The sequence below is a fragment of the Dama dama genome, chromosome 22 (genome assembly GCF_033118175.1).
Source record: "Dama dama isolate Ldn47 chromosome 22, ASM3311817v1, whole genome shotgun sequence".
Classification (NCBI taxonomy): Eukaryota; Metazoa; Chordata; class Mammalia; order Artiodactyla; family Cervidae; genus Dama; species Dama dama.
The window spans coordinates 16008299-16076770 of NC_083702.1; the positions used below are offsets into that span (position 1 = coordinate 16008299).

General features: G+C 53.4%; 4 protein-coding genes and 1 long non-coding RNA gene across 13 annotated transcripts in view; 3 read left to right on the forward strand and 2 right to left on the reverse strand.

The window, feature by feature from the left end:
• The first annotated feature begins 1455 nt into the window (after positions 1-1455).
• PLEKHG6 (pleckstrin homology and RhoGEF domain containing G6) lies at positions 1456-18704 on the forward strand. Of its 5 annotated transcripts, none has more exons than XM_061124742.1 (16): positions 1459-1669; positions 3379-3584; positions 4762-4917; positions 5982-6146; positions 7264-7359; positions 7603-7653; positions 7917-8066; positions 8921-9031; positions 9121-9270; positions 9460-9597; positions 9795-9914; positions 11126-11258; positions 11365-11480; positions 16518-16663; positions 17336-18034; positions 18490-18704. In XM_061124742.1, the coding sequence occupies exons 2-16, from the start codon at positions 3447-3449 to the stop codon at positions 18497-18499; spliced, it is 2379 nt and encodes a 792-aa protein (XP_060980725.1). In that variant the 5' UTR covers positions 1459-1669; positions 3379-3446; the 3' UTR covers positions 18500-18704. The 5 variants fall into 5 exon arrangements, 4 of the variants coding, with proteins under 4 accessions (XP_060980727.1, XP_060980728.1, XP_060980725.1 ...); XM_061124743.1 differs by lacking the exon at positions 1459-1669 and adding an exon at positions 1961-2067; XM_061124744.1 differs by lacking the exon at positions 4762-4917 and having other exon boundaries at positions 1456-1669.
• Positions 18705-18893: 189 nt separating this feature from the next.
• TNFRSF1A (TNF receptor superfamily member 1A) lies at positions 18894-31443 on the reverse strand. The gene is made up of 10 exons (XM_061124751.1): positions 31132-31443; positions 24183-24336; positions 23827-23955; positions 23453-23602; positions 23222-23300; positions 21027-21097; positions 20797-20910; positions 20485-20513; positions 20007-20283; positions 18894-19873 (listed from the first exon to the last, which is right to left on the reverse strand). The coding sequence occupies exons 1-10, from the start codon at positions 31168-31170 to the stop codon at positions 19566-19568; spliced, it is 1350 nt and encodes a 449-aa protein (XP_060980734.1). The 5' UTR covers positions 31171-31443; the 3' UTR covers positions 18894-19565.
• A 106-nt stretch (positions 31444-31549) lies between these two features.
• On the forward strand, positions 31550-34342 carry LOC133043664 (uncharacterized). The gene is made up of 3 exons (XR_009689751.1): positions 31550-31789; positions 31964-32122; positions 32865-34342. It is a non-coding gene; the product is annotated as an uncharacterized LOC133043664 (long non-coding RNA).
• Positions 34343-36347: 2005 nt separating this feature from the next.
• SCNN1A (sodium channel epithelial 1 subunit alpha) lies at positions 36348-60986 on the reverse strand. 5 transcript variants are annotated; one of them, XM_061124747.1, is made up of 14 exons: positions 60881-60986; positions 60259-60441; positions 59214-59574; positions 51638-51905; positions 49991-50184; positions 44718-44821; positions 43936-44099; positions 43401-43499; positions 43085-43202; positions 38989-39067; positions 38810-38867; positions 38625-38680; positions 38189-38264; positions 36348-37780 (listed from the first exon to the last, which is right to left on the reverse strand). In XM_061124747.1, exons 3-14 carry the CDS (start codon positions 59567-59569, stop codon positions 37400-37402), a joined length of 1953 nt encoding a protein of 650 aa, XP_060980730.1. In that variant the 5' UTR covers positions 59570-59574; positions 60259-60441; positions 60881-60986; the 3' UTR covers positions 36348-37399. The 5 variants fall into 5 exon arrangements, with proteins under 5 accessions (XP_060980730.1, XP_060980731.1, XP_060980733.1 ...); XM_061124748.1 differs by lacking the exon at positions 60881-60986 and having other exon boundaries at positions 60259-60466; XM_061124750.1 differs by lacking the exons at positions 60259-60441; positions 60881-60986 and adding an exon at positions 60106-60252.
• Positions 60987-68037: 7051 nt separating this feature from the next.
• The window catches only part of LTBR (lymphotoxin beta receptor), a 7612-nt gene continuing 7177 nt past the window's right edge, over positions 68038-68472 (forward strand). The window contains exon 1 of the mRNA XM_061124752.1: positions 68038-68386. Within this exon, the coding sequence (XP_060980735.1) occupies positions 68270-68386 (117 nt within the window). The 5' untranslated portion in view covers positions 68038-68269. The remainder of the gene's footprint in view (positions 68387-68472) is intronic.

Consider the following 68472-nt stretch of genomic DNA (forward strand, 5'->3'; position numbering starts at 1 on the left):
GTGCAGCCAGAAAAAAGAGGGAGGGGTGTGAGGGAAGGTGGGGGTCAGCCAGGAAGAAAGACACTATCCAGGCGTCCCCACCCCCACCCCAGCTCCACACAGTAGAGGCCAACCCGCCAACCTCTCAAGTCCTTAGGCTGCTTTCAGCTCCCTGAGCTGTGTTCCCCTCTCAGCCTATCACAGGCAGGGGTCTTTTCTCCACAGCACTGAAGGACAAGGGAGACTGTGAGGGGAACCATCTAAGGAGGCCAGAGCAGAACACATAGAACACAGGAGCCCTGCCTCCTAGCCCACACACTCCTGCCGGCCACTCCCCCAGCTTCTAGACTCCAGCTTTCCCTGGGAACCTTGCCTCCCAGAGGGGCTGAAGACAGGCCCTGGGGCAGGGGCAGGTGGAGATTGGATCTCAGCCTAGAGGGAAGTGAAAGGGTTAACGCCCTCATGTCCACTGGGCCAGTCCAGCCAGCTCTCCCCAGAGCCTGTAAGTCCGGGCTTGCCTCTGGTCTCTCAATTTCAATTCTATTCTTATTCCCTCCACTTCCTTCCTAGAGACACTGGGAGGGCATCCTTGGCACCAGCAATGTCTGGGGTGTCATTTAATACTGCCAGTAATCACCACCTCCTGTTTACTGGCTGTCTTTCCCTCATGGCTAGTCTTGTTATCTCTAGGTTTCTCTGTCTTTCACACACACACACGGATGGAAAAAAGGCTTCTCTCCATCCCAGTTCCTGCCCCATCCTACTGCTCTCCCTAAAACTGATCTGAATCAACTGGAAAGCAGGAAACAGGAGATAAGGATGTACAGAGCTGGAGGTACCAATTGCTCTTCTGAACTACAAGAGCAATCACATCACAGCAAGGTCAGAACAAGAGAGTACTTGGAGGGCAAATAGGAGGAAGGTGGACGAAACTAGAAAGCATCAAAGGATAAAGATCCCTCTTCCACATCAAACAGAGCCGTCGCAGTCAGCGAGGACTGGAACACCTGAGATTACTGGTGGGTTCAATAAGCCAGCAATACAGTGAGAGAGGGAGCTTTTGAAAGTGTCCGTATACGTCACCGCATAGCCGACTCACAGGAGGAAGACCACGGACACGGTGCAAGGGGGGAGCCATTGCATTCAGACCTGCCCCCACCTCCCTCCTACCCTCCAATGTGTCTTTGGCTCCCTGAGTGTGAGATGACAGTGACCACACATCTATGGACACTTCTGATTTCTGATATCCAGTATTTCTGTCAGACTATGTGTCCTGATTGGGAATGTGAAGTGTGCCCTTCCTTAAACTGTGTCTATTTTATTAGTGGCCGTAGATGTTCAGACGCCCTCTTGAAGGCGGGAGTGTGGCTGTTTGCCAATAAAGAGTGGGGTCCGCCCACCCCCAGACTTGGTTAGTGGGAGAAGAGTTGGGCCAGCCTCAGCCTGGCATGAGGCGCCATCCCTGGAGCAAAGGTGAAGTCCAACCTTCCACCAGATGGCTGGAGCCGACAAGCAGAGATAAGGGTCACACTTTGGACTCTGCTGCCAGAAGGGGGCAGTGCCCCCGGGGTCCCTGATCCCCGAGGTCCCTTCTGCTGCCGGTCCTGCTCTCCTGCCTGGTTAAAGGAGGAAGAGGAGGCCGAGGCCGGGGCACGGGGCTAGCCGGCCACTCACCGACGCGGAAAGCGAGGTGGGCACCTGAAGCGGGTCACTCAGTAGTTACCACCGCCGACCCGGAGGGCAGCGCGCGAGGGTGACAGGCCGGACTGGGTGGGTGGAGACTTCAGGGGCGAGAGGAAGAGAGGAGGGGGCCCTGCGGAGCGAGGCAGAGCCGCCCGGGGCCCAGGGACCGAGGGCGCCCACCGCGCGGCGGGTCGGATGCCCGCAGGAGAGGGAGGAGCCAGCCCGCCGCTCCGCCCCCGCCCCGCCCCCGCCCTCCCGGCCCGGCTCCCCGCAGCCCGGGTCCCGCGGGCCGCTCGGTCCCAAACCCGGCAGGGCCGCGCGGCGGGCATCGCCGGGGAAGCCGTCGTCGGGAGACCGCGGGGCTGGCGGCGCGGGCAGCGGGCGCCGGGTCACCTGCGGGCACAGGTGAGCGGCGGGAGGACGGGGCGGGACGGGAGGCTGGGGCCGCGGGCCCCAGAGGAAGGGAAGCGGGTCAAAGCTCAGAAGGGACCCGGGGCTGCGGGGAGAAGGACTCGGAGCCCAAGGAGGGAGGATTATTGGGAGACAAGGAACGCTGCTCTCCCCAGCTCATAAATCAGAGGAAAGTTTAGGGGAGGGCGGAGCGGGGTTCCGGGGCCCACCTGGAGCGACACCCCCACTGGCCTAGGCGGTCTCTCCTCTCCAAGCCCCGCCCACCCAGAGAGCGGGGAGGCCTCTACCGAGGTTTAGGGGAGGGGAGGGAGCCCCCCGCGGGTCTCCCAGCCTCACCGAGGAACTCCCAGAGGCTGGCGAAACCCAACAGAGCCCGCTCCCTCTCTGCTCATCTCTAAGGCCAGCGGTCTAAGACCTGCCCATGGCCTGAGGGTCCAGGTAAGGGGTGGGGCGTTCCTTTCCGGGGGTGTGTGTGTTAGTCACTCAGTCGTGTCCCATTCTTTGCGACCCCATGGACTGTAGCCTGCCCATGGAATTCTCCAGGCAAGAATACTGGAATGGGTTGCCAGAGAGTAAATATCTCAGACTTTGAAGCCGCTGCAGTCTCTGTCATAGCTAGCAGGGAGAAAGTCACAACTGGCCTAGGAGGGAGGGAACATGTCTGTGATCCCATAGCGCTTTCTTTAGGGGCATGGAAATTTGAATTGAATATAATCTTCCTGTGTTGTTAACTATTCTTCTTTTTCATGATTTTATTTACTTTTTAAAATTTATTCTTCTTTTGACTTTTCCAACTATTTAAACATGTAAAACAGCCATTCTTAGCTTGTGGACTGTGCAAAAACAGGTGGCAGATCTGGCTGTTTTCACTGCCCCTGCCCACCCCCCCCACACACAACTTCCCACCCCCACCCCCACTCCTGTGTATTGGGGAGGGAAGGGTGTTGCTAGGTGCAAGAGGCATCCCCCTCACCTGGGGGCACCCAGGAAGCAGGGAACCTGTCTGTGACCCTTGCTCCCAGCTACTCTTTAGGATGTCAGCATCCTTTGAAGCCAGTGCAGGAACTGGTACCCCAAGTGTGCACATGTGAATGAGGGGGTATGGTTCCAAGGGGCTTTCTGCCCAGCATGTGGGAGTGTACCCAACCCTCACCAAGTCCTAGATGAGACCACTGTACTCCCCAACAAGCAAACTGGACTCTCCCCCTCCCTTCTGCTTCTTCCCCTCCCCCTCCACCTCTGTCTCCAGCCTGGCACCCTCCACTAACTAAGGCTGGCCCTTCCATCCTTATATTCTCTCTGCAGCCTCAGGGGGCTCCTTTCCCCTGCACATTGGAGTGATGAGCCTTTGCAGGTGACCCAGGAGAGAAGGGATGCAGGCCTTAGGTCCTCCCGATAAGAGTCCCCTCCAAGGGCTGGTGGCCTCCCGCATTGAGACCTATGGAGGCAGGTATCGGGCCTCGGTCGTGAATCCTCCAGGCAATGTCAATCCCCGAGGAGGCCTTTTGCTGGTGAGTCCAGGCCATGCCCCAAAGGTGACCTGGGCAGGGCAGGCGGGAGGACACCCGGGCTTTAAGTCTCTGTCCCCTTGCCAGGCCTTGGGCGGCACTCTTCCCAGACCACACCCCTGTCTTCTCTCCTGGGTTGTGAGGGAGAGGACTGTTGTGTGGGCCCAGGGTCCTGGGACTCCACACCCACCCCTGACAGATGGGGCAGGTGAGGCAGAGAGCCAGGAGGGGCCAGGCCCTTGGTGCTGTTGGAGGCATGGAGCTGGGGGTGGTAGGTCACCAAACCCAGGGTTCAGTGCCTCCAGACTCCCACCTCTACTAGGGAATAGCTTGTGAGCAGCTCCCTGAGACCTGCCTTCCTCTGAGTCAGGCCTGGAGGAAGAGCAAAGGTTCAAGGTGTCCCTACTCTATAGGTGGAGAGGGGTGTGGGGGCCTGCCTTGGCTCCAGCCCGGCTCCACCCCGCTGGCCAGTCTCCAGCGCTGACCAAGGAAAGGGGCGTGGAGGCCGAGCGGTCTTTCCCTTGGCCTCCCTCCACCTTGAGGTCAATTCTGCTTCCAGCCGGGGGTATCCCTCGTCTGACTGGAGGAGGGTTTGGTCATGGGACACCACCGAGGGCGGAAAGGGAGACTAGGAAATCTATGGCATAAGTGAGGCCACAGGCAGGTCAAGGAATGTGACCAGGCCTGCCCAGGAGGGACTGCTGGCCCAAGCCCCAACTTCTCCCACAGAAGGGCAGCCACTCCCAATGGGATGCGAGGGCACACATGTGTGTGCCCTCACCCCCACCTGCATAGGTCGCAGAGTGCGTGTGCACTGGGCCCTGTGCACACACATGGCCAGAGTGTAGGGAGTACATGGGAGCTGGGGACACTGGGGCACATGCAGAGCCCAGTCGCGTACGTGCCTCTGCGCCTGCTCTGCATGAGGCCATTTCTACCCCCAGCGCCTCTGCCCTGCCTGACTGGCTCCTGCCCATCTAGGCAGCCTCCCTGGCAGCGGCCACTGTGACTCAGGGCTGGAGCGGCTCACACTAAACTGGTTTTAGGGGAGCGGTGAGCCAGCCCAACTTGCAGGCAGGTGTAGGGGATGCTGTCCAGAGATAAGCCGGACCCCACTCTGCCTCTCTGGGACCTCTGTGGGAAGGGGGCACGCCCAGAGCTCCCCCTGCTCTTCCTCCAGGATCCCAACCGCCGACTCCTCCAGGGCTACAACCCCTTCACCACGGGTTCTGGCCCGGCCCGACGCCTGTCTCCCCTGAGGCTTCGAGAACCAGTGCCCGAGAAGACACAAGGAGGTCCCTTTGGGGTCGGGACACCTCACTCCCCCAAACTCAAGGTGAGGGATCCCTTTCCTCCCATCACCGAGCTCCCAGCCTGAGCTTCGATCAGAGCTGAGAACACCAGTGCCCCTCCAAGAGGCCAAGTGCAGCTCTATCTAGAGACCCTCTCAGTGGAGCTTCTCCCAGCCAGGCTGTCTCATAAGAATGTCCGCTTTACGGGCAAGTGTCCAAATATTCCTGGAACCACTGGTTCCCTAAGCCCCCTTCTGGCCCCCACCTGAAGGTCTCTCTGAAGGGGTCTGACTCAGGAGAGACCTGGAAGCTGTCTTTCTGATTAGGGAGCCCGGAGTCAGGGACCTTCCTGCAGACAAGGCGCCTCTCCATCCGGGTTCCAGCCTTGTGCCGACCCCTGCTGTAACCCCAGCCAGGGTTGATCCTCGCCCCCTGCCAGGCCTGCATGTCCCCACTCATGCTCAGGGCTGCTTGCCACCTCCCATTCACACACACACACACACACACACATGCATATGATAACTTACAGTGAACGATGTCAGATTCATGATCCCTGAAGATTTAGCTTCAGGACCAGGGACCAGGCTTGATCACTCAAGAGCTTTTGTGTAGCAGAGTTTTATTAAAGTGAAAAGGGACAGAGAGAGCTTCTGACACAGGCATGAGAAGGGGGACAGAGAGTGTCCCCCTCCCTAGTCTTATCAGGGCCCTATATAGTTTTACCAGACCCACTCCCACAACATACATATTAAGTTAAGATTAGAACTAACAATAGAAAGGTCTTACCAGACTCACTCCCACAATATGTCTTAAGATAACAAGATTAGTCAGAAGGTTCTTGTTAAGGGGAAACATACCCTCAAGCAAGATACACTGTTATATTGACTAAGAAAAAACAACTTAGAAAGTTTGTCCTTTCTCCTTGAGAGCCCCAGACCCCTTTCTCCTTCTGGAGTGCTCTAGACCCCTTTCTCCTCAAGGGCCCCAGACTCCTTATCAACCCACCTAAAGACAAGCTCTCCCACATACACGCACGCATGCACACACGCAGCCCTTGCCCGGCCGGGTGGTCCAGGCACCAGGACTAATGCCCTCTCGGTGCCCCCAGGAAGTCACCAAGGCCCACGAGCTGCAGGTGAGGCTGCATACCTTCAGCATGTTTGGGATGCCCCGCCTGCCCCGGGAGGACCGGCAGCACTGGGAGATCGGGGAGGGCAGCGACAACAGTGTGGCCATTGAGAAGTCCTGGAAGGAGCTGGTGCCTGGGCACAAGGTGAGCCTGTCCCCGTGGGGTCCGAGACACACACACACACCCCCCTCACCTCTGGCCTGGAGGAGGGAAAGGCCATGGGAAGTGGGGTCCGCAGGGACAGCACTTAGAGGCATGTCACTGAAGCTTCAGATCGGGGCCCTACCGCGTATTAGTGAGACCCTACCAGGTACTAGTGAGGCCCCGCCAGGTACTAGTGAGGCCCCGCCAGGTACTAGTGAGGCCCCACAAGATACTAGTGAGGCCCCGCCAGGTACTAGTGAGACCCCCGCCAGGTACTAGTGAGGCCCCCGCCAGGTACTAGTGAGGCCCCACAAGGTACTAGTGAGACCCCGCCAGGTACTAGTGAGGCCCCGCCAGGTACTAGTGAGGCCCCGCCAGGTACTAGTGAGGCCCCGCCAGGTACTAGTGAGACCCCACCAGGTACTAGTGAGGCCCCGCCAGGTACTAGTGAGACCCCACCAGGTACTAGTGAGGCCCCACATACTAGTGAGGCCCCGCCAGGTACTCGTGAGACCCCACCAGGTACTAGTGAGGCCCCACATACTAGTGAGACCCCACCAGGTACTAGTGAGACCCCACATACTAGTGAGGCCCCGCCAGGTACTAGTGAGACCCCACCAGGTACTAGTGAGGCCCCACATACTAGTGAGGCCCCGCCAGGTACTAGTGAGACCCCACCAGGTACTAGTGAGACCCCACATACTAGTGAGACCCCGCCAGGTACTAGTGAGGCCCCGCCAGGTACTAGTGAGACCCCACCAGGTTTAGTGAGGCCCCGCCAGGTACTAGTGAGACCCCACCAGGTACTAGTGAGGCCCCACCAGGTACTAGTGAGGCCCCACCAGGTACTAGTGAGACCCCACATACTAGTGAGACCCCCACATACTAGTGAGACCCCCACATACTAGTGAGACCCCGCCACGTACTAGTGAGAACTTGGACAAGACAACAAGCCTCTGCGTGCCTTGGTCGCCTCATGACATGAGGATGACAAATACCCCCTCCACACTGGAAGACTGGGAGAAGGTTAAAGGCTGTCTAGGACGCAGATCCAGTAGCATTTAGCAGATGGCGGCAGCTGGTCTTGTAATCGTTCACCAGCCCCATCCCCACCCAGGAGATGAGCCGGGAGCTCTGCCACCAGCAGGAGGCCCTGTGGGAACTACTGACCACGGAGCTCATCTACGTGCGGAAGCTCAAGATCATGACGGATGTGAGCCCCCACCCACCTGCCCAGCGACCCCGGCCCTGGCCCTCGAATCACTCCCCATCATCCAGACCAGGATGGGACAGGGTTGTTGCAGAGGGAGGGGCAGGATGCCTAGAGCCCTCTGCCCAGGGTCTTGGGAGAGAGGTTTGCAGTATTGAAGATGGGGGTGGGGTTGCTGTGAAGGGTGAGGCTGGGGTCCGAGAGGAGGAGGCCAGGTGCTAAGACCCTCTCTCTCCCTGCATCTAGCTCCTAGCTGCGGGTTTGCTGAACTTGCAGCGTGTGGGTCTGCTGACAGAAGTGAGTGGGCACTTGGTGTGGGGTGGGGGGACAGATCGGTGTGGGTGGACTGAGCCCGGGGTCTGGGGGGGGCAAGGTCACAGAGAACTGAAATGCCACTGCCCCATCCACTAGGACCCCCACCTCCAGCCCTCCCCACTCCGCTTCTTGCTCTAGACCCCAGCCCCCACCACCCAGGCTCAGCTGGCCTTGCCTGTCCGTGGCCAGTGCAGCCCGCGGGTCACCTGCCCAGGCACGTGGCTGAGTGCCCCTCCCTCCCCCAGGTGTCAGCTGAGACTCTGTTTGGAAACGTCCCCAGCCTGATTCGAGCCCACCGGAGCTTCTGGGAAGAGGTGCTGGGGCCCACCCTAGAGGAGACACGAGCCTCAGGCCAGCCTCTGGACCCAGTCAGCCTGCAAGACGGCTTTCTGACGGTAAGGAGGGGACAAGGGCCACTTCCAGATGGGGTGGAACTGGGAGGGCCCCAAGGGGTCCTGTTCGCAGGGCAAGCCCTTGCCGCCGGAATCCTGATGTGATTCAAGCGAGTCCAAAGACATGGCCCTTACCCCGCAAATACCAGTTCATCTCCTGCCTTAATTTCACCAGTATGACCTCTGTTCCCAGGGCTCTTTGGGCTTCTGAACATCCCAGAGGGCAGCTGTCTCAGAGAAGGGCTACACACATTATGAAATCTGATGTCCGGGACAGAGATCCAGGGACAAGCATCAGGGAACAAGACTGGGGCCTTAGTGACTTGTCCCTTGGGAGCCCGGAGGGGAGGGGATGTGAAAGAGTACAGGGCACTGGCAAGCAAGAGGCCCAGGCTCCAACCTCCACCCAGTTCCCCAGCCAGGGGGGCATGGCCTTGCCCAGCTGGGTTGGGGTAGAGAGGTGGGGGCACAGTCTCCTGGGGGCCTTCTGTGGCCCCCTTCTCCAGGGCAGGGCTCTGGGCAAGCCTCAGGTCGCCACTCCACAGCTGGGCTGAAATGGGATCTGCAGCTCCCTGACAGCGATCCCGCTGAATTATTGATGGTGGGTGAAGTCCAGAGCAGCGGGACACCGAGGGGGCTGAGGATGGAGCTCAGAGGGCAGCAGCAGGTTGACCCCTCAGGACCTCAACTCCTCCTTGGAGTCCAGGGAGCCGGGCTGGAAGTTGAGGACGGTCTGGATTGGCAGGCACTGGACGGAGGGTCTAGGCCAGGCTGCTCCGAGTGTTGTGTGCGGCTGGAGCTGGTATCTCATCCCGCCTTCCCCTGCCCGCTCCCCGCCCCCACACCTGTCCCTCCAGTGCAGCCAGCGCTTCCAGCCCTACGTCCTATACTGCCTGCGAGTGAGGCAGACCATGGCCTACGCCCGGGAGCAGCAGGACCACAACCCTCTCTTCCACGTCTTCGTGCAGGTGAGAGAAGAGTTGCTGGGGAAGGGGACCTGGGTCCAAGGCAGGAGGGTAGCCTGCAGTCCCTGACCCCTGCCCCACTTCCCTGGCAGTGGTGTGAGAAGCACAAGCGCTCGGGGAGGCAGATGCTGGGAGACCTGCTCATCAAGCCCCACCAGCGCATCACCAAGTACCCGCTGCTGCTCCAGGCTGTGCTCAAGAGGACACCCAAGCCCCAGGCCCGGGAGGCCCTGACCGCCATGGTAGAGGGCTGACCCCTGCGGGAGGGGGGCTGTCGGGGGCTGGTGTGTGGGGGCGCAGCTCCTGTAGCCCTTGAGCTCTCCTTCCTCCTGCGTATGTGCCCGTGTGGCGCTGGTGTCGTCGGTGGGTGGGATGAACCGGCGAGGAGCTGAGCCGTCTTCCTCCGCACCCTCCCCCTCCCGCTCCTCCAGATCGCAGCGATGGAATCGTTCCTGCGGCACATCAACAAGCAGGTGCGCCAGGGCGAAGAGCAGGAGAGCTTGGCTGCTGCGGCCCGGCGCGTCGGGCCCTACGAGGTGCTGGAGCCGTCCAGCGAGGAGGTGGAGAAGGTGAGAGAGACAGCGGGAAGGGGGCCTCGGGAAAGTACGGCCCCCAGGGCTGGAGGGGCAGAGGTGCCAAGGGCTACGCGTGTGGCCACCGTTCCTCTGGAGGGGGGGGGGTCCCCGGGGCGGGGTGGGGGGTGAACCGGAGGCACTCCTCCAAGGGGCGGGGTTCCCAGTGCCCGCTCTGCCCACTGCACCCTCAGAACCTGCGACCGTTCTCCACCCTGGACCTGATGACCCCCATGCTGGGGGTCGCTCCGGAGCACACCAGGCAGCTGCTGCTCGAGGGGCCCGCGCGCGTGAAGGAGGGGCGTGAAGGGAAGGTGAGGGGCGGGGAGGATGGGAGGGAAGGGAAGGGGAGGAAGGGAGAGGCCCTGGGAGCCAGGCTGGATCAGAGGCTGGAAATGGGAGGAGGGGGCTGTGTGTGCGTGTGTGTGCCTGTGTGTGTGTATGTGTATGTATCTCTGTGTGTGTATCTCTGCCAGTGTCCATGTGTCTGTGTGTATGTCCATGTCTGTGTGTCCATGTGTCTGTGTGTGTCCATGCGTCTCTCTGTGTGTCTGTGTATATCTTTGTGTGTGTCTATGTCTGTATTCTCTGTGTGTGTGTCTGTGTCTGTATGTGTGTCCATGTGTCTCTGTGTGTATCTTTATGTGTGTCTGTGTGTGTGTTTTTGTCTGTGTGTGTCCATAGGTCTCTCTCTCTGTGTCTCTGTGTCTGTGTGTGTCTTTGTGTGTGTCTCTTTGTGTGTGTCTGTATTTGTCTGTGTCTGTGTGTGTGTCCATGTGTCTCTATGTGTGTCTCTATGTCTGTGTCTGTGTCTGTGTGTCTCTGTATGTGTCTATGTCTATATTCTATGTGTGTGTGTGTCTATGTGTGTGTGTCCATATGTCTCTCTCTGTGTCTATGTCTGTATTCTATGTGTGTGTGTGTCTATGTGTGTGTGTCCATATGTCTCTCTGTGTGTATCTTTTTGTGTGTCTGTGTGTGTGTCTATGTCTGTGTGTGTCCATATGTCTCTCTCTGTGTCTATGTCTGTATTCTATGTGTGTGTGTGTCCATATGTTTCTCTGTGTGTGTCTATGTCTGTATTCTATGTGTGTGTGTGTCCATATGTCTCTCTGTGTGTATCTTTTTGTGTGTCTGTGTGTGTGTCTATGTCTGTGTGTGTCCATATGTCTCTCTCTGTGTCTCTGTGTGTTTATGTCTGTATTCTGTGTGTGTGTGTGTCTGTGTGTATGTGTCCATATGTTTCTCTGTGTGTGTCTGTGTCTGTGTCTATATCTGTGTGTGTGTCCGTGCATCTCTCTGTGTGTGTCTGTGTGTGTTGGGACGAGGACATGGTTCTGGCCTTGCTCTGCTGGTTGCTGTGACCCACGTCAGCCACTGTCTTTCCTGTAAAGAGACGTGCCCACACTGAGGGGCTCCCAGCTGTCAGTTCCGCTGCTCTCTGTTGCCCGCACACCCATGCCTGACCCCTGTCCCTCCAGCCCTGCTCCAGCTGACCCTTGAATCTCTCTTTGCGCGCCCTTAGCTGGATGTATACCTGTTCCTGTTCTCTGATGTGCTTCTGGTGACCAAGCCCCCTCGCAAGGCGGACAAACCCAAGGTTATCCGCCCACCCCTCATGCTGGAGAAGCTTGTGTGCCGGCCACTCCGTGATCCCAGTGAGTCTCCCTCTTCTGTCTCCCTCCCCCTCGGCCGCAGAAGCGGAGGTGGGGTTGGGGATCAGATGAGGCCCAGCCCTGGAAGCAGACCTTTTCCTGCCCCCAGGCAGCTTCCTGCTGGTCCACCTCACTGACTTCCAGTGTGTCTCCAGCGCCCTCACTGTCCACTGTCCCAGCGCTGCCGACCGGGCCCGGTGGCTGGAGAAGACCCAGCAGGCCCAGGTATGTGATGCTGGGCGCCAGGCTGGGGAGGGCGCTGGAGCTCAGACACAGGAGGGGAGGATCAAGGAGAGGAGAGAGAAGCTAGGGGAGAAGCACTCAGCTTCAGACCAGACCTTCTGCCCCTCTGGTGTGCCCTCAGAGGAAGACACAGCCTTGACCATCCTTAAGAGCACAGAAGAAGGAATTTCCTGGTGGTCCAGTGGATAGGACTCTGCGCTTTCACTGCCAGCAGCACGTGCTCAGTCCCTGGTCTGGGAACTAAAATCCCACAAGCGATGGGACACAGCCGAAAAAAAAAAAGTATAAAAGAAAAAAGAGCCTAGAAGAAAGCTTTTGGCCAGCTTGGGTGCCTATCTCTGGGCCAGCCAAGACACACTTCCCTGAAGGTTTCAAGGCTGAATTAACTGCTGAACTTGGGCTTCCAGTCAGCAGAGGGGCACTTGCTGCATACAAAAGGCAAGGGGCTGGGGAATCAGAAAAGTATAAAATGCCATTTCTGCCCTCACGGAATACACGCCACAGCCCATCTAGACAAATGAGTATACATGTAACAGAAATGTGTGGAAGGAACGGAGCAGAGCGTGGTTCGCTCTGTCTGGGGGTTGGTTGCGACAGGGACTGTGCAGAGGGTAGGGATGATGAGAAGGCTTCAAAAGGAGCTACTGTCTGAGCCCAGTTGGTGGATATCTTGGGGCACATTGGGGGAATGAGGTGGGTGGGAAAAACATTCCAGATGAAGAGCAGAGTGTGCGAAGGTCGGAAATTGGAGGCAGTCGTGTGTGTTAAGACCATCACCAGCCTAGTGGGCGGCGTTACCAGGGTATCCAGCACAAGGGCAGCAGTGCCCTGCCAGATCACGTGGTCTCCAGATGCCATGCTCAGGGTACTTGAACTTTGTCCTGTAAATGACACAGAGCCCGTGAAAATGTTAACCCGGTGAGTGACCCTGGGCAGTTTTTGACCTACAACAAAAACTAGAGGAGTTCAAAAGCAGCGAGACCCAAATGGAGCTATAGTTTTGAAAATATTTATGTATTTAGTTGGTTGGTTGGTTTGTTGTGCCAGTTCTTAGTTGTGGCATGGGGAATCTTTAGTTAGTTGCAGCATGTGAGTTCTAGTTCCCTGACCAGGGATTGAACCCGGATGCCCCCTGCATTGGGAGCATGGAGTCTTAGCCACTGGATCACCAAGGAAGTTCCCCAAATGCAGCTGTGTTGCTTACCACTTGGTGCCTTAAAATGACAGAAGTGTACTCCATCACAGTTCTGGAGGCTGGAAGTTGAAAATCAAGGAGTCCTTCCCAGGGCTCTAGGGGGCGTCCTTCAATGCTTCCTCTAGCTCAAAGGGGCTCCAGGTGATCCCTAACCTATGGCAGCATCACTCCACTCTCTGCCTCTGTCTTCACATGGTCCAGCTCTCTGTGTGTCTCTGTGTCCCAGTATCCCTCTCTTGTCTCTTAGACACTGCTCATTAGCCCCAAATCCAGGATGACCTCATCTCGAGATCCTTCACTTAGAATCTGTGCACATCTGCAGAGACCCTTCTTCCAAACAAAGTCACCCACATTCACAGGTTCTGGGAGTCAGGACCTAGACCTGTCTGTCTGGGCCCACTATTCAACCCACTATGGGAGCAGAATGCCCGAAGAAGAGGGAAGCAGACTTCCCTGGTGGTCCAGTGGTTGAGGATTCACCTTGCATTGCTAGGGTTGTAGGTTCAATCCCTGATCCGGGAATTAAGATCTCACATGCCGCAGGGTGCCACAGTGCCATAGTGAAATATCTCGAATGACACAATAAAAATCCTTCATGCTGCAACTAAGACCTGACCCAGCTAAATAAATAAATAAACTTTTTTTTTTTTTTTTTAAAGAAGAGGGAAGATTTGAGTTGGACTTTAAGGATGGGAAGACCCCAGGCAGAAGACTCAAGGGAGAAATTGGGCTGGATTTATTTGGCGGGGGGCGGGGGGGACAGTAAGCACGCCTTCTGAGTCTGGAGGGAAGGGTTTTGTGTGGAGCCAGTGATGACAGGCCGAGTTCTACAGGGACCCCAGGGCCTGCAGAAGAGTGTGGACTGAACAAGTCTGAATTTAGTTAGCAGGTTGACACAAGAGTTGCCATAGATTCTTGAGCAAGGGAAGGCCATGGTGAAATCTGTGTGTCTGGTCTTAAATTGTTAGGTGGCCATGTGACAGGTGGGCTGGGAGAGGGAGAGTGGTGGCAGGAGATTTACCATACTAGTTTGGGTATGAAACATTGAGGTTGAGTGCCATGGCCTTAGGGACAGGATGCGAAAAAGAAGAAAGGAGCTAAAGAAGAAAGAAGAGACAGGTGAGCCTTACGGAGACTAAGAGAAGCCTATATTGAATGCATGGTTCAGACCCCAACTCTGCCTCTTACTGACTGGGTGACCTTGGGGGAGTTATGAGGCTCATCTTCCATTTCTTCACCTGAAAAATGGATTTAAATAATAACAGTCCTTGTCTCACAGGGAAGATTCAAAGAAACCATTCAGATTAAGCAGGCAATGTGGTGCCAGCTCATGGTAACTCAGATCCACAAGGACAAAGGATGACTTGCTTGCAAGGTTCCTGTGTGAAAAGTTGCCTTGGCAAAGACAACTGAAATCATCAGAAAGGGAAACCTGTTTGTTTAGTTGCTGCTTCCTGGCGGGGGTGGGGCTGGGGTAGTGAGGTTTAGTTTTAAACAGAAGCCTTTGGAAATGAAGTCATAGGAGACAGCCAAGTGGAGATCTCTTAGCAGTGCAAGTGTGCTCAGTTGTGTCCAACTCTTTTTGCGACCGCATGGACTGTAGCCTGCCAGGCTCCTCTGTCCATGAGATTCTCCAGGCAAGAATACTGGGATGGGTTGCCATTTCCTTCTCTAGGGGATCTTCCCCACCCAGAGATGGAACCCACATCTCTTGCATCTTCTGCATTGGCAGGTGGATTCTTTACCACTGAGCCACCTGCGAAGCCCAGAGATCTAAGGGCTTGTGGGGGGTTTGTGGAAATACGGAAACAGACTGGAGTTCAGGTGAGAGATAAGGATGAACTATGAAAGTTGCTAAGAGAGAAAATCCTTTAAAAAAAAAGTCCTTTTCTCAAGGAAAAAAATGTTGTAACAACATATGGTGATGGTTATTAACTAGGCTCTTTGGGGATCATTTCGTAATTTGGGGTTAGGGCTAGGGTGGAGCTTCCCAGGTGAATCCGTGGTAGAGAATCCACCTGCCAATGCAGGAGATGCAAGAGATGTAGGTTGGATCCCTGGGTGCCGAACATCAAGCAGGCTGCCCCAGCCCTGCCCCAGCCCTGCCCCGACCCCAAGACCAGCTCCTCCCACCTCGTTTCCCTCATCACACTCAGGTCATTGGACCTGGCCTGGCATGGTGGTCTCCTGCCCCCAGGAACCATCACCCTGGCTCTGACCAACATACCAAGTCTTATGAGACCGCTGAGAATCCTCGCAGGAGACAGTTACTGGGAAGCCAGGGCGGGAAAATTGGAAATAGGAGCCTGAGGTCATTTTCCTGTCTCTGTTCATCCATTTCTCCAACATGTCTCTTGTACAGACCCAGCTTCCCCTTACCTCGCTGTCTTTCTAGAGAGGCTTTGGGAAGGTCCTGGTGCCTAAGAGTTGCGGGTTCATGTACTTAAAGTCTGGGTGGGGTGGGGCTGGAGTATATTCAAATTCCTTAATGAGCCTCAACCAATCAGAGTAGAGCTTGGGGGTGTGGTCTTAGCAGCCCCCGATGCACCAGATGTTATCTCTCAGCTGCTGGACCTTGGGGAAGGAAGGCGTGAGGCTCGGGCAGGAACCGTTTGCTCACCAGCATGGAAGTCCTTCGATATTTCCAGTGATACGGCCATTTCAGTCTGTGCCGGTACCAGCGCTGCCTGCAGCAGCCGCCACCACAGCCTTTTTGCCAAACCTCTGCCTTCAGCCTCTCCAAGGGTTCCGCTGCCGCCTTTCTCCGCCACCAAGAGAAAAGTTGCCCTTGCATCGTTCTTGACCTTTTAAGGCTGCCCTTGAAAAATAGTGCAGTTATTGAACTAGGACTCACAAAGGCTTCTCTCTACCTGTGCGGCCTGGTTCAAGTCCACTCATCTTTCTAAGTCTTGTTTCTCATCTGTAAAATGGGCTAACATCCATGCTTCCACCCTGCCAGGTGGTGATGCATATCCAATATCCATATGCATGTGGAAGGGCTTTCTTTATGAACAACTTCTCAGACATCACTCTTTTATTCTGATGGTGCCCGTAAGAAATTGCTAAGGAGGACGAAATGTGATATATCCTCTTTCCATTCCTCTTGAAAGGATGTTGCTCTCATCTCTGAGGAACAGCAGAGTCCTCAGCCCAGGACAAAGCATAGCCCTGCCCATCCTGCAGGTAGGAGGAAGAATAACCTGAGGATCCAGCATCATTCAGAGCAATTATGCCACTATCACCACCAATCAGGAAGGGCTTCTTGAAAGAGAAAACAAGCCAGAGACAGGGCTTGCCAAGGGGCATGAGAGGCAGGAAGAATGGTACAGCTTGGGAAAGGGCACTTCTGTTCCCCCCCTACCCCCAGGACCAGCTCAAGAACTCAAATCTTGGCTCCATCCCACTTTCCCAAGGCATGACCTTGGTAGTTACTTAACCTCAGAGTCTCTGTTTCTCAGGAGTAAAGTTGTTGTAGGTTAGGCCTAAGTCATGTTCAACTCTTTTGCAACCCCATGGACTGTAACCCGCCAGGCCTCTCTGTCCATGGGATTCTCCAGGCAAGAATACTGAGATGGGCTGCCATTTCCTTCTACAAGGGATCTTCCCAGCCCAGGGATTGAACCCGAGTCTCCTGCACTGGCAGGTGGGTTCTTTACCAGTGAGCCACCAGGGAAGTCCTGGGAGTAATGTAGGAGCAAAAAAAATATGCTTCGTAGGGTAGTGAAGATGAAGTAAGATAAAATTGTAAAGCACTTAGCATGGTACCTGGCATACAACAGGTGCTCAATAAAGGAGAGCTCTTAATGAAAGTTTCCACACTCCAGGCCACCCTGCAAAAGCTGAAGGCAGAGGAGTATATCCAACAGAAGAGGGAGCTCTTGGCCGTCTATCGGGACCGAGATGGGGAGTCCCCGAGCACCAGGCCCTCCACACCTTCCCAGGAGGGCTCTCAAAGCAGCACGGAGGGCAGGTAAGAACCACAGGGAGCACAAGTTCTCCCAGGGTAGGGGGGCTGCAGGCTGGGAGGAAAGGAAAGGGAACCTATGCGGCTAGGAATGACAACTTTGGCTGGTGGGGGGTGGGTGGGACCTGATTGAGGAACCCAGGCTATAGTTTGGCACCAGCCCTGTAAAGGACCATCTTTGGGTTAGCCAGCCTTGGGTGGGCACAGAGTAAAGGAAACAGACAGGAGAGGTGCAAACTCCCTGAGAGGAATAGGCTCCCCAGGCCAGGGGTTTTGCAGAATGTCAGGGCTATAGGAACCCGGCTAGTTCAAATCTGGACGGATAATGTGAGAGCTTCATCCAAAATAACACAGTTGCTGAGCATCATGGTTTATTACAGAGAAAAAAAAGACTCCATCCATGGGGGGTGGGGGCGGGGCAGAACTCAGCAGAGCTCAGGAAAGAGCAAATACTTGATAACAAGTTTCTGGACCTGAATGTAGGGGCTAAAATGCCTTAAAGGAGCTTGTGGTCTAGCCAGTGAGATGAGAAAAACAGTCAATGAAGTGCAAAAAGTAAGACCAAAATAAGTTTGAAGGAGGGGCCGGCCATTTCTGGATGGAGGGGTCGAGGGAGATTCCCTGGATTTGAACTTGACCCCTCAGCATCTGACTCTGACCATTTGCTATTAACTCTAGGACTTGCGAGTCCTCGACTGTCATCCCGCACCTGGTGGTGACAGAAGACACAGATGAAGATGCCCCCTCGGTACCAGATGACACCTCGGACTCTGGCTATGGCACTCTCATCCCAGGCTCTCCCAAAGAGTCCCACTCCCCGCTGAGCCGTCTACGCTTGAGAGCCCTTCGGCGGGACCCTCGCCTCACCTTCTCCACCCTGGAACTCCGAGATGTCCCTCTGCGTCCCCAGCCTTCTGACCCCCAGGCTCCCCAACGCCGAAGCGCCCCTGTACTGCCCGAGGAAGGTGTCCGGAAAGCAGGCAGTCTTCCCAGGGTAGACCCACCAACCTCGTCTGAGGAAGAAGACCAGACCTCAGTGGGCGAGAATGTGGTGGTGGGAACCTTGCAGAGGGCCCAACTTCGGGGGCAGCTGTCCTCCTCCCCAACCCACGCTGACTCTTCTGAGGAAAGCCCCTGGGAGTCCTCAGGGGATGAAGAAGAAGAGGGGTATCCCTCCCAGGGACCTGACTACACCCCCTCCCCTCACCCCCTCCGGCCTGAGGACATGCTCCGAGAGATCCGCGAGGAACTGGCCAGTCAAAGGATCGAGGGCGTCCCTGAGCCTGGGGACAGCAGGCCTCGGAAGCTGACTCGGGTCCAACTGCAGAGGATGCGAGGGTCTCATGTCGTACACCTGGACACACCCCTGACCACGTCGTAAGTGCAGAAAGGAAGCTAGCTTGGGTTGGAGTGGAGGGAAAGGCCAGTGTGGAACCAGCGGGGATGCAAGAGGTGGTGGTCGGTAGTGGAGGGGGGTGGAGGGTGAGATGGGTCAACATAGGAGAGCTTCCCAGGTGGCTCAGCAGTAAAGAATCCACCTGCCAATGCAGGAGACATGAGTTTGATCCCTGGGTCAGGAAGATCCCCTACGGAAGGAAATGGCAACCCACTCCAGTATTCTTGCCTGGAAAATTCCATGGACAGGGGAGCCTTGTGGGCTATAGTCCATGAGGTCACAAAGAGTCGGACATGACTTAGACATGACTTAGCCACTGCACAAAGGCAAAAAATAAAGGAGAGCAGGAATGGGGGTGGTGGTGTCATGGCAGGGAGGAGCCTTTAGCCTCACTCTTCACCCACGTCTACCTGACACCTGCTTCTTTCCCTTTCAGAGAGGCGTGAGAATCACGAAAGACCCTTAGCATTTCTCCAGGAGGAAATCTCTTCCGATGAGTGCTGGTCACCACCTCTACCCTGGGACTCTACCTCAAGGACATTTCTCCAGGCATCCTGCCCCTCCTGCTCAGAGGACTTTGGGGATCAAGAACTGTACATTTATGTATCACAGATACCCGGAAGCCCCACATAAAGTTGTGCGTGAAAACCACCGTCCAAGCAGCACTAGATGAGGGCGGAGCAAAGAGAACCTGGGGTGGGGGCCAAGGGCGGTTGTAACAGACTGAGCACACGTGACTCCACCTGTGCCCCGCCAGGATCAGGGCTCTGGCCTCCTCCTCCCCCGCCTCCCACAATAGCATCATCACTCAGAAAAACCACTCCCTCCAGGGAGCAGAGCTTTAACTGGAGGATTTTAGTGTATTTACAGAAGTCCACAGCTCGCTTGGGAGGCCCCATTGTTCTGTGCTCCCCCCCTGCCTAGGGACAGTTCAGCTGGTCCAGGCAGGGGGACAAAGTTTCTATTAGTGTACAGAATGGATGAGTGGATGTGCAGAGTGGATACAAAGATGGCTTATCTACTGCGAAACCGGCTCAGGGACGAATATAGGGTCCTCAAGTTGCCTTGCTGGGTTCTCCAAGTCCAAAAAAACAGGCAATGAGGCAGGGCGCCCCTCATTTTCGCAACCACTGCCATCGGCTCCGGGCACACTCGGCCTCTCTCACGAGTACGCACACTCCACATCACACAGACGCACATACAGAGACACAGACACACGTACTGCATGCAGACACACGCTACACGCAGACACATTCTACACGGAGATACACACATACTAGACACAGCTGACCCGCCAGCAGTGCTCAGGCAGCCGAGAAAAGCTATGTACACTGAGGCAGTAGCACCAGGTCAGTGGCTGCCAGATCGTGCCTGCTCCTACAAGACTCTTCCTCTCCAGAAAAAAAACCAGGAGGTCCAGAGGGCATCTCGCAGGTCCTTCCGGGCTGCCTGGCGCAGGAAGGAAGCAGCCGTCCACAGGGCGGGGCGGCCCGCAGTCGGAGGGGCGGGGCCTCACCGGAGAAGGCGGGGCTCGGACGCAAGGCGGGCGGGGCCGCCCAGCGCCTCCTCGATGTCTTCCAGGCAGCCCAGCAGGTCCATGTCCCTGAGCACGCGGCCCAGCAGCTCCAGCGTGGCCTCGCGCCGCGGCGTGCGCCGCCGCCAGGCCGCCAGCATGCTGTACTGCGCCTCGCGCAGGTGGCGCCCGTTCTCCATCTCCAGCCGCTCGATCTCGTGCTCGCTCAGTCCCAGCCGCCGCACCAACTCCTTCCAGCGCGACGGGGGCACGCCGTCCACCACCGCGTACAGGGTCGCGGGGTCGGCTGCAGGGAGGCAGCGCGGTGAGCCTGGAGCGGCAGCCCTCCGGCCCAGCCCCCCACGCGCTCGCCACACAGGGCGCCCCGCCCACCCGCCTCCTCGGCCGGGGTTCCCAGAGAGGATGAATGAGGAACTCACCATCCCCGAGCTGATCGGGGGCGCTGGGGGCGCTGGCTTCCCACTTCTGAACTGGGGTGCAGAGGTGGGTGGAGGCCGGAGGCCCCGGGAGAATGGGGCCAGCCTCTAGATGGGGCGGGGCCATTTCGCTGGAGGGAGATGTGACGACTCTGAAGCTGGACCGGTCACAGGGGATGTAAGGGGGAATGGAGACAGGACTGGAACTTGGGGTGGAGTTGAAGCAGATGGTGGTGGTGGGGTTGAAGCCTGGGGCCGGGGCCAGGAGCTCTGGCTCCCCCTGAGGAAGGGACGGCACAGCATTAGCACAAGAGGAAAAACAGCCCCACAGCCCCAGTTCTTCTGGATTATGGATGGGAGCCGGGCTAGAGGGAATCAGGGGAGACCTAGGGCGAGGGGTTGATTCTGGGTGCTTTGGGTGTTACAAGGTAATAGTGGACAGTCAGGGAAGACTGGGGGTCATTCCCCGGTTTCATCTTACCTCTTTTACCAGAGTCGACTGCCCGCAAACTGAGAAAAAAAAGAAACAGAGCGTCACAAATTTCACTTCCTTTCTCAGCCCCAGCGCCCATCGCAGGACTGGTGGTGGGCCCTTGTGGTGACACGCTTCAGGGCCTATGTGACCCCAGGGACGAGAGAATCACTGATGCAGTATGAGCTCTCACCAGCCATCCCGGACCAGCTCAGGCCAGTGGGGTCCTCAGCAGGGAACTAAGAGGACACCCTTAATCTCCCTCGTGCCTGTGCACCCCACCCTCCCTTATACCCTTGCCCTCCCAAAGTCCCCACTCACTGATGGAGTAGAGCTTGGGCTTCCACCGCTGGTAGCGACATGCTAAAACAACAGAGGCGAAGGATGCCAGGCAAAGCCCGAAGACAATCACCAGGGGTAATAGTACTGTAGTGCCTGGAGACGGAGCAGAACGTGGTCAGAGGCCTGGGCAGTACGGGATGGATGGGGGCAGGGGCAAGACCAGGAAAGGGCCCCTGGGCTTGGTTGGGCACTAGGATAGTTCTCCTCACCTGGGTCCTGAGAGTCTTTACCAGTTGAAGGTCGGGTTGGACATAATTTCTCGCATTCCTTGTTCTTACACCTAAAAGAGACAGTGCTGGTGAGTAGAGGCCCCGCATTAAGAGGAATAAAGGGGGAAAAAAATAGAAAGACCCATACAGATTGTTGGAAATTCTGCCCTTTACAAATATTTAGCTATCTTGGCAACTGATGCAGAGGAAGGAAAAAAAAAATTAGCTGATCCCAGAATCATTTCATTTTAGAGCTGGATTTGATCTTGAAGAGACTGTGTAGAGAAAGAGTTAAAAGCAGTCAGTGTGTGCCTGCTCAGTCATATCTGACTCTGTGACCTCGTGGACTGTAGCCCGCTAGGCTCCTCTGTCCATGGGATTTCCCAGGCAAGAATACTAGAGTGGGTTGCCATTTCCTTCTCTAGGTGATCTTCCTGACCCGGGATTGAATGAGCATCTCCTGTGTCTCCTGCACTGGCAGCGAATTCTTTACCACTGAGCCACCAGTCAGAGTCAAGAGTCACTAGACTGGTTGTGTGACTACAGGCACATCACTTCACCTGTAAGCCTCAGTTTTCTCATCAGTAAAACGGGGATCCTACTTGGACTAAGGATTAAGTAAAATAATTATGCCTGACATATAGTGAACACTTGATACATGCTGACTGTCATTGAAATGTTTTTTTGTTGTTTGTTTTTAAATATTTGGCTGCACTGGGTCTTAGTTGTGGCATGTGGGATCTAAGTTCCACGACCAGGGAACCCAGACTCCCTGCACTGGGAGAGAAGACTCTTAGCCACTGGACCACCAGGGAAGTCCTTTGAATTATTTTATCCTTGTTTTACTGATGAGAATCCAGTGGCAGAGAGATGAAAGGACTTTTTCTCTAGATGACACTGCTGATGACAGCACCTGACTTTGAGAGGGGGTCTAGCACGCATGTGAACCATTGAAAAACACATCTTGCTGGGGGGAGCCAGAGACTAGAACAAGCACATCTTCCCATGTTGGGAGCTGGCACCAGGCAGCACGGAAGGATGAGAACTACATCAGGGGTTCTGGAAGGAACTTGAGGAGGTGAGTTCTCCACGGGAATCTGCAAACAAAGAGAGCTGATTTTGCCCAACTCACAAGCTCACGCAGAAAGGGTGTAAAAGTGATTTAAGAAAAAGAGACTAGTGGGAAAAAGAAACTAATTTCTCATCAGACACTTTGTAGTTATGTTCTGTGGTTTTTACAACTTTGCCAACCTGATGTCATTATCTTTACTTTAAAGGTAAAGAAGAACTAAGGCTCAGAGATGTTAAGTCACTGGCTTAAGCTCGCACAGCCAATATGTGGCTAGCCTGAGGTTTAAACCCAGGGCAATTCAACTGCAGAGCCCTCAGAGTTTCCTCTTTGGAAGCAAGTGTGCAGAGCAAGGAGTGAGGAGGCGTGGTCAAAAGGACTGGGAAGGGAAGACCGTGCTGCATCAAACCTAACAGTCAAAGGCATCATTATTTACATCCTACACACAGCTGCCACCTGTGCCATCAACTCTTGTAAGATGCAGTCTGATTTCAGAGATGTAAACGTGTATTCCTAGAATCAATAGCAGAGTCTGTCACCCAAGAATCTGAATGTCCTCAGAAAAAGATCTGAATGTCTAAAAGGAACTGCAAGTCCTTGGGGGTATGAGCCTCTATTCCTCAGACTTCGTAAGATTTCTGAACAAGTTGGGGGCAGGGAAGATTCGCTGGCATCTCGACATGAAGTGTCTCCCATACCAAACAGCCAGTATCATGCTTCCCTTGTGGTCCAGTGGTTAAGAATCTGCCTGCCAATGCAGGGGACATGGATTCGATCCCTGGGTCGGGAAGATCCCACATGCCTCAAGGCAGCTATGCCCGTGCGCCACAATGACTGAGCCCGGGCTCTCAGAGCCGCGACTCTTTAGCCCATGTGCCACAACTACAGAAGCTCGAGTGCCCTAGAGCCCGTGCTCTGCGACAAGAGAAGCCACCACAATGAGAAGCCCGTGCACCCCAACTAGAGGGTAGCCCCTGCTCTCAATGAGAGAAAGCCCTCTCGTAACCAATAAATAAATAAAAATTCACAAGAAAGAAAAAGCATCCCGTAGGAGCAAAAGCACCCCCTAGAACCTCTCCATCCTCCCACCCCAATCCAGTGCCCAGCAGCTGGCGGAAGGACTCACTCATGACAGGAGATGCACTTGGCGCCTTTTAGGAAGAAGCCCATATGGCAGTGGCAGATGGTGTCCTGTCTCTCCTGGCCTGTGGGGAGACAAGCCGCACAGCTGAAAGAGGACGCCCCTCACCCTGAGGGCAAGAGGGAGGGCCGGGAGGGGCAGGGGTGCAGCAAGGTGGAGACCCTTCTCTGGAGATGGAGATGGGGCGGGGAGCGGGGTTGGGAGAGCCATGCTCACAAGGGATGTTCACTGTGCCGTTGGGACAGAGGCTGCAGTTCAGACACCGGAAGCCAGTTTCACCCCAGTACTCCCGGTACTGGTTCTTCCTGCAGCCACACACAGTGTCCCGGTCCACTGTACAAGGGGAAATCTCCACCTGGAACATTTCTGGTGAGGGGAGGAGATGGGGTATGAGCCCCCACGCTCCTCATCTGGTGTGTCTCTCTGTGTAACACACGCTCACAGCCATGCACTCAGTCACTTGTGCACGAGCGTCCCTGCCCACCCCCAGCAGCACACACCTGTCCCCTCCCCTAGAGACAGACTGCACACCCCTCTGAACATCCACCTGAAACAGTCTGTTCAGAGCCCTGCGCCCTCCTGAGACTCACCATCCCGGCACCTGGAGCAGCTCAGGCATCGTCTGAGGTGGTTCTCCAAGGCGGTGTAGGTGCCAGAGGCACATACCCTGCAGTCCGTGTCTAGCCCCGGGCCCGGACAGTCATTGTACAGATAGGTACCTGTGATTCGGGGGTTGGAATTAGGCTGCAGTCAGGAGCTCAGGGGAGGAGCCCCAGGCCTGGGAGGATAGCCTGGACACCTCCCCAAAATCCCTAGGAGAGGAAAGGAGGGAGAAAGCCCCAGACCAGGAGAGGCAACCAAGCCAGGTTCTAGAACATCTGGAAAATGCAAAGGAAGAAACAGGGCCTCCTGACTGAGGAGTTCCACGGGGATCTCTTTCTCCTACCTTTGTGGCACTTGGTGCAGCAAATGGTGCTATTTTGAGGGTGGTTATATTTTCCTTGGGGACAGGAACTCTCTTTCTTCTCCAGGTCCCCGGGGTGAGGGACCAGCCCGGGAACACTTGCGGGGTACACATCTGCCAACAGAGCCGGAAGCACCTGGGGAGGAGTCAGATGGAGGAGGACCTTCAGGAGAGGGAGGATGGGGATCGTAGAGGTAGCAAGTCTAAAGCCTTCCCAGCCTTCTCAAGTCTTCTCCCCAGGACAACCCCATCCACACTCTGCCTAGGCTGTTGGCACTGTGCCATCACCATTGTTCTCTCGTTTTCCCATCCTTTTCCCTCCAACTCAAGGCTGGAAGATCCCAGGTGCGGCTTGTACTTTATCCTTGTTTCCCCAAACCAGCCCTCAGGACTGGACCAGGGCAGATGTTCAGTTGGAGGGTTGAGAACAGGCCTTTCTTTCCTTCCAATGAGCAGCCCTAAAGGTTGAGATGGCGTTTCTCCATCTGGGTGCTGTGCTCACGGTATATTCACTTTTTGAACATTCACAGAGGCGAATCTTTAGGGTCATGCCCTTTCCTGTATTACATTGTCGTATCCGACTCTTTGCAACCCCATGGACTGTAGCCCACCAGGCTCCTCTGTCCTTGGGATTCTCCAGGCAAGAATACTGGAGTGGGTTGCCATTTCCTCCTGCAGGGGATCTTCCCAACCCAGGGATCGAACCCAAGTCTTCTATGTCTACTTCATTGGCAGGAAATCAGAGCCCAGAGACCCCAGCCAGGACAGGAGGGCTTGGCAGCACAGAGCAGGTAAGCTGTAAGCAGGTCACCCCCAAGTTCCCCTCTGGGTGTCGCTGCAGCAGTCAGAAGCCTCAGCCCCAGCCCCAGCCAGAGGAAGCCACACTCAGAAACCCAGCTGCAACCCTCTAGGGCGCCTCCCCTACCCAGAGGCAGCACCCTTCCCTAGCCACCCCAGCCCCGTGCCACAGCTCCTGACAACAGGCCTGGGGCTTCCAGGGCAACAGGAAGAGTTTGGGGATGTTTATGGGAAGGGCTTCCCAATCCTGTCCGTGCAGTTCCTTTCCCGAAGAAGGGCTCAGAGCACCTAAGGTCAGGGGACTTTGGAACTACATCCAGGCGGCTGGAAGCAGAGCCAACCTGCAGAGACAGCGTCAGGAAAAAGAATGGGGGCGGACTGGGGGTCCAGTTCTGAGCCAGGGTTGGGGGGGGGTGCAGCTTTCCAGGGACTGCAGGTTGGTGAGGAATCAGCTTCCCAAGAAGGAGGCAGAGAGGCTTTCTCAGGCCACAGGCCTCCTGCCGCAATCCCCAGCACTTTGGGGGTTAACTCAGATCCGGGAAAGGGAAATCTTTTCCCAGCAGCTCCGCCCAGTGACTCAGGCCAGAGGGAGGGAGGGAATCCAGGGGAGGGCGAGGGGACCCGTCGCTTCCCCGGCTCCTCAAGGGTCATGAGTCAGCTGAAAGGCTGATGGGATCAGGACCCAGCACGCAATCTGGATCCCATCTGATTCCCTCCGCCTGGGGCCAGGCTCTATCCCCACGCAGCACCCCCCTTCTTCCCCTCCTCCTCCTCCAAACAGCCAGGCCATGGGTCTCTGTCCCTCTTGGCCCACTTTTTCGGGAAATGGCTCCCTATCCCATTCCATCCAAAGGGAAGTCTCCGGTGACCTCGGGCTTCCCCCTCTCAGGTCACTACCCGCCCCTCCCCCTCCCGGAGGGCCACTCAGCTCCTTCCCACCCCTCAGCATCCTTCCTTTAGACTCAGCCTCACCCAGACCCCTCCTCCTCCCAGCTCTGCCAGTCCCCCCGACGACGAGGGCCCCCTGACCCACCCTAGCTCCAGAAGGGAGCGAACCAAGGCTGCCCTCCCAGTTGAGTTCACTGCTTTCCCACAGCTCAGCTGGTTCTGGCCAGCTGCGTTGGGCTTGGGGACCTCCCTGGGGGTCCTCAAATAATCCTTAGGAAACAAGGCCAGTTCTGAGGTTCCTCAGCCCCTCCCGCAAGCCCACAGGCTGCACAGGAAAAACTCCAGAGCTCTGAACGCCCAGCTCCATGAGGGAGGGAGCAAGCAAACAGGGATGGAAGGCAACCAGCACCATATCCGGGGTGGGGCGGCGGGGGTGGGGGGGCAGTCCCCACCTGCACCCCAGGCCAGCCCACTTGGATCCTAGGGGCCAGGGCCTCAGGTCCCCCCACTAGTGGGCGCCATCCCTCGGCACGGAGGAAATGCGTGTTGTGCTAAGTTGCTTCAGTCTATCTGACTCTTTGAGACCCTATGAACGGTAGCCCGCCAGGCTCCTCTGTCCATGGGATTCTCCAGGCAAGAATACTGGAGTGCGTTGCCTCGCCCCCCTGCAGGGGATCGTCCAGACCCAAGGATCGAACCCGCGTTTCTTATGTCTCCTGCATTGGCAGGTTGCAGTAAAACAGTAGAAACAGAGGGTGAGCTTTGAGCGCCCAGACCCCAGTCAACCTGGGGCAAAGGCAGGAAGCTGGGGTGCCTTTGGAGAGACAGCTGAGGAGGTGGCCCAGCACCCCTCCAACTCCCCCACAACTTCCGCCTGGGGAGGCTTTTAAGTGCGACTTCCTGCCCTGGGGCTGCAGCGTGGGGGTGGAAGAGCTGACAGCAGACCCTGTGGTCTCGCTCTGACCGGCCGCCTCACTATCCCGTCCCCCATTCACTTCTTCATTAAAGTGCGTTTTGTTCATTTGATGTCAAAATCTTTGGGGAGCTTAAGACAGCTTCTCCTCCAAGGCTCTGCTTGGAGCCTGAGGCCCGGCCTCCCTCCCCTGAAGCCCCCCATCAGTGAGGCTTCCCCCCTTCCAGCTCATCCCATGCAAACCCCACCCCGTGAACTTTAAAAACATGAATTTATTATATCTATTTTGGGCTCTTACCATAACATAACAGCTTTGGGTGACTAGATAATAATCTCCCCAAGTAGACCATAAACTATGCGATGAGAGATCTGAAAGTGTTTTGGTCAGAGATACTGTCTAATCCCTCGCACACAGAACTGTAGAGGCAAAATAAATGTGGTTTGACTGAATTATTTTATGACTATGTCTCTTCCACTCCAGTAAAAGCCAGTGATAACCATAGTGGGAAGACGGGAGTCAGTGCTGGACTGTAGGAATACATTTATCTCCAGGGGAAAACTCCTCTCTCCTTCCCACACACTCGCACACCCACTTGCACAATCTCACAGGAGATGCTGGCAAGCCTTCCTCTCCTTTTGAGCATCCCTGGTGAGTGAAGGCAGCGCTTACAGATAAGAGTCTGAACATTCCTGCCTGAACACAAGGCAGATAAGAGTCTGAGAACCTCTGCTTGAGCCTGTCAGATAAGCACTTCACTTGGCAAATTCCCAGACCCTCTACATGCCCCCAAACAAAACCCATCAACCTCCTGATCTAGACAGATATCACAACATCAACTTGTCTTGGCCACCCTTCTCTCCTCCGGGTCCCCATCCCTCCCATGCCTCAATCCAGGTCTGTAGTCCATCTTGCCAAACCTCCTCCGTCATCTCTCAGCCGTCTCCATGGGTTGCCTCACTCCCTATCATTGCCACTGTCTCCTTGCCTATTCCCTGCTCCAGTCCAGCCTACACCCTTGCTTATCTGCATTCAAGCTTCAACTTGCACCCACAGGTGTAGGAATCTTTCTCGCCTGACCCTGAACATCATTTCCATAGGTCACTCCTTCCTTCCCTGAATGAGAACTTGAAGAGGTACCTACTACTGTTCTGGATTCATTCCTGGACACAGCGGACATGAGAGAATCATTTATGAAGAAATGAATGAATGACCGGAATTCCTCTACTCAGGATCACAGTCAAGATTCTCTCTCTGTCCCTTCCCCTACTTCCTTCAAGTTTCTCTTTCTCACTTTTTCTTTTTTTTTTAATATTTATTTTTATTTATTTATTTGGCTGCACAGGGTCTTAGTTGTGGCATGTGGGATATAGTTCCCCAACCAGGGATCAAACCCAGGGCCCCAGCATTGAGAGCTCAAGAGTCTTAGCCGCTAGACCACCAGGGGAGCCCCTCTCACTTTTTTTGTTCCTCAACAGAGTCTTACCCCTACAGTCAAGCCACTGAGCTTCTTGCCACCTCCAGCCTCCAACATACAACCCCATTGTTCTGTCCCTCCGTGCCTGCTAAATCGCTTCAGTTGTGTCTGACTCTTTGCGACCCCGTGGACTGTAGCCCTCCAGGCTCCTCTGTCCATGGGATTTTCCAGGCAAGAATACTGGAGCAGGTTGCTGTTTCCTCCTCCTCCAGGAGATCTTCCCAACCTAGGGAACGAGCCTGTGTCTCTTGCATCTCTTGCACTGGCAGGCAGGTTCTTTACCACTAGCGTCACCAGGGAAGCCCAAACTCTCCCTCCGACCAGTATCCCTTTTTTCAGCCTCCTGCTTGTCTGTGACTTCAAATCTCAGCTCTAAAACCCCATTTCCAGGAGGCATTCCCTCCCTCATTCCATCCTTGATTCATTCAACAAACCAAGGAGGAACACGTTTGAAGTGCAGGTCCCATAGGACCGCCAGGGAAGATAAGATGCAGACACAAAAGATTTCTTAGTTAGGTCAGAGATGGGCAACTGGGGAGGGAGTTGGGCACTGATCCACAGACAGGACAGCACTCACCCCGCTCCTGGTTCTGCCTCCCATCGGTGTTCCAGGACACCGCATCACGCTTTTGTGGGCATTTTCCCCGAGATCTCTAAAACCATTATTTTTCTGTAAGCTGTCTTGACTACAAGACTGTAAGCTCTTTGGGAGCAGCAAGATCTTGTGTGCTTTGTCAGTGTCTCCTGCATTCTTCCCACCTCCACCACCCTCTGCCCCCTTACACACACCGTATTGCCTGCACTGCTCATTGACTGACCCAGGGACAGCCTTACCCAGCACCGCACACCTCCTGTGTCCCCTCCAGTTCCAGGCTGAGCTTGTTCTCTTAGCTGTCACACCCCAACCTGGACTGGATCAGCTGCAATCCAAGGCACCTGACACCTTTCTTTATCTATCCAAGCTCCTTGCACCTCTGTTTTCCAAATGCAGAAGCCACTGAGCAATAACCACCACTACTGGCTTCCCTGGTGACTCAGTAAAGAATCTGCATGCAATGCAGGAGACCCGGGTTCCATCCCTGGATCACAAAGATCCCCTGGAGAAGGCAATGGCTACCCACTCCAGGATTCTTGCCTGGGAAATTCCATGGACAGAGAAGCCTGGCGGGCTACAGTCCATGGGGTCACAAAGAGCTGGATATGACTAAGCAATACACACACACACACACTTCTACTACTACCAATAGAAAAGCTCTCATTAATACTGAGTGCTTTCGTTTGCCATACACTGTTCCTCCACTAGATCAGAGATCCCATGAAGGCAAAGACCGTGTTCACTGCCAGCACCTCAAACAGTTATCCAGCACCAAGCAGGCACAAAGGAATGAAATACCTGATATATATCCATCTATGTCATCTTTGAAACGACGCTATGCAGCAGAAACTAAGACAAACTGTAAAGCCATTATACCCCAATAATAAAATTAAATTAAATACAAAACAAACTAAAACAATGACATTATGAGGTGATGACTATTCTGTCCATCTTAGAAATAAAGAAGCAAGACATGGAGGGTTACATAACCCGTTCAAGTCCAGACAGCTAGTACCTGAGGGAGACAGGACTGGATCGGGTGGTTTGCCCCAGGAGAGAAGAGGAGTCAGGGAGAGGGAAAAGGGGGAAGCCTGTGAGGACAGCCTGGAGAGAAGGGAAAGGTGGGCTTGGGGGTGTGGAAGAATGGACGAAGGAGATCAAGAGGGAGGAGGGGTGCTTCATGAGGAACTAGTGTCTAGAAAGGTGGACTAGAGCAGAGAAGAGAGAGGAACCGGAGAGAAAGGTTCAAAAAGGAGACTCTGAGAAGCCTGGACTTGTGGGGAGACTTGACAGAAAAGAAGGAATGATTAGGGCACACAGCAGGAGACCCTGGGGGAAGGAGGGTGGGAGGGAGGAGAGGTTGGGGGAGTCAAGGTGGGGAGTGGCCACTGGGCAGAAGAAGGATGAACCTGGAGAAAGCGGCCAACACAGTCCCCTGAACTAGGTAGAGGGGCTGGGTCTCCACCCCCGGACCACTGCGGAGGGGTCAAGGATACACTCAAAGAAGGCTGAGGCAAGAGAAAGGGACATTTTCCAGTGACGAAAACAAGTGTCTACCAACTTCCCCAAACTGAGCTGTGGAAGAAGAAAGCAAGCGATCTGTTGTTGGGGTCAGGGGAGGGGGCCAGGGGACAGGCCCCGGGCTCTGCGGCCTCCTCCTACGAGGGTCCATCTGACAGAGAGAGGCCACAGACCAAGGGTGAAGAGTGCCACCCAGGGGGCCGGGAGGCCTGGGCCTGGGGAGGCTGAGGGATCTCAGCCCCTATGTGGTTACCCACTCCCTTCCCAAATGCCCCCAACACAGCATCCCAAGCCCACCACCCCCAGGCCACCACATCCCAGTCCACCTCCCGGACTCAGTTTCCCCACTTCACGAGCGGCGTCCAGCCCCTGCTTTCCACTCTCAGACTGGCGCCCAGACAGCCTCGCCTCTCCGCGGCCCAACACGACGACGTGCCGGGCAGAACCACCCGGACTCTGAGAGGACCCACCTTCTTTCTCCCATTCCTTTCGATTTCCTAACAAACTGCCCCTCCTTACCCTGTGGGCACCTGCCGCCACATTCTCAGCCTGCCCAGGCCTGGGGCCGCTTTCCCTCCTGGACTTTCAAACTTGTCCCCGGCTCGGGCCACGGGTGAATGGGGCAGTGTGTGCCGGCAGGCCCGCGCAGGCCTGGGGCTGGGCCCGGCCCTCCACTCTCTCCAGCTCCAGGCGCCCCTCTCCCGCCTGCCCACCCCGCCCTGGGCCCCCTCCCCGTCTCACCAGTGGCAGCAGCAGGCCAGGCACGGTGGGGAGGCCCATGTCCGGCCAGCTGTGGCCTCTCAATCCCCCATCAGGGCTGGGGCAGTGGCGGCCCGCGACAGTGGCAGCGACACAGTCCTTGCGTCTCCCCAGCGGAGCCCGGGCCTCGGGTCGGGGAGTGGAGGGTTGAGACTTGGGCGGGGACACAGCCCAGTCCGGAGGACCTCAAACCCGGAAGGCCAGCCCTGCGGCCCGGAGCCAGGAGAACTCCGAGAAAACTTGAGCTGAGAGGAGGTGGGAGGGGAAGGGAGAGAGGCCGATGGGGTATTGCAACTTCAGGACAGGAAGAGCCTGGGGTGGAGGCGGGAGGAGGCGGGAGGAAGGGGGTGGGGGGGGGCAAGGTCCCTTAACCATTTGTAGTCAGAGGCAGGGCTCCGGGATCCAGAAGCCACGTGCCCGGGTCTAACCACGCCCTCCCCCCCAAACACCCAGGTGCACCCCTCCCGGCCCTCCGCCTCCTCTCCCACAACGCCCGGCCTGTCCCAAGTGAACAGAAGACAGGGTTTTGGAGTCAGATTCGCTGGGTTCCAGCTCAGAACTCTCTGCTTTTTTAGCTGTGTGGTCTGCTGTGTTCCGGTCTGCCTAATGAAGAGACCCTCTCTCACGCTGTCACAGTCAGGTAAGTGAAGCCAGACGTGATCCCAGTCCTCAGGGCTCTTCCCCTTTTCCCAGGGTTCTCCAATGACATCCTAATGTCTCACTTTCTTGGGAATGTACACCTGCAATCCAAACCTCAGAGTAAAGCTTAACCCTGACTGGAGGTCCTGACCTGCCCCACTCCCCACCCCACCAGGTCTCATCCGATCTGTGCCTGGCGGGACCCCCAACTGCTGATTCTGGCTGAACCTGCCAGAAGACCTCGGCCATGAAATGAGAGCCACAGTGCCTGGCCCAGTTTCCATGGGGAAGGTGACATCATGAGGCCTAATGGAATTACAGCTCACTCCATCAGGTATTGCTAGAACGTTCCCAGTGCCCTTTTCCCAAATATTCCAATACATCGATCCAAACTGCCCTCAAAGATAATCTACTACAGGACCCCCTCCTTGTTGTTGCTGTTTTTTAAATTGACTTTTAATTGAAGGACAGTTGCTTTCAAATATTGTGTTGGTTTCTGCCATACATCAATATGCATCAGCCATAAATATGCATATGTCCCCTCCCTCTTGAACCTCCCTCCCACCTCCCACCCCTTTAGGTTGTTACAGAGCCCTGGTTTGAGTTCCCTGAGGCATACAACAAATTCCCACTGGCGGTCTATTTTACATATGGCAGTGTGTATGTTTCCATGCTTTGAGGCCCAGAGACGTGCAGGTCATATGCCCTGCTGGGCCAGCCCAGCCCGCAGACTCCTGACCTCAGACCAAGGGCCCTGTTTTGTTGCAATAGATAATCGTCACTTTTCTATCAATCCTCTTGAGTCAGTCAGACCCCACCCTCAACTCTTAGGATGTTTTATGCCACGCCCATCTGTGCCAGACGTCTCCCAGATGAATCCCACAACGGAGTACAACATTAACCCAAATGTTCTCTGGATGCGATGAGCATCCCCAAGACCCAGTCCAGGCCCCGGGTTCTCCAGCTGCTGAGACTGCTAGAAATACAGGGAGACCAGACATGAGTAAGGAGGGCCTAGGGTTTTGTGACTTGGCATCGGAGCTCCTCACTCACTCATTGATCTGTTGATCCACCAGCTAACCCTCAACCCTGGAATCCACCCTCTCTGGACCTTCCTGTCCTCCCCTCTGTGATCCCAGGTAGGTGTCAATGGAACCCGATGCCCGTACTTCTGGCTGACTTCACTCTACCCCATCCTCCAGCTTCTGAGATACTAGAGGATTAAAGCTGGACCCACAGAGGGTGAGGACCACCTCTACCATCACCCAGGGAGGCTCCAAGTGCAACATGAGTGGGTCCAAAGCAGAGCTCTTAAAGAAGCCGAGTCATTGAAATACAGTGCAAGAGTCAAATTGCCCAGTTTCCAGTGTAAAGATGCTAAGAGAGCCACAGGTTCCTCGTGTTAAAAATGGGAAGCTTGCTGGTACCCCTCACACTGCATGCGTGGATGATAAATGACGTAAAGTGTTTAGCAAGGCTTTGACATATACTAAGCATTCAATCAGTGGTTGTTGTCGTTGTTCAGTTGCTAAGTCATGTCTTACTCTGTGACCCCATGAGCTGCAGTGCGCCAGGCTTCCTGTCCTTCACCATCTCCTGGAGTTTGCTCAAATTCATGTCCATTGAGTTGGTGATGCCATCCAACCATCACATTCTCTGTCACCCCCTTCTCCTCCTGCTCTCAATCTTTCCCAGCATCCGAAGTATTGGAGCTTCAGCTTCAGCATCAGTTCTTCCAGTGAATATTCAGAGTTGATTTCCTTTAGGATCAGTCAGTGGTAGCAATGTGTTTTATTTATTTATTTGGCTATGGCTTTCAGCATGTAGGATCCTAGTTCCCCGACCAGGGGTTGAACCCACACTCCTGCTTTGAAAGCTGGACAGCTTGGGAATTCCCCAATGGTATTAATGTTAATATTTTGTATTAACACTAACAACTTCAATGTCCTGTGCTTTTTTTTTCTTTTCTTCTTTTAAATTTTTATTGAAATACGGTTGATTTGCAATGTTGTGTTAGTTTCAGGTGTCAGTGTCCTATTTTTAACGTTCCAAGAAATTTTTAATAGTCTGTTCCAACTGCCAATGCCATTGCACATAGCCCAGCACAAAAGGAGAATCTCTTTCATTGTTTAGGATGAATGCCTATTTACTCAGCAAGCTTAAAGCCTTGAGAAACATGGTATTCAACTGTTCAATAAAATTCTGTTTAAAAAAGATTGTGAGAGATGGGTGGACCTAGGACTATGAACAGCTAAGTAGTCTTGTGGAAGAGGTGAGAGCACAGGCATAAGCCCTCCGGGGAAGAAGGAATCACGGTAAGGGAGAGACAGAGAAACCCAAGAGAGGCAGGGGACTTCTCTGGGGGTCCAGTGATTAAGAATCTGCCTTCCAATGCAGGGGACATGGGTTTGACCCCTGGTCGGGGAACTAAGATCCCATAGGCCACGGGACAACTAAGCCCTTGTACTGCAGTTACTGAGCCCTCACACCTCAACTAGAGAGCTTGTGTGCTGCAACTAAGACCCCACGCAACCAAAACTACATAAATAATTTTTTTTTTTTTTTTTTAAAGAAGAAGAGGGGGCAAACTGGGATTGGCTATTAGGGCTTGTGGAGCAAAGGCTGAAGGGAAAGGGGCTTCAGATAACAGAGCCCCTTCTCTCCATCACGTGTCACACGCCCCGCAGCAGCAAAGAGTCATCGAAAGGACACTGGACTCCCAGTGGCGGTGACGTGGGTCCCAGCCCCAGCCCAATCATTCCAACCCCATGTGTCACAGGGAGACCTGGTTTCCCAGCTGGTTCTGTACAAATCATGAACTTGGGCAAGTCACTTCACCTGATAAGCTCCATTAGGAACATGAAACAGCGTGAACTCTGTCTCCTCTACCCGTCTGATCAACCTGAGACAGAGAAGGAGGAAACACGCTTGGTGTCAGATTCTTTTCAACTCTGTGGACTGTAGCCCACCAAGCGTCTCTTCCATGGGATTCTCCAGGCAAGAATATGGGAGTGGGTTGCCATTTCCTCCTCCTGGAGATCTTCCCGATCCAGGAATCAAACCCGAGTCTCTTGTGTCTCCTGCATTGGCAGGTGGGTTCTGTACCACTAGCGCCACCTGGGAAGCCCCCATAATTGTCATCTGTTCGCTTTTAAAATCCACTTTATCTTGAATCGTGTCAGATGAATACATTAACATCAGTTTTTATTGAATTTGCGATGCTTTGAATAATGGTCAGGATGTGCATGTGTGTGTGTGGGGAGGGGATGTCAGTGAAGAAGGAAATAAACTATTTTTAAAGCTAAAAAAAAAAAAACAAACCAGCAACACATTGATGGAAGGGAGACCTCAAGGTAGACCTGCTTTTTGGCAGGAGAAACTCTAGCGAGGACTGGGGGAGGCAGGGGAAGGATGGGGAGTAGGGGCTGCCTTCTGTCATCCTTAATAGCTCCAGCTTTGTCCGACAGGCCCCGCCCGCCCAGTCAGGGCAAAGGGAGCCAGGGCGGGCTGGGGCCAAAGAACAAACGAGCAGGCTGAACCTGAAGGTCCAGAGAGGAAACTGTTGTGACACCAGCACTTTCCCCTCATCGCTGTGAGTCTAGGAAAGGGAAGTCCAGAGTCATCGCATCATTTCCTCCTCACGACCTTTACCTTCCCCCTTCCTTTGCCATCTCCCCCTCTTTCCCAAGATTCACGTGGCTCCTCAGGTCAAGATCACAAGGGTTCAAGGGGGCAGTGAGGGGAGCCAGATCAAGGCATCAGGATTCGGTCCTAAGGAGGGTGAGGAAGGGTGACGCCTGACTCCCAGGGCTGATGTTGGTGTTGGGGGAGGAGCCAGGGGTCTGGAGACCAGGGTTCCACTCCGACATCCCTCAGCATGGGGGAAGGAGTCGGGGGTCTGGAAACCGCGGTTCCACTCGACATCCCTCAGCGTCTCCTTTGTTAAAATAAAAGCTGGGAAGATGCCCGCTGCTGCTTTCTCCGTGATGATGTGAGGATGAGAATACACAGGCTTCGAGGCTTCTCAGGAAGCTGGGCTGAGTCCCATCCTCTTCCACCAGCACTGGGCATCTGATGGAGAGGTGGGCGGCTGAGGGTGCTGCAGCTGAGTGGGGAGTGGTACTCAGCAGGAGAGAAGGATTAGATGGTGGTGACCAAGGTCGGGAAGGAAAGGGGTCCAGGCCGTGGACAGGGACACGTACCCCAAGCATTACTTGACAGGTCTCCTGGCGGAGGGCACCTGTCTTCACCTCCCACCTGAACATGGTGATGGGCACAGAGCAGATGCTCAGCAATGCCCGTGGAAGAACTAGCAAGACGGTTTCTCTCCCAAGGCCCCTGAAGGATGGTCATTCCCATCGTGCAGCCAGGGGAATGGGAGACTGTCCTGTGCCCCCCTCCCAACCCAGGACTGTGCTTGGGCAGCAACCCAGGACTTGCACCCACTCCCTGGCCCCCTCATGATGCCATCCAGCTCTCCAGACATTTTCTTTTAGGCCACGCCCCACGGCATGGGGGAATCTTAGTTCCCTGACCCACAGAAGTCCCTCCAGACAGTCTTTATGCAACAACATTTATTAAGTACCTGCCTACTTGCTCCAAGTGGGACACTGGACTAGACCGTGAGGATACATGAATGAACAAGACTCAATCCCTAACCACTGTGAGCTCGGTCATGCTGGGGACACAGACACAAATGAACAGGAAAATTAAATGCAGCGTCAGCACTTCCACAGATGTGATGGTGTGTGATGGGAGTCCACGGAAGAGGGAAGTGGTAAGATCTGGGGAAGACAGGGTGGGGAAGAAGCCTTCACAGAAGTAATGGTATCTGAGCAGGGTTCTCAGGGATGCATAGGAGTTCTCCAGCAGATGCTGGAGGATTAGATGTGGGGGGTTAGGCTTCCAGGCTAAGGAAATAGCTTGAGCAAATATGCAGAGTTACAAAGGACGAGGACGCAGGGCAGAGGCACTGGGCGAGGCTCCTTGTGGGGGATGGGGTGGTGAGGCTGACTGGGAATCCAGGTCTTCACTACACTGGGCTGCCCCAGTCCCTGCCCTGGGAGTCAGGCAAACAGAATTGCCTAGCAACTAACCTAGGGGGCTTTTGGGGTGGGGTTCCCCACCCCCGTTCAAGAAGAGGAGCAAACGCCTGTGTCACTGGAAGGCAGTGGGGAGGGCCATTCTGGAGCCGAATCAGCCATCTTTAGGAAGGAAACCACACACGCCTTTGTGTGCCCTTGTCTGTTTTGTTCTGGTCATCCGTTGTTTCCTAGGAAAGTTGTTTGACAGAGATCCAAGTTTGGCTTGGCTGATCCAAGGGAAAAGAGGACTTGGCTGCACTGGGGTGGGGGAGAGCAAAGTGTTCTCGAGGCAAGACCAGCGGGTCCAGGGAGGAACCGGGGTGATGCTGGCCAGGGGTCTCCAGGCAATTTCCGTAGCCCCCTATCCATCCTGCTTCACCCCCCAACCCCCCGCCACCCACGCACACACCAGGGGCAGCTGGGCAGCTCTGAGAGGAAGCCGCCAAACATTCTTGAATCTTGCCAAGGCCGGGTCCCTCCCACCGAGGGAAGTGCCTGCCTTGGGGAGGGGACACCGTCCTTCCCTCTCAGGGCTCCCCCGAAGTGTGGGCAGAGGGGCTGGCCTCTGCCAAGCCTGATGGAGCCGGGTGGGGACCCAGGGTGGCGTAGGCAGGTGGAGGGGCTGACAAGGCTGGGGAGATGGCAGGGTCCGGCGGGGATGAGGAGGAGGAAGCCAGGTGGGGGCAGAAACTGGAGGGGAGAGAGGCGGCTGGAGTGGAGGCCACCTCCTGGGTGCCCCTGCCCCCTCGGCCCGGGGACCAGTATCGACTTCGGAACCTCCGGAGCAGCATGAGGAAGGTGATAACCAGGAGGTCAAAGATGAGCTCGGCCATCTCCACCACGGACAGCACAGAGGAGCCGAACCACAGGCTCCACTGGCTGCCCAGGTTGGACAGGAGGGTGACCATCTGTGAGGGCAAGAGGCACGCTGAGCACTTGGCAGGGAGCCCATCCTCCACTCCACTCGGCCTCTCCTGACCCCAGGGCCCCTGGCCTCTGCTCCCCTCCTCTGGGAGCACAGGACTGCTGGCTGGTTTCTTCCAAGGAAAACAAAGAATGAGGCCACCGTGGGCATGGCAGACACCCAGGCCTGTCTCGAGAGGCTTCTCCCCATCATCCATCACTGCCCCGCCCTGAGACTTCACCCCAGCGAGCATCCTTCCACCCTTCTAGAGCTCGCCCTCTCCCCTTGGTCCCCCACCTTCGAGGCCAAAACCCTCAGGCCCCACAGAGGTAATCCCCTGTGTTCATGGACAGGCCCCTGACGAAGACCCCCTGCCCCCAGAGAATCCCAGGTTCAGTGGGGCAGGACGCACCGTGACTGAGGGAGACTCAGAATTAGATTTGTAGTTCAGCTCCTTGAAGAAGATGTTGAGTTTGGCAACTCCATCCCTTTGGAGTAGGGGAAGAGACAGCCCAGGGTTAATTTCTCTGCTGCTCAAAAACACTCTCCTCCAATCAGCTGTACCCATCCCTCTTCCTGGGTCTGCTTTCCCTCTCACAGATTCCTTTCCCCAGGCTGGGACCCAGGGAAAGGAATTATTGTCACTGTTTAGTCACTCAGCCATGTCCGACTCTTTTGGGACTCCATGAACTGGAGCCTGCCAGGCTCCTCTTTCCAAGGAATGCTCCAGGCAAGAATACTGGAAGGGGTTGCCATTTCCTTCTCCAGGGGATCTTCCCATCCCAGGGATCAAACCTGAGACTCCTACATTAGTGGGCAGGGAAGTCTGGGACCAGGGTAGAACTGACCGTTTGTTCTTGATGGTGTAGTTGTTCTGTCGGGATAGCATCTGGAAGACCCAGTCCTGGGAGGGGATGAAGTGTCAGTGGGGTCACCCCCATAGTCTTCAGGCTTACAGAGCTGGGGGTGGGGTCAAACACACTCATACACATATGCCCAGAGAAGACAGCAGTGCTACACACACATACACTACCTGGGATGTCACGGAGGGCCACTGTGAGTAACTGGCAGAGAGCTTGTAGATGGTCACACTGGGGATGGAGAAGGTGCTCAGTGAAGGGGGTAGCGGTGGGGCTCTCCCACTCAAAGTTGGACCAAGGATCCTCTGTGGTACCCAGACGACCAACCTGGGCCCCAGGAGGGGATGCTCACCTGCATGGCTTCCGGCACTTGGTGAAACAGCCCAGGCGGTCTGAGGAGAAGGCATCCTGGAGCTTATAGTAGCAGTAACCTGCGGGTACGGAGACGTGCTCATATTCCTAGACCCCCTCCACCTTCTTCACCCACACCCTCCAGGTCTACCAAGACCTCTGGCACCCACTGCACAAGAGTATTATGGAGCAAAACAGGAAGGGCTCCTGAGTGACAGCACCAGAACATGTTTAAGAAATAAAGTCAAGTCCAGCAAAAAATAAAAACAACAGGCTACACCCTTGTTAAAGTGAAAGTGTTAGTCGCTCAGTCATGGGTCCAGCTCTTTGCCACTGCCATGGACTATAGGCACCCAGGCTTCCCTGTGCATGGGATTCTCCAGGGAATCTTCCCAACCCAGGGATTGAACATGGGTCTCCCACATTGCAGGCAAATTCTGGACACAGACAAATGTTGAAAAGTGAAAAAGAAAAGTGGGAACAATTTTTGTATAAGAATAATGAAATTAAACCACAATGAGATACCACTTCACACCCACTAAGATGGATATTGGAGATGAAATGGCAACCCACTGCTGTATTCTTGCCTGGGAAATTCCATGGACAGAGGAGCTTGGAGGGCTATAGTCCATGGGATCGTGAAGAGTTGGACATGACTTAGTGACTAAACCACCACCACCAAGATGGCTATAATGAAAAAGGACAATGACAAGTGTCAATGAGGACATGAAGAAATTGTAACTCATCACTGCTGGCAATATGAATTGGTGCCACTGTTGTGGAAAACAGTCTGGCAGTTCCTCAAAAGGTTAAACATATAAAACTATACTACATGCATGTGTGCTCAGTTGCTCAGTCGGGTCTGACTCTAGTCTACCAGGCTCCTCTGTCCATTGGATTTCCCAGGCAAGAATACTGGCGTGGGTTGTCATGCCCTTCTCCAGGAGATCTCCCCAACCCGGGGATCAAACCCATGTGCCCTTCATCTCCTGCATTGCCCACAGATTCTTTATACAATGACCCATTGGAGAAACCCTAAACCTACCAAATGACCCAGCAATTCCACACCCCAGAGAACTAAAAACATTGACCACAAAAAAACTTGTACATAAATGTTCACAGCAGCATTGTTTCTAACAGCTAAAAGGGGGAAACAACCCAAATGTCCATTAATTGATAAATGGATAAACAAGATGAGATTTATCCATACAGTGAATATTATTCAGCCATAAAAGGGAATGGAGTACTGATATATGCTACCAGGTGGAAAGTGAAAGTGAAAATCACTCAGTCAACTCTTTGCAACCCCATGGACTATACAGTCCATGGAATTTCCCAGGCCAGAATACTGAAGTGGGTAGCCTTTCCCTTCTCCAGGGCATCCTCCCAACCCAGGGATCGAATCCAGGTCTCCCACATTGCAGGCAGATTCTTTACCAGCTGAGCTATCAGGGAAACCCTGATACCAGGTGGATGAACCTTAAAAATATTAACAGTAAGTACAAGAAGCCAAGCACAAAGGATCACATATTGTGATCTATGAAATGTCCAGGAGAGGCAAATCTATAGTAGAGAGAAAGTAGTTGAGTGGTTCTAAGGGGCTGGGGCGGGGGGGGCAGGGGGAGGGCCTGTGGATACAGGGAATGGCAAGCTTGGAGACCACTAATGGGTACAAATTTTTTTTTTTTTTTTTTTGCAGCGGTGAGAAGGTTCTAAACTGATTGCAACAATTGTCACACAGTTCCATGACTATGCAAAAAAACTAAAACTATACTGCCTGGAGAATCTCCATGGACAGAGGAACCTAAAGGGCTACAGGTCATGGAGTCACAGAGAGTTGGACACAACTGAGTGACTAGGCACACACAATACTAAAATTGCACTGTACATTTTCAATGAGTGAGCTATCCAGGAAACGAATTATCTCAATACATCTGTTACCAAAAAATGAATAACGGGACCGTGGGCTTCCCTTGTGACACAGCTGGTAAAGAATCCACCTGCAATGCGGGAGACCTGGGTTTGATCCCTGGGATGGGAAGATGCCCTGGAGAGGGAAAAAGCTACCCACTCCAGTATTCTGGCCTGGAGAATTCCATAGACTGTGAAGTCCATGGGGTCACAAAGAGTTGGACACAACTGAGAGGCTTTCACTTTTAAGGACTTTCCTCATAGCTCAGTTGGTAAAGAATCCACCTGCAATGCAGGAGACCCCAGTTTGATTCCTGGTTTGGGAAGATCTGCTGGAGAAGGGATAGGCCACCCACTCCAGTATTCTTGGGCTTCCTTTGTGGCTCAGCTGGTAAAGAATCCACCTGCAATACAGCAAGACCTGGATTCGATCCCTGGGTTGGGAAGATTCCCTGGAGAAGGGAACAGCTAGGCTACCCACTCCAGTATTCTGGCATGGAGAATTCCACAGACTATACAGTCCATGGGGTCACAAAGAGTGAGCACTTTCACTTTCACTGGGACCATGGATTCCCCTTCACCCCTATTTCCCAGGTTCTAAGTAAGGTTTTTTTGTTACTCTTGATACTTTCAGTCACCCGGGTCCTTCTTCATTTCTGACCCAAATCCCTCTGAATACCAGGGTTTATATAATTAATCACAGAATTAATCTTTAATTAGGAAGACTGGGAAGCAGTTAGGCTGAGGAGCAAGCAGTCCTTAGGAAACTCAGCAGACTGTGTCTTCAGCCGAGTTTCTCTCCCTCATCCTCACAGCTTCTAGCAAACAGCAAGGTCATTTTTCTCTCAAGAATCTTTTCAAACTCACAACCACTTAGCAATCAGCATTCGGGGGCCCGGGGAACAGTGGGCAGAGTGCCTGCTCTGCATGTCCTGGGACATCCTGTCTTCCCTCTGGGCCTCAGCTTGCTCGTCTGAGAAAGGGGCCCATGAGGCAAGATGGCCTCTGAGCTTCCCTCCAGCTCAGATGCGCTGTGATTCTCCAAGGCCAGAAAGCCAGAAATCAGAGGCTAAGACTGCAGGGCGGGTCGGGGGAGGACTGAGAGAGCAGCACCAGGAAAGAAAGCAGGCGGAGAAATGCACAGATGGAGGCTGCTCTCCACTCTGGGATCTGCCGTGTCCCTGCCCTCTCCCCTCGGAGGGGTCGGCTGTGCCAGATAAGGGGGTGTGGACCAAGGACATTTGCCCTCTATGTTCTGTGTTCTCTTGCTGGGGACTTTTTTCTCTCTCAGCTTCCCTGCTGAATAACTCAGCTGTAAAGAAAAGGAAAAGAGATTGATCTGCTCCTAGATCAGGGCCAGGAGGAGAATCTAGTGTCTTCCAGATTCTTTTGACTGTGCTCTCCTCTAGTTTTAATGTTTTAATTCTTCCACAAGTCATTTCTAAATGATACACCTGCTCCTATTGAACTGATACATTATGTGCATGATAAAACATACATAAACCGGAAGGTGTTAGGGAATGAGGCAGATTCACACAATTTCTAGTCTTTTCTTCCTGCAACCAGCACTGTCTCACCAGTGCCCAGCACCAGCCCTGCCGGTACCCTAGGGAGTGAGCAGGATGCCACCCACAGGGCAAGGAACCCAGGGAGATCTTCCTCACATGTTCTTCTTTCCTTTTGCTGCAAGTTATTTTTATTTTTAAAAAATATTTATTTCCTTATTTATTTATTTGGCTGGGTCAGGTCTTAATTGTGTCATGAGGATCTTTCCTTTCGGCTCACGGATTCTCTAGTTACGGTTCGTGGGCACGGTAGCTCCACAGCATGTGGGATCTTAGTTCCCCGACCAGGGATCAAACCTGCGTCCCCTTCTTTGCAAGCCGGATTCTTAACCACTGGACCACCAGGGAAGTCCCATAAGTTACTTTTAAATGGGGACATCCAATTATAAACACACAGAAGTCAAAAGAGAGAGAAAAACTGAAAGGGAGGAACAGAGAAGAGAGACAGAGTGAGAGGAAAACGGACAGGGTGGCATCTAAGAACCAGTGAACAGGAGTCAGTGGGAAAACCGGTTGGGGAACGTGGGAGCCGGAAGCTACAGTGGGGGCGCTGAGAGTGCAGGGCTCCTGGGAAAGTCCTAGGCTCAGGTGGGAGCAGGGGCTGGCCTCCCGCAGTCTCACCCCAGGAATTATGCTTCCTGTAATCACAGAACTCTACACCGTCGGGCCGTGGGTAGAAGATGTAGGCACAGCCACACTCCTTGATCATGCTCTCCTGGAAGCACGAATGAATGCACACCTGGAGGAGGGGAGTGTGAAGGGGGATGGGGTCAGGCCTGCCCACCCCAGGATGGCAGGGGAGGGGAGGACAAACCAGCCCCCCCCCCAGTGTGCCTCCACCCCTCTCTCCACCATCCCCATCGCCCATCACTCACACCTGGTGGCTACGGCTGGCCCACGCTGGACATAGTTGCCATGGAAACAGGCTGGGCCTCACCTGCTGTGTGTACTTGGTATTGTAAAGGTTCTCCACCGGGACCTCGCTGCCATTCTTGGTGCAGTCGCCATAGTCGCCCCCGAGTCTGTCCACGGCTTCCTAAGAACCCAGAGACACCAAGCAGTCAGAGGTCAGAGGTCAGAGCAAGTGGTCCAGGCCTCTTCCTGACCTCTGTCTTCCCTCAGTCCCAGGCTGTATGTCCTTCGGCTATCTCTCCTACCCTCCTAGTCATTTCACAACATGACCTCAGGGCTACTTCCGAGAAGGTGTTAGGGAGCCTGGAGCATTCCCTGGAACCCTCAGCATGTTCCAAACCCCTTCCCAGTGCTCTCATCCCACGCGCACTCCTCAGAGACCTATTTCCTAATGCCCACTCAGCCCGACCCCTCACCCCAGATTTCTGCTCCCAAAGTCCACTACATGTTCGAAGCTCACCCATCACAACCTCTTCTGGTCCTCTGGCTGTCACCCCTGCAAGCCCTCTCTCTGCCCCTCATCTGGGGTCTTCCCCAGGTCTCCCGGGCAGCATCCTTGCCTTACTCATGCTGATGGAGGTCTCCACGCCGGGCCGCAGATTAAAGCCAGAATCATCCATAAAGGCAGGCTCATCCCGTTCATGCACCATCACCCGGGCCCCAGTCACCGTGGACAGCAGTGGAATGAAGTCATTTTGCTCTGTGCGCAGTGTCAGGGACAGACCTGGGGAGAAGGGGGTGGTGGTGGGACAGAGCCAGGGGGCAGGGCACATTGGTTGAGAGAAGCATCAGGGTGTGGAAACCCATCCTCCCACCCTGCCTAGTCTCTAAGCCTCCCAAAGCAGCAAGTTCAGGAAGACCTACAAATGGATTTGGCCACCCCTGAGCTGAATTCGGGGGCTTTCCCTGGTGGCTCAGTGGTAAAAAAAGCCAGCTGCCAATGCAGGAGACATGTGTTCGATCCCTGGGTCAGGAAGATCCCCTGGAGAAGGAAATGGCAACCCATTCCAGCATTCCGGCCTGGGAATTCCACGGACAGAGGAGCCTGGTGGGCTACAGCCCATGATGTCGCAAAGAGTCAGACACGACTTAGTGACCAAGCACGTACACGCATGAGCTGGATTTGGGGTGCAGGGCCAGGCAGAGCCAGGATAGGATTCCTATTACACCTGGGATGGAATACGTGATACCCACAGGGGAGAAAAAGCAAAGAGGATTTTCCAGGATATAGATGGGCGTGCTGCAGTGAGGCCTGGAGCGCTTCTAGGACAGGAGCTCAAGGCAGGTAGATGTGGGCACACAGGGCAGCGGAGGAGCTGGGGCTGGGGTCAGGACAGCGCACCGTTGTTGACCCCGGGCATGGAGGACAACCAGAGGTTGGAGCCGTTCTTGTTGTTGAAAGTGTAGCAGTTTCCATACATCGGGTGGTGGAAGTGAGAGTAATTCCTATTCGGGAGAGAGAGAGGGGGGTCAGAGGGGAAGGTTCAGGGGTCAGGGAGAGCAAGACTCTCAGAGCCCTTTGTTTCCTGATCACCTACTATGTGCAGACGCGGTGCTGGAGCCTCACCCAGGCCCTCTCACTAGGCATCATCCCCACTTCACAAGAGAGGAAGCACGGGCTTAGAGAGATCAAGTAGCTGCCCAAGGTGAGCAGTGAGCATGAGGCGGGACTCAAACCCAGGTCAGCTACCTTCTCGCCCAGGCTCCTTCCCCCAGGCCACCCGACGTCACTGGCCTTGTGGCCTCTCCCATCTCGATGCTGCACTACGTTATGAATTCTTGCAGCATCCCTGGCTTCTCACATGTCTACATCTTACTTCCCCATTCAGATTATAATTTCCTTGAGGACAGGAAACACATTGCCTTCATGGCTGAATGGTCTCTGGGTTAATGGCATGGTTCTTGGCATGTAGGAGAAACAGAGATCGAGAACAAATAGTTGATGAATGAATGGAAGAGAAAGGAAGTGGTGGGGGGAGGGGGCAAGACAGTGAGACCAGGAAGGTCGGGTCCAAGGGCAGGAAGGAGTCTTGCAACAGCATGCCTCACACTGGGAGGTTCAAAGCGGGGTTGGGACAGGCTTGGGAACAAAGAGAAAGGAGTCTTAGATTTGTGTTGCTACAATAGGAACAGATTTGACAGCAAATCACATGCCCCCCAACAGGGAAGCTGTGTGGACTGCAGCCAGAGCCCACACCAGAATAGGGGGTATCTAACTCAAAGCTATGGTTTTCCCAGGAGTCATGTACGGATGTGAGAGTTGGACTATAAAGAAAGCTGAGTACCGAAGAATTGATGCTTTTGAACTGTAGTGCTGGAGAAGACTCTTCAGAGTCCGTTGGTCTGCAAGGAGATCGAACAAGTCAATCCTAAAGGAAACCAGTCCTGAATATTCACTGGAAGGTGAATATTCAGCTTCACTGAAGATGAAGTTTCAGCTTCACTGGATGCTGAAGCTTAAACTCCAATACTTTGCAAAGAACTGACTCATTGGAAAAGACCCTGAAGCTGGGAAAGATTGAAGGCGGGAGGAGAAGGGGACGACAAATGTTGAGATGGTTGGATGGCATCACCAACTCGATGGACATGAGTTTGAGCAAGCTCTGGGAATTGCTGATGCAGGTCACCTGGCAAGGAAGGCAATCAGAGAAGCCTGGCATGCTGCAGTCATGGGGTCGCAAAGAGTCAGACATGACTAAGCAACTGAACTGAACTAAACTGAACTTCCCAGCCAACAGGGGGTATCTGTTCTAACTCCCGAGCCATGGGGGCGTCAGGGAGAAGAGGGGGATGGGGCTTTGGGCTGGGGGAGGTAGAGGAGAAAGGAAGAGAAGTAGGGGAGGGAAGAAGGCTGGACAGAGATGAGGAAGGGGGCGCTGACAACATAGCCTTAAGCAAGCCATTTTTCTTAAGCTCACTGTCCTCAGTCTATAAAACGAGCAGATGGAACTCAATGATCTGGAATAGCCCATCCCCTCAAAGAGCAAAGGCTCAGGGTGTGAAATACTAGCGCACATTCTGAGAAGAGCTAGGACGGCAGCATTTCCAGAGCACAGTCTGTGCTCAGGGAGGGATGAAAGAGGAAGAGGCCAGTCCTACAAGGCCTGGGAGCCCTGCTCAGAGGGGAGGGGACAGGGACACCACGGGCTGTCTGCCGCAGGTGGAATCCACAGAGCAGACCATGGATGAATCTTAAACTCACAGAGCTTAGTTTAAAAAGTGAAAGGCAACATGGGATACATAATACAACACCATTTATGTCCACATTACACACACACTTGGTAAAAACACATACAAACGGAAACACATTGAGTGCATTACGAGGGTGTTATGAGAAGCAGTGTAATACGATGGTGAAGAGTATGGACTCCAGGACAAAGCTACTTGGATTTGAACCCCAGCTCTAACGACTGTCAGCTGGGAGACCAGCCCAAGCACTTGATCTCTTTGTGTCACAGTTTCCTCATCTGTAAAATGGGGATGATACTAGTACTGACTTCATAGGGATTCTGGGAGGATTAAATGACACCTAGAACAGTGCTTAGCACTGAATAAGGGCTATATAAATTTGCTATTAAGAGTATAGGAAATCAGGGATTTCCCTGGTGGTCCAGTGGTCCTCAGAGCTTTCATGGCTGTGGGCCTGTGTTCAATCCCTAGTCGGGGCTGGATCCTACAAGCCTCATGGTGCAGCCAAAAAAAAAAAGGTGGGGTATAGGGATTCATTAAGACAGCTAAAGCCAAAATGACAGCTATAACAAGGCAAGGATGTGGAGAATTTGCAACCCTCACACACTGGTGGTGGGAATGTAAAATGGTACAGATACCTGGAAAACAGTCAGACATTCCTCTAAATGCTAAATATAGAATTACTATATGACCCAGCAGTTCCACTCCTAGGTATCTACCTGCTGCTGCTGCTGCTGCTAAGTCAAGTCAGTCGTGTCCGACTCTGTGCGACCCCATAGACGGCAGCCCACCAGGCTCCCATCCCTGGGATTTTCCAGGCAAGAACACTGGAGTGGGTTGCCATTTCCTTCTCCAGTGCATGAAAGTGAAAAGTGAAAGCAAAGTCGCTCAGTCGTGTCCAACTCTTCGAGACCCCATGGACTGTAGCCTACCAGGCTCCTCTGTCCATGGGATTTCCCAGGCAAGAGTACTTTAGTGGGTTGCCATTGCCTTCTCCCAGGTATCTACCTAAGAGAAATGAAAACATACGTCCATACACACACGTGTACAGGAATGCTGATAGCAGCATTCAGCATTATTCATAACAGCCAAAGGTGAAAGACACCCAAATGTTCATCCACCAAAGCATAGATAAACTAAATGTGGCATAAGCATACAATGGAAAACTATTTAGTGAAAAACAGGCATGAACTGGGGGACTTCCCTGGTGGCCCAGTGGTTAGGGCTACACACTTCCACTGCAGGGGGAACCAGGGTTGGATCCTTGGTTGGATAACTAAGATTTGCCTTGTGACGCAGTCAAAAAAAAAAAAGCAGGAATTACTGATACAGGCTGCAACATGGATACACCTTACTAAGTGAAAGAAGCCAGTCACAGAAGACCACATATTACGTGATACCATTTATATGAAATGTCCCCAGTAGGCAATCCATAGAGACAGTGGTTAGTAGATTAGTGGTTCCCAAGGCTTGGAGGAGGGGACGACATAGGGAGACAGGAAAACATTCTAAAATTAGACAGTGTTAATAGTTGCACAATTCTATAAATATAGTAAAAACTACTGAATTGTATCCACTCAAAGGATAAATTTTGTGGTATGCAAAGTACAACTCAATAACACTGTTATTAAAGAAAAGATCATAGAGAGAGAGGCAAGAGAATTGAATCCAGAGTAGGAAAGGGCTGAGAAAGCCATGATAAAGAACCTCAACTCGATCCCGAAGGCCAGAGAGACATGGACGGATTTCACACAGGACTGTCTGGAATAGTTAAGTGCAGTGAAGTGCAGGCAGAACGCTGAAGAATAAAGCTTCCTGCGGTCGCAGAATAAAGGGAGGCTCGAGAGGCAGAGAGACAGATTAGGGGGCTATGATAACCCCAGTGAGAAACGATGAGGCTCTGAAGTGAGGAAGTGACCTAAGTGTCAAGACTGAGATGAACTATGGACTTTCCATTGATGAGAAGGCGGGAGCCTGGGGCGGGCAAAGTGAGAGGGTGACAGAGCGACTCGGTGGCAGGTGTGGGCTGCCACAGGCTCAGGTGCTGCTACCGTCTCACTTGTGCTCAAACAAACACACAAAGCCGAGCCAGGAACACAGGTGTGCGCGGGGCAGAGTGTGCTCCAGGTGAGGGGAGGAGGGGGCAGAAGCAGGTGACACCTGGCCCTGCTGACAGTCTTCAGTGACAAGGAAGGGACAGGGTCCCTGTGGGGTGGAGATGCTGCCTAGGCCCTCCCGCGGCCGGGAAAAGGCACAGAGATGGTGCCTGAACTTCTAGGAATACGGACGGACGGGAAGGTGGGGGCGAGCAGAGGCTTCAGAAGGGGACCTCCCTTACTCCTAGCCTCCCCCTCCCCCCCAAGCCCTCAGAGAGCTGGCAGCAGCCATGACCTCTTTGCAAGGACATTATGAGAGGAGATGTGACTGAAAGAACGCCAGGCGGGCAGTGCAGTAGTGTGAGGGGGACCCTTGGCTCTGGCTGGCCTGGTGTCCAAGGGCAAGTCACTTCACCTGCGTGACTGTCACTTCCCACGAGCCATGAGACCCACGACTCACTGCAGTACATAAAGTGCCCTCAAACTTCTTATCTCATGCACTCGGAGATAGACGTTATCATCTTCATCGTTCAAGGAAAAGTGCCAAGGGAATTCCCTGGTGGTTCAGTGGTTAAGACTCTGAGATGCCACTGCAGGGGGCACGGGTCAGGGAACTAAGATCCTCCTGCATGCCACCAAGTGTGGCCAAAGAGGGAAAAAGTGTCAGAAGGGCAAGGATTTTTTCCTTCTTCTTTGATGTATCCCAAATGCCCAGAACAATGACTGGCACATAGTCCAGATAGTCAAAAATATTGATTCAATGAACACTGAAAGAATCTCATTGCCCTCCATTTCGCAAACGAAAACATACGCTCTGAAGAGTGGAGTGAAATGCCCAGAGTCACCTGGTCCAGAAGAAACAGACCCGGAGCAGGAACTGAGGGTTAGTCCCTGATTCAGTCCATGCTATGTCCGCCACCCACTGCTGCCTGCATTATCTGAGCCAGCGGGGCAGGGAACCAGATGACCTTCCAGGCATTCTCGAGCTTGATACCAGTGAGAAAGAGGCCTCAGGAAAATAGGGAGCCATGCTTCAGTCCTTGGTTTCTCAAAGCCAGACTTCAAGCCCAGCCTTCCCAAGGCTCCCATCCGACACTGCCGCAGACCCAGGGAGCAGGGAGCCACCCATGTCCTGCAGGGCCATTCCCCAGGCAGAGGTTTGGACCTGCGGACAATACTTTCCCTTCCTCCCCACCTGCAGGCATTCAGTTATTCAACCAGCACTCCAAGGTGCCTTCCATGCTGGGTCTCAGGATGGTCCAGCAAAGGAGACCCGGGGTGGGGAGTGGGGGGCGCAGAGCAGGAAGCCTGGCGGCAGGGAAGGACTCACGCCTCATTGCAGGAGTCCTGGTTGAAGCGGCAGGTGAAGATGAATTTGCCCAGCACGTCCTCCTCCAGCGAGGGAGAGGTGTCCTGTCTCCGTCTGGACAGAATGTTGATGTAGTGGAAGCGGTACCACTCCCTCACAGCATCCACCCCTGACGAGTACGTCTGGTAGAAGCAGTCCGATTTGTTCCGGTTGCACTGGACACAGAGACCAGAGCATCAGAGGACCAGCAGCAAGGGTAAGCAGGGTGGGGCAAGGTCAAGCAATGAATGGTCTGGGGTCCTAATGACTGATAGAAAGGGGCGGGGAGCCAGGCTGGGAGAAGCCGAAGCCTGGAAGACAGCAGACCTGGAGAGCACGGGATTGATGAAGGAGACTGGGAGCTGCACACACCTTGTGGTCATTTATGCAGCCTCTGAGGAGGGTGAAGCAAAGATTCTTCTCCCCATTTCACAGATAGGAATACTGAAGGATCAAGCAGTTTGTCCCAGTATCAAAGAGGGGACTGGAACCCTGGTCTCTGGGTACCGTCTCCCTGCTTCGCTCCCTTTTTTAAAAATCTTTATTATTATTTTTATTTATTTTTTTTTTATTTTTATTTTAATTGGAGGATAATTTCTTTACAATATAGTGTTGGTTTCTGCCATACAATACAAATCAGCCATAAATATATATATATATGTATATGTATATATGTGTGTGTGTGCACTTAGTCGATCAGTCATGTAAGACTCTGTGCGACCCCATGAACTGTAGCCTGCTAGGCTCCTCTGTCCATGGGGATTCTCCAGGCTAGAATACTAGAGTGGGTTGCCATGCTCTCCTCCAGGGGATCTTCCTGACCCAGGGATCGAACCTAGGTCTCCCGCATTGCAGGCAGAATCTTTATCATCTGACCCACCAGGGAGCCACCGGGGAAGCCCAAGACAGAGAATAGGGAGATGACAGCAAGAAAACTAAAAAAAATAAATAAAGATGGGCAGAAGGCTTAAGAGAGAGGATATATATATATATATATATATATATATATATATATATATATATATATATATATATATGGGCTTCCCCGGTGGCTCAGTGGTAAAAAATCTGCCTATCAGTGTAGGAGACCTGGGTTGGATCCCTGGAGAAGGGAATGGCAACCCACTCCATTATTCTTGCCTGGGAAATCCCATAGACAGAGGAGCCTGGTGGGCTACAGTCTAAGAGGTCGCCAAGAGTCAGACACAACTGAGCAACTAAGCAGTAACAATTCTCTGTCTTGGGCCTGCTGGAGCCCCAATGCCCCATCACCCTGGAAGGTCCCAAGTGAGATCCACACTGGGGATCAGAATTCAGAAAGAGCATTTCCACAGTAGATCTGACTTCCCATCCCCATAAACACTCCCACAGAGGCCCCCATCGAGGAGCCTCCACAAGCTGGCGCCCAGAGAGTCGTTATTTAATTTTAATTTTCAAATTTAATCATATATGTAACCTATTTATTTTGCCAGCGCGCCGACTCCCGCCTCATCATTGGCAGCGAAGGCGGGTCGCGCAGGGCCGGGAGCTGAGCCGACTCCTGCGCGCAGGCGGAACCAGTGGGCTGGGGTGGGGGCAGGGGAGGGGCGGGGCCTCCGGGCGGGGGGCGGGGCCGGGGCGGGGCCTTACCAGCTGGAAGCCGATCTTCCAGTCCTTCCTGTTCACCTGGGGGTTGTTGTCCCGCACGCTGGAGCCGGCGCGGCGGACTTTGCGAGCCTCGCGGGGCGGAGCCGGGACCGGCAAGCGCTGCAGGGGGTGCGGCAGCGGCTTCCGCAGGTCGCGGCGGGAGCGGGCGTGGGCCACAAGGGTGTTGGAGGAGTTGTACTCGTACAGGTCGAAGAGCGTCTGCTCCGTGATGCGGTCCAGCTCCTCCAGCTCCTCTTGAATTTCCTTGTACCTGGAAGGGGCGATGGTGAACGGTCGGACTAGGAGGTGGCGGCCTGGTGACAATCCAGGCCCCCCCCCGCCCCCCACCATCTCCCGAGCCTCAGTTTCCCCGTCTGTAACGGGTGAGATCAGTTCAGCCCAGAGAAGTCGGCGGGGAATAGCTCTGGGGTCTCCTGGGCTATCTCGGGGGCGAGGGGAGGTGCAGACAGGTGTGTCCGCCTCCGGGTGATTGGAGGCGACAGTGAGCCCAGGCGGGGACGGCATTTATTGCTCTCTTCCCACTCGCCCTGGCCTGGAAGGGAACCCGGAACTTGTCTGCTGTTTCCCAGGGCAGAAGAGGGGGTGGGCCGGCAAGGCCCAAACACTTACTCCCACGGACCAAAATGGTGCATGGGCCACCCGCCCCGCTCTTCGCGAGGGTGGCCTTTGACCGTCTGCCACTTGACACTTTCTAAATCAGGGAGTCTCAACTGCACTTCTAGAACCTTCCAAGGAACTTTAAAAATACAGATACCACACACTATCCTTTCCCCGCCCTCCTACACCAAAGACTCAGTTTTAAGGAGTTTCAGGTGGGGCTCAAAAATCGTGAGTTAAACACTGTCCAGTATAAATCCTCACATTCCTTCTCAATACAGGGCCTATATCATCTCCATCATGAAAGTCCAGGCAAAGTAGCAGGGCCTTAGGGATAGAATCTACCAAAACAAAACAAACACCTAGGACCGATAAATAAACAGGGTTACTGGATATAAAACCAATATGCAAAAAAATGTTTCTGCATGCTAGTTATCAAAAAAATGGAAAATGAAATCACAGCACCGTATTAAATAGCATAAACAACATGACATACTGGGAGTAAATCTGATGAAAGGCGTACAAGACTTGTACACTGAAAATCCTGCTGAAATAAATCGAAGGCCAAAATAAAAGGAGTTGCAGACGTTAGTAGATCAGGAACTCCTATGCCACCTTCCAGATTGCTCTCTAGATTCAAGCTGTGCATGCGTGCTCAGTGGAGAAATTGTGTGGGACTCTTTTGACCCCAGGACTGTAGCTCACCAGGCTCCTCTGTCATGGAATTTTCCAGGCAAGAATACTGGAGTGGGTTGCCATTTTCTTCTCCAGGAGATCTTCCAGACTCAGGGATTGAACCTACATCTGCATTGCAGGCGGGTTCATTACCACTGAACCACCCAGAAAGCCCAGATTCAAGCCAAGCCCTATCAAAATTCCAGCAGACATTTTTGAAGAAATTGACGGGTCAATTCTAAGATTGCTTTGGAAATGCAAAAATCTAGAATGGCCAAAACAAGTTTGGAAAAGAAGAGCAAAGTTGGAGTGCTCTTTACCTCACTTTAAGACTGTAAAGCCATGGTAATCAAAAAACAGTATAGTGCTTATGTAAGGATAAACAGATCAATGGGACAGAATAGAGTCCAGAAATAAACTCAAATATATATATGGTCAACCTGATTTTTGACCAAAGCACCTGTTCAGCTCAATGAGGAAATAATTTTTTTTTTTTTAAAGATGATGCTGGATATTGTATGAAAAAAGGGGGGAAAGAAAGAAAGAACCTCAACCTCTACCTTAGTCTGTATACAAAAATTAAGTCAAGCAACCCAAACAAAAAAAATCAGAACCATAAAGATTATAGAAGGAAATATCAAAGATACCTTCACAACCTTGGGGTAGGCAAAATTTCTTAGAATAAAAAATATCTAAATTAGAAATCCTGAAATATAAAAACCTTTTACAAATCGAGAAGAAAATGTCATTGTTTTAAAAAGGAACCCCCCAAATATTCAAATGGTCACTAAACACATGAAAAGACGCTCAACATCATTAGTCCTCAAATGTAAATTAAAACCATAATGAGGTGCCATTTAACATCCATTAGGCTCAAATGAAGAGACTGACGACATCAAGTGTTGGTGAGAATGTGGAGCATCTGAAATTGCTGCTGGCGGGAGTCTAAAATGGTACCACCGATATGGAGGACAATCCCTGGTGGCTCAGATGGTAGAGTCTGCCTGTAATGCAGGAGACTTGAGTTCGATCCCTGGGCTGGGAAGAGCCCCTGGAGAAGGGAATGGCTACCCAGTCAAGTATTCTTGCCTGGAGAATCCCATGGACAGAGAAGCCTTTGCGTCCGTGGGGTCACAAAGAGTCAGACAAGACTGAGCAACTAACACACACACACACATGGTGGTCCTCATGTGCCTAAGTCCAAACCTCACAGTCCTCAGCCACCATCTCCCTCATAAAAGTCTAGCAGGCTGCCCCTCATCCTCTCATAGGAGAAAAATGTAGCTCAGGTCAAAGGTGTGTGTTTGACATTCTGAGATTTGTTTGTTATTAGTCATTAAAAGAACAGCAATTATATTTAAAATGGATAACCAACAAGAAACTACTGTATAGCACAGGGAACTCTGCCCAGTGTTATGGGGCAGGCAGGATGGGAGAGGAGTTTGGGGGAGAATGGATACATGTGTATGTATGGCTGAGTTGCTCTGCTGTGCAACTGGAACTATTACAACATTATTAATCAGCTATACTCCAATATAACATTAAAAGTTTAAAAAAAAAAAAAGCAGTAAAAGTTATAGGAATGGAGTTCTAATCAGCTTCCCAGGTTCATTTCCTAGCCTTACCACTTACCTGCGTGGTGATAAGGATTAAGTGAATTAACATATGAGAAACATAGTAAGAAAAAGAGCTGGCAGAGTGAGTATTGTCTAACTGCAGCTATTGTTTTTATGGTCACAACTGTTCTTCAATAAGAACAATAGTAAAATAATAGTAACCTATTGTTGGAGAAGAGAAAGCTGAGGAGACAGGAGAGCACTGCCTGCCACTCAACAGCCCTGTGACTTTGTGATCTTAACAGAAGTAGAGGGACTGCCCTGATGGCCCAGTGGTTGAGAATCCACCTGCCGACTCAGGGAACACGGGCTGGATCTCTGAGAGGGGAAAATCCCACATGGGGCTGAGCAACTTAGCCTGTGCACCGCAACTACTGAAGCTCACGCGCCTGGAGCTGGTGCTACACAAGAGAAGCCACGGCAATGCGAAGCCTGCGCCCCTGTTCGCCACAACTAGAGAAAGCCCGCACATGGCAGCAATGACCAAGTTAGCCAAAAATAAATTAATTAATATTTTTTGAAAAGTGGAGCCGAAGACCAGATGCCAATTCTGATTCGTCCACCTAAACAGTTGGGTGACCTTTGCAAAACCTATACGTTTATCAGATGTATGTTTCTCTGTGTTCTCCTCTGACTCTGGGCTGATAGTTCCCTCCTTATTCAGTAAGCCTGTGACGAAGATCAGATCATGATAATGGATGCCGAAATGACAGCCTGGTGCTGCTGTCTTTGGAGCCCCTGAACTGATGACCACTGGGCAAAGAAGGAGGAGATGTCTTTAGAGCTGCTTCAAAGACAGAACCAGGGCCAGAGGGCAGAAGTTACGGTGAGGTAAGCTGCAGCTTTACCTAAGGAAGAACTTTCCATCAGCAGAGATAAATGACATTCCTGACACAAAGGAGTCCATCACTGGGTGGGTGGGTGGGGGGTGGGGTGCCAGCTCTAGAGTCTGGGCTTTTTGTCCCTGCCAGGCCTGCTAATGCAGAACCTGCTTTCTAGATCCTGGGGGGAGTGGGGGGCAGTACAGGGTCCACCCCAGGGTCAAGGTTGGATGGCCTGGCTCAGAGCCTTCCCCTCCCTCAGTGCAGCTCTCTGGGGGGAAGGAAGATTCCATGACCTTCTTTGCCGTCCAAGAATGCCACACTCTTCCTTAAAACCAGCCTCAGTCCCTCCCAGGATTGAATGAAAAATATGTGCTCTTGGGCTCTGTTTGCCGAGGATGTGGCTTTGTCTGGCCCCCTCTCTTGGGTGAAAAAAGCCCTTTGTTAACCAGAAAGGGGATGGGGATCGCTGTGGCTGACCTTTCACACTGGACTCTCAACACCTCCTTGCTTAGGATGAAGGTCTTCAGCCTTATCCCCTTTCCTGGCAGTTATAGAACAGCCCAGAATACCCCTCCCCCTCTGCTGGCCACACTCCTGCCACCTGCAGGTGGGCACTTGGGCTGACTTTGCCTCCAGTTATCTCACAAGCTCCTCTATCTCTTCCACGACTTCCACCCCCTCCCTGCTCCCCAGTCCGAGTCACCTATCTTGCCTCTGCCTCCAGCACCCACGCCAGCTAGCAGCATGAGTCACACGCAGGTCCCCACCCACCAGGCTGCATCAACCTGTCCACCCACCCCTGCCTCTCTCCTGGAACAGGAACCAATAACCCGGATCCTTCCCTTCTCCCCTCTCCCCCCCCCCCCCCCCCCCCCCCCCCCCGCTCTGGACTCCTGCTGCTCCCCACAGGCTCCCACTAGCCCCCACCTCTGGATACCTTTGCCTGGCCCTTCCTTAAACTGCAGTGGGAGAAAGAACTTTGAAAGCAAACATACTTGGTCTTCGACTCAGCTACTGCTCCTAGATTCACTGGCTTCTATGGGGGGGGGGGGGGGCAACAGATTTTTGAATCTGTTTCATCACTAGTTCCCTGCGTGAACTTAGGCAATTACTTAACCTCTTTGGGCCTCAGTTTCCTCATCTATAAATGGGAGTAATACTTATATCTACATAAGAGATCTGTTGTGAAAATTAAATCATTTGATTAATATAAATTTTTTTTGTTTGGCACATATTAAGTACTATGTGTGTTAGCCATTATCATTGGTGTTTTTTTCTTACTTTCTTTCTTTTTTTTGGTCACACCCTATGGCATGTAAGGTCCTAGTTCCCTGACCAGGAATTGAACTGGCATCCTCTGCATTGGAAGTGCGGAGCCTTAACCATTGGACTGCCAAAGAAGTTCTCATTGTTATTTTTTATTATTACTTGCTGTTTGACCCTGCTCACTTCACCTCTACTTCCTCATCTGCAAAATGGAAATAATAATAATGCCTGTCTCCATGGACCTGTCAAGATTAAATGAGGTAGTGCTTAGAGAACTCCCAGTGCAGGACCGAGCACATAGTAGGGACTCCATATCCTTCCCCGGCTTTGAGGCGCCTTCTCTGACTCCCCTCCTATCCAGCGTGCTGGGTGTCTCCCCACTAACTCCTGCAGGAGGGATTGTTTTAATCGTTGAGAACACTTGCCTCCCAGCCTGCAAGCCCCAGAGGCCAGGGCTCTGGTTTTCATTCCCTGGGGCGTTTTCCTCTACTGCCCAGGGCCTTGCACCCTGCAGAACCTTGGAAAATATGCAGGCCTCAACAGATTTATCCTTGCACTGTCCATCTCTCACCCACATCTTTCAACCACAGTCTATTGAGAGCCTACTATTGGCTAGTTCCTCAAGCCTGCCTGCCCTCCCCTCCCCACTGCCCCAGGGGATGAGGGTGGGGGAAGTAGGGGAAGGAAGAGGGCTGGGAGCACTGAGGTTGGGAAGAAAAGAAGCAAAGCCGCAGACACCAGGGGAAGAGAAAGAAGGCTGAGAGAGGGAATAAGACAAGCTCAGAAATGCGATGTAGGGACTTCCCTGGTGGTCCAGTGGTTAAGACTCTGCGCTTCCAATGCAGGGGATGCAGGTTTGATCCCTGATCAGGGAACTAAGATCCTACCTGCTGCACAAAACAAACAAAAATCAAACAAAAAAACCCAGACAAACGAATAAGAAATGAGATGTAACATCTGAGCAGAAACTCCATTATTCCACATCCGTATTTTGGGTATTAAGAAGAGGCAGGGGTTTGCAGTCAGGCAAACAGGGTGGAAAAGACTGGTGATGCTGGGAAAGATTGAAAGCAGGAGAAGTGGTCAACAGAGTATGAGATGATTGGATGACATTGCTGACTCAATGGACATGAGTTTGAGCAAACTCAGGGAGATCGTAGACAGGAAAGCCTGGGGTGCTGCAGTTCATGGGGTTGCAAAGAGTCAGACACGACTTGGTGACTGAACAACAACCCCCACAAACAGGGAAAGTCACAGTGGAGTCTGTGACCTTGTGCCTTAGCTCTCTCTGCCTCAGTTTCCTCAAGGGTAACCCAGGAATAATAACAGTATCTGCCTCGAAGGATTGTTGAAAGAATTAAAGGAGCTGCCCTAGGAGTTCTTAACTGCGTCCAGCGGTTTGGTGCATGAAGCAGCTTCTCAGTAACTGGCCTCTTAACCTGGGCCTCATGCAGGAGGAGGAGGGCCTCATATCAGTGAAGTGACAGAGCAGTGTTTTCTCTTCAGGACAGGATGTCCCAACCCTGATCAGCTCATGACACACCTCAGGACACGACAGACTACACCACCCCTGATATGTGACCAATCCCACTCACTTGCAATTGCACGCACACCTCGTTTGTTTGCTCACGCACATTCATGTGATCACATACACACTAGCTCATAAACCTTACACTCTGACTCTAGCTCACAATGTGTATGGTACCTGTCACAGTGCGCTGAGGTTATTTGTTTATATGCCTATCTCTTCCATCTTATCTTTCAATACCTAGCAAAGTAGTTGGCCTTCAGCAATGATTGTAGGAATTATTGATGAACCCATTCGCTGGGTGCCTCGAGCCGTGTCTGGCCTGCCGCAGGTGTCCCAAGATGTGAGGTGTGGCAGGACCGAGTGAACACACAGAAAAGGTGTGTGTAAACACCCAACCCTGCCCTCCTGTCTTCTCCATGGTTACCTCCACCCCCTCTGGCTTCCAAACCGAAAATTGGCAAAGAACGCTGGTGAAACCCAAAACTTCAGGACACACCCAAACACCGCACCTGGACCGGTGGACTGCACAGCTCAGCAGGGTCACCTGGGCCTTTGGGGGAACAGCCTGACCAGAGCAGCTTCTATCCTGTCCTGTTGTCTTGGCTTTGCAACTACACCCCCACTCACCCCCCAACCCCACCTCGAGGCTCATGGAAACCTCCACCACCACCACCACTCCCACACTTTGTTTTCTCCAACACAAACTGCCCTTCTCAACCCAGACCACCCTGCCAGGGCCCAGTCCCAGCCAGCTCCCACCACCACCACACCTGCAATCATCTCATTGCAGGATCTCCATCAGATTCATCTCCTGATAAGGAGGAGGGGCTGATTCCTACCCTGCCCTTCTGAACTTATCAGCATCTCAACCTCATCTGTGCTCCCTCCCACTTTCAGGAGGATGAAGGGGTGGAGGAGGAGAGTGTCGGTCCAACAAGCCTGCACTGGAGAAGGCCCAGGCACTAGGAAGTCTTCCCTGGGCAGAGTGGCCAGCCCATCACGTCGAGGGCTCCCCTCTCCTGCCCAGAGGGACGTCTGACTCGGGTTACCTGTAGGGGTTTAGGGTGCAGATGGAGACAGCGGGGAAGATGAGCTTGTCTGAGTTGAGGTTGATGTTGAGGCTGACAGGATAGCTGAAGTACTCTCCGAAGAGCTGGCCGAACTGCCAGTACATCATGCCGAAGGTGCAGAGCCAGAGCACGGCCCAGAAGACTGTTTTCATGCGGTTGTGCTGTGAGCACACCAAGCGGATGGCGCCGTGGATGGTGGTGTTGTTGCAGAAGAACTCGAAGAGCTCCCGGTAGGAGCGGTGGAACTCGAGCAGGGCCTCCTCCTCCTCCGTGGGCGGTGGGGGGCCCGAAGGCTCGGGGCCCTGCCCCGGCTCCTCAGGCTTGTCTCCCTTCATGAGCCCTTGTGGGGGTTGGGGAGGGCAAGGGGCCGGGCTGAGTTCTGGGCTCTGGGTGCCTCCTCCATCCTCATCACCTGGGGCCCGTGCCCTCATCCCACTCTCCTCCCACCTCTTGCCCACTTTCTCCCCCTCCTCCCCGGGCCCCGTCCCCGGGAGCCTGCTGACCTGCCAGAGTCTGGTCAGAAGAGCTGGAGCCAAGCCTCCCCTGAGTGGCCTCTCTGCCTCCCTGATAAGGCTCCCTTCGGTTTCTGTCCTAGACTCTCCTTGTCTGTATCCCCTGTCTCCTCTGTTCAGTCAATCTCTGTCTTTGGTCTTCTTCCTCCAATATCTGTGTCTTAGCTTCTCTCTGCCTCCGTCTCTCTCTTTCTGTCCCTCTCTCTGCCTTTCGCTTCTCTTCGGGTCTCTCGGCTCTCTTTCTTGCCTGTTTCCTCTCCGGGTGTCAAGCTCTGTGATCTTGCCCCTCTTCCTCTCCCTCCCCACACGGCCCTCTCTCCCCTGCGGTCTGGACTCTCTCTCTGGCCCCCGGGCCTGACCTCGGGCTGTGACCTGACTCCCTCTCGGTCCCAGGGACGGCCAGGCTCTGAGAGGTCTGGGCTGCCTTCTGCTTCCCACTCCCAGGTTGTGGCTGGACTGGGACTGGTTCCTTTCCAGTTGAATCTGGCAGCCTGGCTTCTCCTCCCCCTCACCTGACAGGTGCAGCGGCCAGACTGGGGAGCCCGCCCGCCGGGCCGGGATGGAAGCAGCAGAAGCCTCATTAGCATCTCAATTAAAGGTGAGCTGGGCAGGAGGAGGGGCCGAGGAGGAGTCAGAGCTGAGAGCTCTCCCGAGGGAGGAGGGCTCCTGAGGGCAGGTGACCTGCAGCACCCGGACTGGAAAAGCGAGAAGAAAAGTCAGGGCTGGGTTGGGAGTCCTGGGGAGCCAGCAGTCAGGGAGACCGGGAGACAAGAAGGCAGGCAAGGGATGGAGGTCTTGAACCTGGAGGTGATGCTGAACACAAAGACAGGAGGGCAAAGCAAGGAAAAAGGACAAGTCAGGATGAGTGAGACTAAAGTGTGGGGACCAGGAGAACAGGGAAGGCCAGATAGTGAAGGTGGGTGGACGGAGGAGAGGGGGAAGGACCGGGAGGGAGGGATGGATGGAGGACAGGCAGAGAAGGGGGGGTGAGGAGGAGGGAGCCAGCCCCAAAAGGAGTCCCCCTCCCCCACCACTGAAGGATAGGCAGGGGGAGGGACTGCCCCCAGGGGGCTTCCAAGAACCAGGGCCCCTCTCTGGGGAATCCTTCCAAGGGCACCCCTGGGTCAGCCTCACCCCCGGGCCTTGGAGAAGAAGGAGGCAAGGCCTGCAGGCTTCCTCCCTGCTCACTAAGGTGTGAACACCTCCCGACCCCGCCCAGGAGCACCCCTCTGCCTCTCCCAGCTGGTCCTGCCCTCCTGACCCCTCACCCCCAGCCCGAGCCTGTCCAGCCCAGGGTGGGGCCCAGGTGCAGCTGGGGGCTGGGCGGGGCCCTGGGACATTCTGTTCCTTTTTACACCATTGGCTGCCGGGCCAGGAATGTGTCCCCAGCTGTGGTCACGGGGTTGCTGGAATGTGTGCTCAGAGAAGAGGGGCCGCCTGGGCACTGGGGCAGAGCCTCGGAGCCCAGGGATAGTGGGCACCGAGGAGGCAGGAGGGATTTGGCCATGAAGAGAGTAGGGAGGAAGAAACTGAGCCTGGCCCAGGGCTGCACCAATCCTGGAAGGAAGGAAAAACTCAACATGGTTTTCCTCCAAAATCTCTGAGTGAGGGACCAAGCAGAAAAGGGGGAAGGGATCAGAGAAGGGCCCAGGAGGCACAGAGACCCAAGCACACAGCCCAGGCCAGAGCTCTGCCACTGTGACCCCGAAGGAGGTAGCCACTGGCTCCTCTCGCCTCCTGGAGGAGCGGGGCTGGGACATGCAGAAGGGCCCAGCCTGAGCCTGGATGCAGCTGCATAGGAGAAGACAGGCCCTCGAGGTCATGAAGTCATAAGACAAGGATCCTGGTAACAGAGAGCGGAGCCAAGTGCTGAAGGAGCCTGGGGGTGAGGCGGAAGGGAGAGGCACTAACCCAGGAGATTCAGGAAGACTTCCCGGAGAAGGCGGCATCTCAGCTGGGTCTTGCAAAACAAACGAAGGCTCCCATCTGTGGCCGGTCTCCCGTGGCCTCTTAAAGCGAGAGCTGCTGTCAATCAGGCTTCCAAACCCACCGCATCGCTTCCCCAACGCCTTAGGGGACCCCTCTGTGGAGAAGGGAAAGGCTGGCTTTTTCTTCATTTTCCAGCTGAGGAAAGTACCCTCTGCAAAGACAGGCCAGTTTTCTGTGGACGCAAAACCAAACAGCAGTAGCATGAAGAAGAGAAGCAGAATTCTTCTTCGGCAAGTGGGGGGTTGTCTGCTTAGGGCTTTTGCCACACACCCCGAGACAGACCAGCCACAGTCTCATGGGGAACTGGGGCTCCCCTGCACCTGGTTTTGAAAGTCAGGCAGGTTCACATACTCCCACCAGCCATCTGGGTCCTGGACTGTCTTCCAGGCTCCCTAAGAAGCTCTGTCTACTATCCCCGCCTTCCCAAAGGACATCCTACCAACAGGAGGAGTAGCCAGCACCCTGCCTGTCCCATCTCAGAGGTTCAAAGAGACACATCCCTGCCACGTCCGTTTGCCAGTTGATGCCTGAAATCCAGTCACTGGCCCAAGGCTGCAAGACAAATAGTTTTACCTTCAAAGCTTCAGTGAGCAGGATCGCAAGGCCGGGTCTGGGCTGAGCTGGGGAGAGAGCCCAGTGTCCCCAAAGCACCTGCCGAGGTGTGGCAGCTTAGAGACAGCAGCATTCCAGATCTGGAATGGGCCAGAGCAAGCTTGTTCTGGTGAAAAAAAAATGGAAACCTGAGGCCTGCACCTGTGTCATAGCTCCGTTTTAAATATTATCTTTTAAGGCACAGGGGAAAAAAAACCTGAACACATTTTCCTCACAACACAGTTTTCCAATAACACAGAAGTTTGCAGATCAATAAAAGCCTCTCAGTCCCATTCCATTCCCACCCCTTGATTCTGGGTGCCACTGTCATTTGTGTCCATCTGTATCTCTTTTGGGTGCTTTTATAGACTTCCATGTATTTTTAAAAAACAAAATATATAGCTTTTCCATAAATGGGACCATGTTACAGGCATTATTCTATGATTTCCATTTTTACTTTTAAACTATGCGACTTCAGAAATGACACTCAGGACTTCCCTGACTCTGAGCTCCCAAAGCAGAGGGTCCAAGTTCGACCCCACACACCACAACTAAGAGTTTGCATGCCGCAACTAAATATCTCACATGCTGCAACTGAAAAAAGAACCCAAATGCCATAATGAAGGTCAAAGATCCCAAGTACAGAACACCCAGTGCAGCCAAATGAATTAATTAATTACTTTTTAAATGACACTTTGCCACTGTGGGGCCCAGGCTCCTCAAGGAGAGAGCAGGAGGGTGGAGTGTGTAAGGCAGCCCAGGTGGTTGCCAAAGTCCTTTCCAGCTGGCTCTGCATATAGCCAGGATGGAGGTTCCTTAACAACCTAAAAATAGAGATAACATATGATCCAGCAATCCCACTCCTGAGCATGTATCCAGTAAAGACAAAAACTAATTTGAAAACATACATGCAGCCGAGGGTTCATAGCAGCTCTGTTTACAATAAGCAAGGCACAGAAGCAACCCAAGTGCCCATCAACAGACAGTTGGTTTAATAAGATGCGGTGTGCGTGCGCGTGTGTGTGTGTACATATAAATATATACATATGTGGATAATACTCGGCCATAAAAAAGAATGGAATACTGCCATTTGCAGTAACTTGGGTGGACACAGAGGATATCAGACTAAGTGAAATAAGACAGAGGAAGGAAAATAATATCAGTTCAGTTCAATCGCTCAGTCATGTCTGACTCTTTGCAACCCCATGAATTGCAGCACGCCAGGCCTCCCTGTCCATCACCAACTCCTGGAGCTTACTCAAACTCATGTCCATTGAATCAGTGATGCCATCCAACCATTTCATCCTCTGTCATCTTCTTCTCCTCCTGCCTTCAATCTTTCACAGCATCAGAGTCTTTTCAAATCAGTCAGTTCTTCACATCAGGTGGCCAAAGTATTGAAGTTTCAGCTTCAGCATCAGTCCTTCCAATGAATATTCAGGACTGATATCCTTTAAGATGGACTGGTTGGATCTCCTTGCAGTCCAAAGGACTCTCAAGAGTCTTCTCCAACACCACAGTTCAAAAGCATCAATTCTTCATTGCTCAGTTTTCTTTATAGTCCAACTCTCATATCCATACATGACTACTGGAAAAACCATAGCTTTAACTAGACGGACCTTTGTTGGCAAAGTAATGTCTCTGCTTTTAAATACGCTGTCTAGGTTGGCCATGACTCTTCTTCCAAGGAGCAAGCGTCTTTTAGTTTCATGGCTTCAGTCACCATCTGCAGTGATTTTGGAGACCAAAAAAATGAAGTATGTCACTGTTTCCACTGTCTCCCCATCTATTTGCCATGAAGTGATACTTTGGACACCTGATGCGAAGAGCTGATTCATTTGAAAAGACCCTGATGCTGGGAAAGATTGAGGGCAGGAGGAGAAGGGGATGACAGAGGATGAGATGGTTGGATGGCATCACCGACTCGATGGACATGGGTTTGGGTGAACTCTGGGAGTTGGTGATGGACAGGGAGGCCTGGTGTGCTGCAGTTCATGGGTCGCAAAGAGTCGGACACAACTGAGCAACTGAACTGAACTGAACTGAACTGATGGGACCGGATGCCATGATCTTAGTTTTCTGAATGTTGAGCTTTAAGCCAACTTTTTCACTCTCCTCTTTCACTTTCATCAAGAGGGTCTTTAGTTCTTCACTTTCTGCCATAAGGGTGGTGTCATCTGCATATCTGAGGTTATTGATATTTATCCCAGCAATCTTGATCCCAGCTTGTGCTTCATCCAGCCCAGCGTTTCTCATGATGTACTCTGCATATAAGTTAAATAAGCAGGGTGACAATATACAGCCTTGATGTACTCCTTTCCCGATTTGGAACCAGTCTGTTGTTCCACGTCCAGTTCTAACTGTTGTTTCCTGACCTGCATACAGGTTTCTCAAGAGGCAGGTCAGGTGGTCTGGTATTCATATCTCTTTAAGAATTTTCCACAGTTTGTTGTGATCCACAGAGTCAAAGGCTTTGGTGTAGTCAATAAAGCAGAAGTAGATGTTTTTCTGGAACTCTCTTGCTTTTTCGATGATCCAACAGATGTTGGCAATTTGACCTCTGGTTCCTCTGCCTTTTCTAAATCCAGCTTGAACATCTGGAAGATCATAGTTCATGTACTGTTGAAGCCTGGCTTGGAGAATTTTGAGCATTACTTTACTAGCATGTGAGATGAGTACAATTGTGCGGTAGTCTGAACATTATTTGACATTGCCTTTCTTAGGGATTGGAATGAAAACTGACCTTTTCCAGTCCTGTGGCCATTGCTGAGTTTCCCAAATTTGCTGGCATATTGAGTGCAGCACTTTCACAGCATCATCTTTCAGGATTTGAAATAGCTCAACTGGAATTGCATCACCTCTACTAGCTTTGTTTGTAGTGATGCTTCCTAAGGCCCACTTGACTTCACACTCCAGGATATCTGGCTCTAGGTGAGTGATCACACCATTGTGATTATCTGGGTCATGAAGACCTTTTTTGCATAGTTCTTCTGTGTATTCTTGCCACCTCTTCTTAATATCTTCTGCTTCTGTTAGGTCCATGCCATTTTCTGTCCTTGATTGTGCCCATCTTTGCATGAAATGTTCCCTTGGTATCTCTAATTTTCTTGAAGAGATCTCTAGTCTTTCCCATTCTGTTGTTTTCCTCTATTTCTTTGCATTGATCACTGAGGAAGGCTTTCTTATCTCTCCTTGCTCTTCTTTGGAACTCTGCATTCAAATCGGTATATCTTTCCTTTTCTCCTTTGCCTTTCGCTTCTCTTCTTTTCACAGCTATTTGTAAGGCCTCCTTAGACAACCATTTTGCCTTTTTGCATTTCTTTTTCTTGGGGATGGTCTTGATCCCTGCCTCCTGTACAATGTCACAAACCTCCATCCACAGTTCTTTAGGCACTCTCTCTATCAGATCTAATCCCTTGAGTCTATTCATCACTTGTACTGTATAATCATAAGGGATTTGACTTAGGTCATACCTGAATGGTCTTGTGGTTTTCCTACTTTCTTCAATTTAAGTCTGAACTTGGCAATAAGGAGTTCATGATCTGAGATCACTAACGTGGAATCTAAAAAATAATACAAATGATTCTATATACAAAATAGGAACAAACTCATAGGCATAGAAAACAAACTTATGGTTGCCAAGAGGGAAAGAGAGCAGGGAGTGATAAATTAGGGGTATGGGATTAACAGATACCCACTACTACACATAAAATAGATAAACAGCAAGGGCCTACTGTATAACACAGGGAATTATAATTACTATCTTATAGTAACCTATAATAGGAAAGAATCTGGGAAAATAACTTTGCGGTACACCTAAAACTGGGCTTCCTTGGTGGCTCAGCAGCAAAGAATCCACCTGCCAATGCAGGAGACTTAGGTTCAATTCCTGGGTTAGGAAGATCCCCTGGAGAAGGATATGGCAACCCACTCCAGTGTTCCTACCTGGGAAATCCTACTGACAGAGGAACCTGACAGGCTACAGTCTGTGGAGTCTCAAAAGAGTTGGAAATGACTTAGCAACTAAACAACAACACCTGAAACTAATACAATATTGTAAATAAACTAAACTTCAAATTTTATAAATGTCTTTAAAAAACAGAAAAATGGATCTAAAGTCAAAACGCACGCATATCTTTCTGCATTTAATTGCTCCAGTCCCAGTCTCCATTTCCTAGACCTGAGCAGTGCATGCCCGTTCTGACACTTCTTCCCCCCCTGAGGCAGCCCAGGACATTCACTGGAAGAATACGAGTCCTGGGCCTGTACCAGGAGAGAAGAGAGGTATCTAGCACTCAGGCAGGCCAGTTCACTCTTTTGTGATTCCCCTGACCCCATAGATGCACCCCTGCCCAGGGCTCCCGTGCTTCTCCACAAGGAGCCTGTCCAGCCAGTCAGACCAACCAGGGTAAGGATATGTGCCCAGCGAGTCAACCACTCATGCCTTAAGGGGCTCCCCTGAGTCATGAGGAGGCAGTTGCTGGACTGAGCTAGGACCCAGACATCTGGAGCCCAGACTCTAGGCTCACTTTGCCATGGACTGGCTATGTGACTTGGGCAAGGTATCATCAGATTAGTCCATAAATATGTCCTGGCCACGTGGTCCATACCGGACTCCGTGCAATGCTCCCAGAACCCAGACTTGCAGTTCCAGGGCAGGCTGTTGCCAAGCACGAAAGGCCAGTGGCCGGCGAATGATAAGCATCGGGCCACGGGAGGGGTCTGGGCGGAGTGGCTGGGCAGCCCAGGGTGGGGTGCCTCCCCAAGCCCAGGTGAGCCTCAGTGACAGGTGGGAGTTAGCCAGGAGCACGGAAACGTGGAAACCAGACTTGCTGGCATGGGCGGGGGAGGGTGAGGATGCCTTAATGAATTGCAGGGAAATGGTAGGAAGAAACAGGGCAGGGGCCAGACCAAACCCTCCTGAAATCCTAGTCTCTTTACATGGCATCCTGGCCTCAGGGTCCTCATCCTTAAGGTGAGAGGCCTGGACAGGCAGGCTGTCAGCTCAGGGATCCGAAGGCTCCAAGGTGAGGTCTCAGGACTGAGGGGGGTGGTTGCCCAGCCCTGGCCTGGCCACCCTGACCATGGGAACTCGGTCTTCACATCCCCGCATTCTCTGAGGACATGGGGGTGGAGCGGGGGGAAGGGCAGGGGCTGCTGTACCCTCTGGAGTGTCTCCTAGGTGACATGTGCCCTCTGCTCTGTGGGTTGGGTTGACTCAGGGGAAGGGCGGGGGGCAACTCTTTTGCAGTTTATGTTAAAAATTCATACAACAGGGCGGGAACCCAGGAGTCCAGCAAGTCTGCCAAGAGGGACTTCTGGTTCCCAGATGCTGGTCTGGCTGGCTGTCCGTGGCTCCCTGTGTGTCTCTGCACCCTCCAAGTCTGACAGTCCCAAGCCCATCCATTTTTTCAGATCTGGTCAGACACAGCTCTGTCTGGAACTCCATCTGTTCCCGGGTCCCCTCTGCCCCAGCCGGGCTCCCAAGTGACCATCCGAGGATCATCCGCTGGCTCCGCCACCCCTTTCCCACCAGCCGGCCCAGCCTGGCCTGCGTCCTCCTCTCCAGTCAGGCCTGCGGAGAAGGGAGGAGGCCCCGGTTCCGGCCCTGCTGCCCTCACGTGCTTTCCCGGCCGCCCCTCCCGCCCTGCGTCGTCGGCCAGCCAAGCCTGTTCCTCTTCCCGATTGCAACAGAGGCCGCCCGGGCTCCAGCGGCTCCCTGTCCCCGCCCCGCGCCGGCCCTCCACTCCCACTTCCTGAGCCCCGGCGCTGGCGCTGGAGCCCTGGAGGCCAGGCCAGGCCCGGCCACTCCGGCCCCCGGGGTGCGTCCGTCAAGTCCTGTCCCAGCCTCCGGGCTCTGCCACCACTGGCCCGGACGTCCAGGCTTCCACCTCCCTCCCAGGCCTCCATCCATCTGCTCGGCTGGCAGGCTGACTGGCCGCCATGCGCCTGCCGTGGGCCACCTCCCACCGCGGCCTGGCCTGGGGGCTACTCATCCTGGGCGTCTGGGGTCTCCTGGCCGCATCCCAGCCCCGGCTGGTGAGGGGGGCGCCCATGCAGGTAGGTGGGGCGGGCTTGGCTAGGGGAGAGGGGGTATGGGCCATCCTCTCTGATGTCCCTCTGCTCCTCCCAGCTGACCCCTGAAT

Coding starts and splice junctions, on each gene's coding strand:
- PLEKHG6 (XM_061124742.1), top strand. CDS start 3,447: ATGCAGGCCTTAGGTCCTCCCGATAAGAGTCCCCTCCAAGGGCTGGTG. Junction 8,067..8,920: donor TGCAAGACGGCTTTCTGACG/GTAAGGAGGGGA, acceptor CTGTCCCTCCAG/TGCAGCCAGCGCTTCCAGCC. Junction 9,598..9,794: donor CCAGCGAGGAGGTGGAGAAG/GTGAGAGAGACA, acceptor CTGCACCCTCAG/AACCTGCGACCGTTCTCCAC.
- TNFRSF1A (XM_061124751.1), bottom strand. CDS start 31,170: ATGGGCCTCCCCACCGTGCCTGGCCTGCTGCTGCCACTG. Junction 24,337..31,131: donor CTGGCCTGCTGCTGCCACTG/GTGAGACGGGGA, acceptor ACTCCTCCCCAG/GTGCTTCCGGCTCTGTTGGC. Junction 21,098..23,221: donor AAGTGCATCTCCTGTCATGA/GTGAGTCCTTCC, acceptor TGTCTCTTTTAG/GTGTAAGAACAAGGAATGCG.
- SCNN1A (XM_061124746.1), bottom strand. CDS start 59,665: ATGAGGGCACGGGCCCCAGGTGATGAGGATGGAGGAGGCACCCAGAGC. Junction 51,906..59,213: donor TGCACCCTAAACCCCTACAG/GTAACCCGAGTC, acceptor CGCCCCTTCCAG/GTACAAGGAAATTCAAGAGG. Junction 38,681..38,809: donor GGCCCTCCGTGACATCCCAG/GTAGTGTATGTG, acceptor ATCCCCTCCCAG/GACTGGGTCTTCCAGATGCT.